General features: G+C 37.7%; 1 protein-coding gene across 1 annotated transcript; it reads right to left on the minus strand.

Moving 5' to 3' along the window:
• Positions 1-22,359: 22,359 nt before the first annotated feature.
• SLC25A36 (solute carrier family 25 member 36) lies at positions 22,360-58,721 on the minus strand. The gene is made up of 7 exons (XM_033212486.1): positions 58,473-58,721; positions 43,803-43,967; positions 40,949-41,026; positions 37,314-37,414; positions 29,257-29,323; positions 26,339-26,628; positions 22,360-24,078 (listed from the first exon to the last, which is right to left on the minus strand). Exons 1-7 carry the CDS (start codon positions 58,511-58,513, stop codon positions 23,885-23,887), a joined length of 936 nt encoding a protein of 311 aa, XP_033068377.1. The 5' UTR covers positions 58,514-58,721; the 3' UTR covers positions 22,360-23,884.
• Positions 58,722-72,089: the final 13,368 nt, after the last annotated feature.

Raw genomic sequence — 72,089 nt, forward strand, 5'->3', positions numbered from 1 at the left:
TGGGAGATGGGATGCTTGTTCATCAGATGAGTGGAGAAGGTAAGTGAGGACACTTTAGGTGGAGTGTAGCATGGGAAAATGCTTGGAGGCTTAACAGCCTTGCCTATTTGGGAAACTTAAGTCAATTGTCTGATGGGAGAGACAGGGGAGGAAGGAAGAGAAAACAGGGCCAGGTCACGAAACTGAGTCTCTTAGCATAGGGTTACCTGCTTTTTTGATCCTGAAGTTCCTGGAGAGCTACTGGGGAGGTTTTGTTATTATAAAATATTTAATACAGAACACACACACACACACACACACACACACACACACACACATAGATATGAGGTAGGCAGCTTCTAAAAGGGCTCTCAGTAATTTCTGCCTCCTGGAATACACTTGGGTAATTCCGCCCCCTTGAGTGTGGGCTGGACCCAGTAACTTGCTTGTAATGAATAGAATACGGCAAAAGCAATAGGTTTTCATCCCGAGATGAGGTTATAACAGACTCTGGCTTCTTTCTGGTCTGCCTTTTTCTCCATCGCTCACCCACTCTAATAAAGCCAGTGCCATGGCACGAAACTGAGGGTGGGCTTTGGCCAAAAGCTCTCAAGGATCTGAGACCCTCAGTCCAACAGCTCATGAGGAACAATCATGTGAGTGAGCCTGGAAGTGGTTTCTTTCCAGTAGAGTCTTGAGTTGCCTGCAGCCCCAGGTGACACCTTGCAACCTATAAGAGTTCCTTTCGGAGGTGGAAAACCCAGATTCGTGATCCATAGAAACTATGAGATGATAAATACCTGTCAAGTTATTGAGTATCAGGGTAATTTGTTATGCAGTGATAGATAAGAAAAATATTTTCTTCTGACAAAGGTAACCATCATCTAGAATTTTGTGTTTATCATTCCCTTGGTTTTATCATTTTGACATGGATGTTTGTTTGCCTAAACAAATTTTGTTGAGTTTTGCCAGATTTTGTACTTTACATCAACAGAATCATGTCATTGGTATGCTTCTGTGACTTGTTTTTCTTATTCAAAATTAAGTTCCTGAGATTGAGCCACATTGATGATGTAGTTCATTTTCACTTATGTGATGTATTTCCTCATACTCCTGTGCATGGACTCTCAGAATGCTTTCAGAGTTTTGCTGTTTCAGCCAGGCTGCTATGAACATGCTCTGTGACTTCTAGAACACGGGAGTCAGGATTTATCTGGGGAATTATAGGCCTAGGGGTGAAAGTGCCAGTTTATACCTTATAAGTATTTTCAACTTTATAATATAGTGAAGATTTTTTTCCCAAAATGCTGATACCACTTAACACTCCCAGCTAGAGTACATAAACATTTCTTTGTTCCATATCCATTTGATATTGTCTGAATTATTACCTTTTGCCTTTTTAATAGTTGCAACATGACATCTCATTATGATTTTAATTTGCAATTTCCTAATTATCATACTATTAACATGACCATTTTTTAACATGTTTATTGCATATCAGGTTTTATTCTCCTGTGAAATACTTATGACTTTTGGCCAGGTTTTTACTGGATTGTCATTAACTTATTGATTCATAGATATTCTTTATATATTCTATTTCTATCTCTCATCAGTCATCTGTGTGGAAAATATATTTTTCCGGTTTTTGAATTTTATTTTCATTCTTTTTGGAGTACTTTGAGGAAAAAAAAGTTTTGAAGTTTAACGTAGGCTCATTTATCAATCATTTTTAATATCTTTTTAAAGCACTTTTAATATTTTGCTTAAGAAAGCCCTTTCTCTCACTCATTTATAGACTTTCTCCTATATTTTCTTCTTACAGTTGTAAAAGTTTAGCCTCTCACGTTTAAGGCTAATCCATCTGAAATGGCTTCTTTTAGTATAGTATGAGGTATCCATCAATTGGATATGAATATTTAATTATATATTTTTTCATATGGATAACTTTGAAACAGCACTATTTTGTTGGATGGTCGAGCCATCTCTCACTGATTTGCAATGTTGTCTCTGATACAGTCACGTTTCTTCATAGGTGTGTCTCTGTTTCTGGGCTCTGTCTTCTGTTTCATTATTCTAGTTGTATATCCCTGTACCAAAACCATACTGTCTTAATTACTCTAACATTATAATAATAATGTTACTATATCCTATTCTTCTTCTTTGGAAGCATCTAGGCTATGCTAGTCCTTTGTTCTACCATGTACATTTTGGAATTATTTTAACAAATTCTAAGAAAAAGTTATTGAGCTTCAATTTTGTAGAACTAGTAGGTCTATTAGACACAATTGGCATCATTCTAATACCAAGTTTTTCTAACTATAACAGTTCCTATCCAATTATTTGGAACTTCTTCAAAAGTTTTCCAAAAGAGTTATTTTTTTCACATTTTCTTCCTATATTTTCTGAGCTTTATGTTCAGCTATATGATTTTTCGTGGTTGCATAAAAAAGGCATTATTTAAAATTTGTATTTTGTTTCTTGCCTACTATAAAATATAGTGTTTTCTATATATCCAGGAACATTGTTAAACATATATTAATTCTAATAATTTACCTATGGATTCTTTTCTATTTTCTTTTTTTTTTATTTTTATTTTTATTTTATTTTTATTTTTATTTTTATTTTTTTTTGAGGCGGAGTCTCGCTCTGTCGCCCGGACTGGAGTGCAGTGGCCAGATCTCAGCTCACTGCAAGCTCCGCCTCCCGGGTTCCCGCCATTCTCCTGCCTCAGCCTCCCGAGTAGCTGGGACTACAGGCGCCCGCCACCTCGCCCGGCTAGTTTTTTTTCTTTTGTATTTTTAGTAGAGACGGGGTTTCACCGTGTTAGCCAGGATGGTCTCGATCTCCTGACCTCGTTTCTATACTGATGGTCATAATAGCTTCATTTCTTCCTTTTTAATTGTTTCTGGCTAGGACCCTAATTATGATATTGAATAAAAGTGATAAAAGCAGGCATTCTTGATTTGTTCTTGATTTTGAAGAAACTACTGTAACATATCACTGTAAGTATGATGTTTACTATAGGTTTATTGAAGATATTTTCTACCAGGTTAAATAATTCTCCTTCTATTTCTAGTTTGCAAAGCGTTTTATCTCAAATGAATATAACATTTCACTAAATGCTTTTTCCACACCTGTGAGGATCACGTGGTTTTTTCTTCACTAATCCGCTGATGTGAAAAATTTACAGTGATAATTTTTTAAATGTTAACTAACCTTGTATTGCTGGGATTAACCCAATTTAATTATAAATTTATTATATTTTTAAAAAGGCCATCAATAAATTCCATTTGTTTTGAGCCTATCAAGTTCATGAATGAGATTGGTCTGTAATTTTTCATACTGCCCTCTCGTTGCCTGCTTTTGCAATCAAGATATAATAATCAAAAAAATGGGCCGGGCGCGGTGGCTCAAGCCTGTAATCCCAGCACTTTGGGAGGCCGAGACAGGCGGATCACGAGGTCAGGAGATCGAGACCATCCTGACTAACACGGTGAAATCCCGTCTCTACTAAAAAACACAAAAAACTAGCCGGGCGAGGTGGCGGGCGCCTGTAGTCCCAGCTACTCGGGAGGCTGAGGCAGGAGAATGGCGTAAACCCGGGAGGCGGAGCTTGCGGTGAGCTGAGATCCAGCCACTGCACTCCAGCCTGGGCGGCAGAGCGAGACTCCGTCTCAAAAAAAAAAAAAAAAAAGAATTAGAGAGTGTACTATTATTTTCTGTTTTCTGGAAAAGTATATGTACATTTGCAATGATCTGTTCCATAAGTGGTTGATGAGACTTGATGGTTAAACTCTAGGATTTCTGGGTGTGCTATGAGAAAATTTTAAACCACAGATTAAATTTCTCTTCACAAGACAGTGTTAATTAATTTGGTAAGTGATTCTCATGAACTTGTTAATTTCATCTAAATTTTAAAAATGCTTAGTATAGTATTTTGATAACACAGTTAAGATGAGTTACATATTTTTGAAACAGAAATAAAAATTCTAGTGGCTTAAGCTGGTTTCGTTTTTGTTGTATAATGGTAAGATCAAAGGTTGGTTGCCTAGAGTGGTACCGTTGCTTCACATTGCTATCTGGGATGATTTCTTTGTCTTGATGCTTAGTCACGTCCTGTGTGCTTGTGACTACCTTGTCACAAGTTGCTTGGCCTCAAGCATGATGACAGCATTCCAGGCAAGAGGGAGTAAAAAGGTAAAGGGAGTGAGATATGGTCCAAGTAGAGATAGACAACTGGTGCAAGGTTTCTATTCCATAGCTGAAACTGCAAAGGCAAATGCACTAAGTGGTAAAACATATCAAGCATTTGAAAAACCAGGGGAAACTAGTATCTAGAGGTATTGGCATTGGGTGGCTATTGTTAAGCTCTATCACAGCTCTAGAAAGAATTAACAAATGGCGGAGTGATTAGCAGGTCATTGAAAGCTGAGTGTGAAAGCCAGGGGGGCTTCCTTAGCAGCACACAGAGAAGGGCTCATCTCTGCAGTAGGAGGGCAAGGAGACTAAGGACCAGGCCTAGGATCTAATCATCAGAGCAGTCCAGCTCCAAAGATTGAATTCCCAACCAACGTAGGTCTGCTATGCCCAGGACAGAGCTGTGATTGGGAAATAATGAGGCACATGTGACAGAGTCATCTGGGTTGATGCTTCTGAAAATCTTAAATGCCTACTCTGGTGCTGGCAAGTGGCACAATAACAAAGTCACCACAGTGGCAGAGATGAAGGCCCTGCCTGGGCCCAGCAGAAAGAGATGAAGGCTCTGCCTGGGCCCAGCAGAAAGAGATGAAGGCTCTGCCTGGGCCCAGCAGAATGGGCGTCTACCCGTAGAGGCTGATCAAGCTATTGCTGCCACCAAGTGGCCAGCCTTCCAGCAACAGAGACCAGCGCTAAGCCCCAGACATGACACCATTCCTCGAGGGGACCCGGCAGCTAGGAAGTGGGAAGTTGACTCTATCTGGCCTTTTGCACTAGGGAAGGGCCAGATATTTGTCTGGACAGAACTGGACATATATTTTACATATGGGTTTGCCTTTCCTGACAGCACCTCCATCTGAGAACTTACAGAAAATATGACCCATTGGCACATAATATCAGACCAGGGGGCCCACTTTCCAGAGAAGGTGGTGTAGGAGCAGGCCTGTGATCACAGGATCTACTGGTTATATCACATTTACCACCGAAAAGCTTCGGACCTCATAACCTTGCAATGGCCTGCTGAAGGCACAACTGAAGTTCCAGTTCACAGATGACACTGAATAAAAAAGATGGGACACTATCCTCCAGGATGTTGTATACAAACCAAAAACTATTAGGTGGATCCGCATCCCCAAAAGGAGGAATGCGTGGGTCCAAAGAGGTGATTCCACTTATCACCTCTAGCTGGTGAATTTCATCTTCTTGCCACTCTGGACTCTGCAAACTTAGAGGTCTGGGTCCCCAAAGAGAGGAACACTTATGCCAAGAGCCTACTTGAATCATAAGCTGCATCTGCCACCTAGGCATGTCAAGTTCTTCGTGGCCAGCAGGCAAGAATAGGGGTCTTCATTTTATCAAAAAGAATTGACACACATCATTAGGAGAAACTTAGGGTTTTCTGCTGCACAATGAGGGCAGGGAGGAATAAAGGGGAACGAGGAGATCCACTTGGATCCTTCCTGGTATTCACTTTCCCAATTTTGATGGTAGCTAGGCAAGTGCAGCAGACGTGCCCTGAGAAGGGTATGGTGACCAGACATTGAGACACTGCAGAGATAAGCATCTGCATCACATCATCATATGAACCACTAAGACCAGCATAAGCATGACCTGAGAGTGGGGGAAATCTAAAATAACCTGGGGAAGAGGGAAGCAATGCGTATAGTTGTAGCTTCAAGATCAGCTGCAGTTTTCCTCTTAAGTTTCCTTAAGGAAGAGCTTTCCACTGGAATATCAGTTGATAGTGTTGTTCAGATCTTCCAAAATACACTGGAGAGGTGCATCTGGACTACAGTGGACAGGGAAAGGCATCAGATAGATCGCCGTTTCAAGAAATCCGTTCTTTTCCTCTAAGTTGTTGCATATATTGGCATAAAGATCTCCATGTTTGGTTATTATCTTATTATTTCAGTATTTGTAGCATTGGTAGTATTTGTCTCTGTTTTATTTATGATATTGCTAACTTGTGTCTTAATCTTTTTTTTTTTTTTAGACAGGGTCTCACTCTGTCTGGAATGCAGTGGTGCAATGTCAGCTCACTGCAGCCTCAACTTTCTTGGACTCAAGTGATCCCTCTACCTCAGCTTCCCAAGTAGCTGGGACTACAGGCACATGCCACCATGCCCAGCTAGCTTTTAAATTTTTTGTAGAAATGAGGTTTCACTGTATGCTTAGGATGGTCTCAAACTCCTGGACTCAAGTGATCCTCCCACCTTGGCCCCCAAAGTGTTGGCATTACAGTTGTGAGCCGCCATGCCCAGCCTGTCTTATTCTTTTTATCAGTCTAGCTAGGGTTGTATCAACTTTATTAATCTTTCAAAAAATCAGCTTTTAGTGTCATGAATGTTTTGTACTTTTTATCTTATTGATTTCTTTATTATTACCTTTATTATTTCCTTTTTTGTACCTAGGGATAAATTAGCTTTCCTTTTTCTAGTGTTTTAAGGTGGGAGCTTAGATCTTTGATTTCATACTTTTCTATTTTAACCATTAAAGCCATTTATTTCCCTTTAAAGCACAACTTTAAATGCATCCCACAAATTTTGATATGGTGTTTCCGTGATCATTCAGTTCAAAGTATTTTCTAAATATTCTTGTGATTTCTTCTTTTACCCATGGATTATTTAGAAGTATGCTGTTTAACTTCAGAATATTAGGAAAGATATTTCAGGTATTTTTCTGCTACTAATTTCTGATTTAATTCTACTTTAAATAATAGTCTATATTATTTAAATCCTTTTACATTTATTGAGACTTCTTTTATGACCCAGTATATAGTCTATGTTGGTGAACGTACCATATGCATTGAAAAGAAAGCTTTTTGCTTTATTAGATGGAGTATTCTATAAATGCCAATTAGATCAAGTTGGTTGATACTATTGTTCAAATCTTCTATATCTTTACAGACTTTTTGTCTATTTGTTCTACCACTTATTAAGACAGGAGTGTTGATATTTCCAATAATAGTTACAGATTTGTCTATTTTCACTTTCAGATGTAAGCTTTTGCTTAGGAGTATGTCTGCTTTATGTGATGTTAATATAGCCACTCAGCTTCTTATGCTTAGTGTTTGCATGGTATATCTCTTTTCATCCTTTATTTAATTCTAATCTCTCTGTGTATCTGTATTTAAAATGGGTGCTTCTGCATGTTCTCACTTATAAGTGGGAGCTGAATGATGAGAACACATGGACACATGGTGGGGAACAACACACACTGGGGCCAGTCGAGGGAGGGGGCAGGGAGACAGAGCATCAGGAAGAATAGCTAATGAATGCTGGGCTTAATAGCTTAATGCTTAGGGAATGGGTTGATCTGTGCAGCAAACCACCATGGCACATGTTTACCTATGTAACAAACCTGCATACCCTGCTCATGTATCCCTGAGCTTAAAATAAAAGCTAGGCTGGGCGCCGTGGCTCACGCCTGTAATCCCAGCACTTTGGGAGGCTGAGGAGGGCAGATCACAAGGTCAGGAGATCGAGACCATCACAGCTCACACAGTGAAACCTGTCTCTACTAAAATTACAAAAAAATTAGCCAGGTGTGGTGGCAGGCGCCTGTAGTCCCAGCTCCTCGGAAGGCTGAGGCAGGAGAATGGTATGAACCCGGGAGGCAGAGCTTGCAGTGAGCGGAGATTGTGCCACTGCACTCCAACCTGGGTGACAGAGTGAGATTCTGTCTCAATAAATAAATAAATAAATAAATGTTGAAGAAAATAAATAAATAAAATGGGTGTTCAATGTGACCAAACTGAAGAGGGCAGAGAAGAAAGAACAGTTCTAAGTAACTTTGGAAAACAGTGTTTTGACTATAAAGTGTACAATATTGTACACTACTTTGTAAATTTGTTTTTCAGAGGAGTGAAATTTACAATTTTTAAATGGCTTTCTGTGTATTCTAGGACTCACCATGAACAATGAGAACCAGGTTTCTCACTGTCAGAGAAAGAAGTTACAAATAAAGGAAAGGAGACTGTTAGAGTGAACACTGTGGTGCTGGTTTAGAATAGAATGTATTAGTATGAACTCATGGTACTGGATACACAGCTATATACATATAGATATATGGCTATAGATATAGACATATACATGTATGTGTATATATTGGTTCTGTTGCTGAGACGGCCTAAAAGCCATGATACCCTATGAACAATGATTACACCTGGTGCTTAGATATTGTTTCTAAACAGCATCCTCCAACGAAAGCAACTAGTGATGCTTGCAGAAATGTCTGATTCCTTGGCTGGAATAGGCAAGTACAAGATGAATGTGAAACATCTTGCGGTGCCAGAAAGAAAGAAAATGCACAAAAATAGTGAAGGTATGTTAAAATGAGACAGAAGAAAACTTGAAGTAGATCCTAGTGGCTAACTCTGGAACAATTTGAACAAAAGAACAAGTAATAATCAGTAGATTAGGCTGGGCGCAGTGGCTCTCGCCTGTAATCCTAGCACTTTGGGAGGCTGAGGTGGGCGGATCACGAGGTCAGGAGATCAAGAGCATCCTGGCTAACACGGCAAAACCCCGTCTCTACTAAAAAAAAAAAATTACAAAAAATTAGCTGGGCGTGGTGGTGGGCGCCTGTAGTCCCAGCTACTCGGGAGGCTGAGGCAGGACTCTGGATCACGTGAGCCTAGGGGATCCAGGCTGCAGTGAGCCATGATTGTGCCCCTGCTCTCCAGCCTGGGTGACAGAAATGAGACCCTGTCTCTAAATAAATAAATAATAATATAATATAAAAAAAATCAGTAGATTATTACACACAGAATAAATCAAATAACCACCATAGTGGTATAAATAAATAATTGGGCTGGGTGTGGTGGTTCACGTCTGTAATCCCAGCACTTTGGGAGCCTGAGGTGAGATGGGCTCAAGGGTCACTTGAGGCCAACACCAACCTGGGCAATGTAGTGAGACCACATCTCTATAAAGAAAGTAATAAATAATTGCATAAATAAATAAATTGGGTGAAGACACTATTCTTCCTTATAATAGAATTCCAATGAATAAATCTAGAAGGAATGTGGAAATAGAAAGTCACCATTTGGAAGACACAGCAGTAATAATTGTTTCCTTTTCTTCATGAACCAACAGCTACTGGGTATTTGCCAGCCTCCCTTGCCAGTAGGTGTGGCCATCTGACTGGTTTCTAGCCGGTAAAATGTGAGCAGAAGTTATATGCTCCCCTACGATCATTCTCTTTTCAGCTGACTTAGAGATAGATAATCTAAAGTGTGGTCCTTGAACCAATAGCAGCAGCAGCACCCATGAACCTATTAGAAATGCAAATTCATGGGCCATACTATTGGACCTCCTAAATCAAACTCTGCGGGTAACACCCAGCAATCAGTGTTTAAACGTCCCTCCAGGTGTTTTGGATACATGCTAAAGTTTGAGAACCACAGCCCCAGTGCAACCTTAGAAGGCACATGTGGAGAATAGCAGAGCCTCAGGCAGCCAAGTCCCTGAAAGGCTGCTGGAGAAGAACACTTGTTCCTCTGTCCAAGACTACTAAATGAGGAAGAAATAAATGTCTACCATGTTGAACCACTATGCATTTATGTCTCTAAACTACTGTGCTCTAACTAGCCCTAACTAAATAATACTCATCTCATTAATTTTCAGCCTTTTTCCTTTTCTAATATGCAGGCTTAAATTTTGAATTGTTTTTCTGAAGACTACTTAAGCCGTCTCATGGTTAACCTTGACTGGGCCACAGGGTGTGCCCAGATATTTGGCCAAAAATTATTCTGGGTGTGTTTGTGAGGGTGTTTTGGATGAGATTCACATTTATTTATTTTTCATATGGAGTCTCACTTTGTCACCCAGGCTGGAGTGCAGTGGTACAATATCGGCTCACTGCAACCTCCACCTTCTGGGTTCAAGCGATTCTCCAGCCTCAGCCTCCTGAGTAGTGAGACTACAGGTGTGCACCACCACGTCCAGCTAACTTTTTTATATTTTTAGTAGAGATGGGGTTTCACCGTGTTGGCCAGGCTGGTCTCAAACTCCTCCTCAAGTGATCTGCCCACCTTGGCCTCCCAAAGTGCTGGGATTACAGACATAAGCCACCACGCCTGGCTGAGATTAACATTTAGATCAGTAGACTGAGTAAAGCAAACTGGCCTTCCTAATGTGGGTGGGCCTCATCCAATCAGTTGAAGGCCTGAATAAAAGGCAAAGTAAGAACACTCCACCTGCCTGACTGCCATCAAATTGGAACGTTAGTTTTTCCCTGCCTTCAGACTCAGGCGGAAACATGAGCTCTTGCTGGGCCTCATGCATGCCAGCCTTGGAACTGAAACTCCAGCACTGCCTCTCCTGGGTCTCCATAATCATGTGAATCAGTCAGTCTCCATAATCATGTGAACCACTTTCCTAATATATACCATTGGTCCTGTTTCTCTGGAGAACCCTAATACAAGCTGCATCTCACCAGTTTTGACATTTAGAATTTTTACTATCATTCAGTTCAAAGTATTTGTTTCACTTGAGTTATCTGACCTATGGGTCATCTAGAAGAATGTCTTAATTTCTAAACATATGTGGTTCTTCAATTTCCAAACATATGTGGTTCTTCAATTTCAAAACATATGTGGTTCTTCAATTATCTCCTTGTTGATTTCCAGCTTAGTTGTATTGTGGTCAGAGAACAAACCTCTGTATGATTATAATACTTTGGAATTTGTTGAGGTTCTTTCAATTCTTGTGGTTGAGGTTCTTCTTGTGGTTCTTTCAATTCTTATGGTTCTTTTCTATCTCACTTTTGACTCATGAAAATTTTTAATAATTATATCTTTAGTGAAATAAATCTTTTATGTATCATGAGGTAACCTTCTTGAATTTTAGTAATGCTTTCTTTCCTTAAAGTGAGTTTTATTTGAGAGTAATATGACTGTTTTCCTTTGGGTAATGTTTTCACAGCTTATCCTCTTCATTCCTTTATTTTCAACTTTAGCATACCTTTAGGTTTTAGCCATGTCTCTTACAAATAGTTTGTTGGTTGTTGTAGTTTCAAAATCCTGTCTGATAATCTTTAAATCAGAACATTTGGTCCATTCCCACTTAATGTAACTATAGTTTGGCCTTGAACAATGTTGAGGTTAGGGGCACCGACCCCCCACACAGTTAAACATCCACGTGTAACTTTTGACTCCCCCAAACTAAAGTACTTATAATCTATTGTCGACTAGAAGGTTTACCAATAACATAAACAGTTGATTAACACACATTTCATATGTTAAATATTATATACTATATTTTAAAAATAAAGTAAGATAAAAGAAAATCATAAGGAAGAGAAAATAAATTTACAATTAAGTGAAAGCAGATCAACATGAAGGTCCTTATCCTTGCCATTTTGATGTTGAGTATGAGGAGGAGGAGAAAGAAGAAGGGCTGGTCTTGCCCCTCTTGTCTCAGGTGTCAGAGGCACAAGAGGGGGAATAAAAGGGGAAGCAGGAGAGACTGGCACACTCAGTATAAACTCTATAGAAGTACATCATAATTTCTGTCTGGCATTTTTGCTTTTTCATTTCTCTAAAAATGTTTCTGTATGACACTTAGTCCATTTTGCGTTCCTGTAAAGGAATATCTGAGCTGCGTAATCTATAAAGAAAACGAGGTTTATATGTTTATGGTCCTGCAGACTGTACAGGAAGCGTGGAACCAGCATCTGCTTCTGGTGAGGGCCTCAGGAAACTTCCAATTATGGTCGAAAGGGAAGCGGGGCCAGTGTGCCACATGGTGAGAGCGAGAGAGAGAGAGAGAGAGAGAGAGCGAGACAGCGAGAGAGCGAGTGTGCAAGAGAAAGTAAGGTGAGGGATGCCACACTCTTTTATTATTTATTTATTTATTTATTTATTTAGAGACGGAGTCTTGCTGTGTCGCCCAGGCTGGAGTGCAGTGGCCGGATCTCAGCTCACTGCAAGCTCCGCCTCCCGGGTTCCCGCCATTCTCCTGCCTCAGCCTCCCGAATAGCTGGGACTACAGGCGCCCGCCACCTCCCCGGCTAGTTTTTGTATTTTTTAGTAGAGAAGGGGTTTCACCGTGTTAACCAGGATGGTCTCGATCTCCTGACCTCGTGATCCGCCCGTCTCGGCCTCCCAAAGTGCTGGGATTACAGGCTTGAGCCACCGCGCCCGGGCTCACACTCTTTTAAACAACAAGCTCTCATGACGTAATGAAATGAGAACTCAGTCGTTGCTGCCGGGAGGGCACCAAGTAATTCATGAGGGAAGGGTCCCTATTTCCCAAATACCTCTCATTAGGCCTCACCTTCAACACTAGCGATTAAATTGTGATTTGGAGGATACAAATATCCTAACTATATCAGGTACAAATTCTCCTTTCACCTTTTGCTTTGGCTTCATTGCTGATATCATAGAAAGTTCCATGTTGTAAAAGAAGTCAAAAATAGTCTTGAATAATCAGAATCCTTCTGCCAGATTGCTTAATGTCAAGTTGTTTTCTGTCACTGCCTCCTCTACATCTTCATCCTTATCATCTGGCACTGGTTTGGAAGCACTTATCTCTGTCAAGTCACCTTCTCTTAATTCGTCTGGCATGGTGTCTATTCGCTCTTGAATTTCTCCAAGATCTGTATCTTAAAACTCTTCAGCCCCTATCTGTTTTGCCCACAGCCACAGTATATTTCATGATTATCTGTGATTGGCTCTGTCATGAATCCTCCGAATTCATGCACAAGATCTGGACACAGTTTTCTCCAGCAGGAATTTCCTGTTTCAAGTAATAAGACAATCCAAATGGATTGTCTTAATTAGATTGTCTTGGAAACTTGATGTCTATAAAAAATATGTCATAGGGCCCAAATACCTGAAACAATCTAAGAATACAGCAACAGCAATGGCATTTTCAATAGTGTAATCCTTCCAGACTTTCATGATTTTCTCTCTCTCAGGGTTCTCTTCCACAGCATTGACAATCCCTTCCACAGAATACTGTGTTTAACCTCAAACCTTATGACCCCGAGATCTCTGATGATCTGGTGGTCAGTGGCTGATTTAGAGACATCGTATTTGGGGCAAGTAGACCACTTTGATACCCTTGGTATTGAATTCATGGGGTTGAACTCGTGGTGCCCAGAGGCATTATCCAATATCATAAGAGCTTTAAAAGGCAGTCCCTGGGGAGTGGGGGGCAAGGGGAGGGAGAACATTAGGACAAATACCTAATGCATGTGGAGCTTAAAACCTAGATGATGGGTTGACAGGTGCAGCAAACCACCATGGCACATGTATACCTATGCAACAAACCTGCACGTTCTGCACATGTATCCCAGAACTTTTTTTTTTTTTTTGAGACGGAGTCTCCCTCTGTCACCCAGGCTGGAGTGCAGTGGCCGGATCTCAGCTCACTGCAAGCTCCACCTCCCGGGTTTACGCCATTCTCCTGCCTCAGCCTCCCGAGTAGCTGGGACTACAGGCGCCTGCCACCTTGCCCAGCTAGCTTTTTTTTGTATTTTTTTTAGTAGAGACGGGGTTTCACTGTGTTAGCCAGGATGGTCTCGAACTCCTGACCTCGTGATCCGCCCATCTCGGCCTCCCAAAGTGCTGGGATTACAGGCTTGAGCCACCACGCCCCGCCTATTCCAGAACTTAAAAGGAAAAAAAAATGATAAAAGAAAAAAAGACAGTCCCTTATTGACAAGGTACTTCCTGAATTCAGGGACAGAGCACTGATGGAACCAATTCAGAAAAAGGGTTCTTCTTGTCCAGGCCTTCTTCTTGTACAACCAAAAGACTGGCAGCTGATTTTTAACTTTTCCCTTTAAGGCTTGGGAGTTAGCAGCTTTTATAGGTAAGGACAGTCCTGATCATAAACCTGACTACATTTGTACACATCGGTAGTTAGCCTACCCCTTCCAGCCTTAAATTCTGGTGCTCACTTCCCTTCCTTACTAATTAATGTCTTTTGTGGAATATCCTCCCCCATCCCCCGCCCCAGAATAGGGCACTTTGCATTAAAAACCTGTTCAAAGCCTGGGTTACATAGCAAGACCCTGTCTCTACAAAAAAACAAAAGAAGAAAAATTAGCCAGGCCTGGTCATGTGTGCCTATGGTCCTAATACTTGAAAGGCTGAGGTGATAGAATTGCTTGAGCCCAGAAGTTTAAGGTTACAGTGAGCCATGATTGCACCATCGCACTCCAGCCTAAGTGACAAAGCAAGACCCACTCTCTAAAAAACAAAAATGAAAACAACACGAAACAAAAACCTGTGTAGGCAGCTATCCTTTCTCCTCAATGATTTTCCTAATGGTTTCTGGGAATGTGTGTACTGTCTCTCGGTTGGCAGAAGCTGCTTCTTCTGTTATCTTGACAATTTTAAAGCCAAATATCTTCCAAAATTATCAAACCATCCTTTGCTGGCATTACATTCTCCAGCTTTAGACCCCTCTCTTTTCTTTTAAGTTGCCATATAATGACTTCACCTTTTCTCAAATCATATTAGTCTATAGGTAATGCCTTTTTAATAGCCATCCTGCCTCACATAAAAGCTGTATTTGCAATGAGATAAAAGGTATTTCAGAAAAAAGTGCCAGGTTTTCACACCTGCTGGTGTAGCCACAGCCATGGCTTCACAAAGTTTTCTTTTTGTATAATGGTCCTTAGCTAGATTAATTTATCTTGAATGGCAGGCCAATGCAGCTGCGGACCTCAATCTATAGCACACATCAAGCAATTAAACTTTTTCTTGTAATGTCATGTGTTTCTCTGCTTCTTGGGAGCACTTCCAACACTTATAGTTGTATTTTACATGAGTCTAATGGTGTTACTCAAGGTTTATGGTATTGCACTAAACACTACAAAAAATACCTGAGAAGCAAGAGACACCACTTTTTACTGCAATGAACAATTTACTAGAGACAGGAACTGGTCATCTGAGATGATTAGCGTCATGTCACATGGCATTTTAAATGGATACTTGCAATATTTGGGCTTACCACAATAGCAACAAGAGGTGGCTATAAAATTCTTACAGTCGGGAGGCTGAGGCAGGAGAATGGCGTAAACCCAGGAGGCGGAGCTTGTAGTGAGCTGAGATCCGGCCACTGCACTCCAGTCCGGGCGACAGAGCGAGACTCCGCCTCAAAAAAAAAAAAAAAAAATTCTTACAGTAGTAAAGTATGTACTAGTTAATTTTGTATGGTTATAATACTGCCTGTTTACATTTGCTTACATTGCTCTGGACTGCGAATGGCACCATGTATGGTTTGTTTGTGAGCATAAATTTTGATAAATTTTGATTTCTTAAAATAGATTTGTATATATTCCATGGTAGTAAATGATAAAGTAGTATCTACAATTATTTTATGCATTCATCACATACTGTGGAGACATAGTGACGCCATCTTGGATGCTAATCCATCTTGTTGACTTATGATTGACCCCAGTCTCATGAATCCCTCCTGATTTCTACTTTACTATCCTTAATGTAAGAGCATGTACTCACTAAATCTTGCCTTTAGATCAAAGCAACCTTAATGTTATTGCACAAATTATAGGCTATGACGCACACAGGATTCTTGCCTCTTCTGGAGGGTGGCCTCTAACTGTTTTGCACAGAGCATGTACTCCCTTTTTCGATGGTATAAAGCCCTGGGGCTGAGGGTAACAGCAAAGCTCTACCTGTCTTGCAACGGCCCAAGACCATGCTTCTGTTGGTAAGTTCTCTAAACCAATCGCCCTATACTGACAAACTGGATTTGTTTGCCTCATTCTTTGATTTCTAGGCTCCTTATGTGTCTGCATATATGGCCCTGTCATGGAACACACATGAAACTTTTTCTTTTTTGTTACCTCTAGGCTACATAGTTTGTGAGGTTTTTTTCCCCCAAATTGTTACAAATCTCCAAAAAATGTTTCAATATATTTATTGAAAACAATCTGTGTATTAGCAAACCCTTGCAGTTCAAACCTGTGTTGTTCAAGAGTCAATGGTACTGATAGATTTGGATTTAAAACTGTGTAATTTCATGGTTTCTCCTTTCTGGCCTTCCTTTGAACTGATTTTTAAAAAAGAATTCTTTCATGTTTTCTCCTTCTACAAGTATACTAGTTACACTATTTATGTTCTTTTATGGTTACCCTACTTATTACAATATGTATACTTAACAAAAATTAAAATTAGTCTTCATCTTCTTCCTGGATAACACAATGCTTTGTAGAACACTTTAATTCCATTTCTCTCCCTCCTTACTTTCATAAAATTGTCATACACTATATTGTGTGTGTACATATATGTGTATGTGTATATATATGTGTGTGTTTGTGTATATATGTATCTTTTTTTTTTTTTTTTCCTCTGAGACAGAGTCTTGCTCTGTGGTCCAGGCTGGAGTGCAGTGGTGCGATCTTGGCTCAATGCAACCTCCATCTCCTGGGTTCAAGCAATTGTCCTGCCTCAGCCTCCTGAGTAGCTGGGATTACAGGCATGTGCCACCATGCCCGGCTAATTTTTGTATTTTTAGTAGAGACAGCATTTCACCACGTTGGCCAGGCTGGTCTCGAACTCCTGACCTCAGGTGATCCTCTCGCCTCAGCCTCCCAAAGTGCTGGGATTACAGGCGTTAGCCACCGGACTCAGCCTATTGTGTATATTTTACTTATTACTTTTTATATGGTAAATCACCTTTTGCACTTGCCCACCTGTTTTGTTTGCCTTTTTTTCTTCCATCTTAGTTCTTCTGATATCACATTCCTTCTGCCTAAAGTACATCCTTTCTGGTTTTCTGACATCTTTAAAAATTTAATTTTAATTTTAAAAAATATTCAAGGGCTACATAGTGATGTTTTGTTACATGCAATGTATAGTAATCAGATGAGGGTAATTAGCATATCCATCTCAAACATTTATCATTTGTTTTGGAAACATTTAATATTCCTCCTTCTAGCTATTTGAAACTATCTATTATTGCTAACCATAGTCATCCTACAGTGGTATAGAACAGGATTTCCTTTGGTGAGCTTTGAGCTGCTGCTAGGGGCAAACTGTTTTAATTTTTCTGAAATTTATTTCACCGTCATTCCTAACCCATCATCCAGGTAGCAGAAATCAGTATCTTCACTTTGTTTTCATATTCTTCCATTTCACTACAATGTTTATAGGCATGTTTTAATCTTATTTAGAATGCATTGTGATTCATGGAGCTATGCATTCATGTTTATCATCAATGCTAAAGTTTTCCAATTACCTTTTTTTTGAGACCGAGTCTCCCTTTGCTGCCTAGGCTGGAGTGCAGTGGTGCAATCTTGGCTCACTGCAACCTCCGCCTCCCGAGGTCAAGCGATTCTCCTGCCTCAGCCTCCTGAGTAGCTGGGATTACAGGGGCCTGCCACCACACCTGGCTAGTTTTTGTATTTTTAGTAGAGACAGGGTTTCACCATGTTGGCCAGGCTTGTCTCGAACTCCTGACCACAAGTGATCCGCCTGCCTCGGCCTCCCAAAGTGCTGGGATTACAGGCACGAGCCACCGTGCCTGGCCTCCAATTACCTTTTAAAATATTGTATCTTCTCCATCCTCTCCATTTACTCTGGAACTCTGATTAGAAGTACATTAGACATGCTCATCCCATTCTCCATGATACCTAACTTTTCTTCCATATAGTTCTCTTCTTATCTCTTTGCTGTCTTCTGGGTAAAGCACTTTAAAGAGGTAAGTACCTAGTTTATGCTTTTATTTTGCATTAAGTTAAAAATGCTTAACATGAACAAATCTTAAATGTACAGTGACAGTTGGGATGTGTCCCTGCCCAAATCTCATACTGAAATGTAATATCCAGTGTTGTAAGTGGGGGTTCTGGTGGGAGGGGATTGGATCAAGGGGGTGAAATAATGCTTCATTTTAATTCATATTGATGCCCAATTGCTCCAGTACAATTTTTGCAAGTTAGGAAAACAAAAAAAACACACCCTAAGAATCACTATCTAATTTAGGAAGGTATAGATCAAATAGTCTGGGCCTCTAAAACACCTCAGTTAAGTTCATACTAAGGAGATTGATCATATTAGAGAACCTTAAAAATTAAGATTCAGAAGTAATGGTTGAAGAATGTTAGGGCTGTTTATCCTTGACAATGAAAGACTCAAGGAAGAATTCTGTAGTGCATTGGAAGAGCAGGGAGGGGACCTGGAAACAGAGAATCAGGGATCTAGTAGTAAATTGTTTGGTTGCATTTGGTAAGCTCCTGAGTTAGATTAGGTTTGGAATCGTGGTCTACCCCAGGTTTTAAAATCTCAAGAAATTTACACCTTTTGAGTCAATTCCTAGGAGATAAGAACAAAAGAAAATGGGTTATTTTTCCTTACTTGGGCTGAAACACTTTGACCTTCAACAAAGAATGCCCCTGCCCATATCAGCCTGGAAAATTTGTATCCGTTTCAAAGCTTAAAAATGCCATTTTCTCCATGCAACCAGATTTTGCTAAAAGAATTAATAGTTTCAGAGAACACAGATCATGTTCTGACACTCCTGAAGCTCATAGACAGTATGATTAAGAGCAACTTACATAAGACAAACTAGTATCTGTTAAGTCTGATTTTCTAGGATGTTGCTAATCATTCTTTGGGAGAAAAAAAACTTCGAGAGGTTCCCCACTGGCCTCAGGATATAAGGTCTATATACGTAAGCTTCTAAGACAGTTCATACCGTTCTTATGTATTCAACTCTGTTTCTGATTACTTCCTAATGTTTCATTCAGAGCCAACTTCTATCCATCTTTCCTTTCAAATGAAGTTTCTAAAACATCATCCTAGTGTCAAGTGCTGGTGAATAACCTAGGGTAGTAAATAAAAAAACACAGGACTAAGATTCAGAGCACTCAAGAGTCCAGTTGTGACTAATATTCCTCTGTATGTTACTGGATCTATGGGCTATTAAGAAATCACATGAAACCACTGTATAAACACAGCACTCTATGAACATAAATCTTGAATTGATTCAATACATATTAAGGCAGTCAGCTGGTCTATACAGTGTGAAAATACACAAAAGGGAAGTCAGGCTGAGGCAGGAGAATCGCTTGAACCCGGGAGGCAGAGGTTGCAGTGACCTGAGATCACGTCATTGCACTCCAGCATGGGCGATAAGAGTGAAACTCCCTATCAAAAAAAAAAAAGGCGGGTGGGCGGGGAGACATTTAATTACATTTTGCTTGCCTGAGTTTTATCAGTTGTATAGATGTTACACTAGAACCTTAAGAAATCATGAACTCACAAATTACTTCCTCTATCACGGCTCCCAATGTTCAGTAATAAACACACACACACACACACACACACACACACACAAACTTGCAATGCTTGTGCTCAATCTTAACCATTATTTTGCCAGTGCCTTCAGTGCAGAATACTATTAAAGCCAACAATTTCAGATTTATGTTAAGGTTGAAATACAAAAGATATTTTGTCCTGGTTTCTTCATCTACAAGACTGGACAATGTTTGATGTTAACTACAATTCAGGAAAACCTAATAGACAAAATGTAAAGAGAGTAGGCACTACATAGCATTTTATCTGTGTCATCTGTATTTTGATCTAATATATGTGGATTCATTTGGTTATTCTAACAAGTTCTCACCTCTGTATTTTTCATATCAACTTTCACAAAGGCTGAAATTAAAACATGAAAAGCTTTGGATAAAAGTAAATAAACCTGTGGAAGATACGCAAGATTTCTTTCTACACTACAAGGGAGCTGGATTACTTGACCTTTTGGTTCCTTTAGACATCACTAGTCTAACACATACAAAGTGTTCAAGATAAGGTTTGCTGACTGAATCAAATGAGCCTAATACTTAACCTGAAAATGGCAATGGATTTTTGTTCCACACATAGGATAATCCAAAAAAGTGTGACTATATTCTCAATAAAATGTTGATGTATTATAGAAAAAGTCATCATATTTTCATAAGCGTATTTTAATTTTTAAAATTTGAACAATTCAAGTAAAAGTCAGCTAGGTAACATAAATACAGAGTAAATGCACATAATTTATAGCCATGTACATAAATGCAAGATACCAAACCTCACATGAATAGTCCAAAGTTAACACTTTTGAGGTTCACTATTTAGCTATGACTGATAGGTCATAATTGTTCACATACACAGGGGTATACATTCCAAAAGTTTATAAACACAAAAACTGAGTCAAACTAGAATTTTGTTTCTACAAGGAGTAGCATAAAAATCAGTGTGTAGGTTAATGGGAAATGTAAGCACATGATGGAGAAGAGATCTGAGTGGGCAGAAAGTTTGTACACTGTATTTTATGTATTAAAATTCCTCAAATTTAAATCATTCAGAAATATCTATATTCTCAGGAATGTTAAAGTCATTAGCTATTTGAGGAGAAAAGGCTGAACTGTATTTATCAGTTCCAAAGGGGGTCCCTAGATTACTAACAGTCTGGGCAGAAGAGCATGTAAACAACAAAAGGCAGGCATGGACAATTCTTTTTTTTTTTTTTCTTTGAGACGGAGTCTGGCTCTGTCGCCCAGGCTGGAGTGCAGTGGCAGGATCTCAGCTCACTGCAAGCTCCGCCTCCCGGGTTTATGCCATTCTCCTGCCTCAGCCTCCCCAGTAGCTGGGACTACAGGCGCCCACCACCTCGCCTGGCTAGTTTTTTGTATTTTTTAGTAGAGACGGGGTTTCACTGTGTTAGCCAGGATGGTCTCGATCTCCTGACCTCGTGATCCACCCATCTCGGCCTCCCAAAGTGCTGGGATTACAGGCTTGAGCCACCGCGCCCGGCCTTGACAATTCTTGAAGAGCAAGAAATGGATTGATTTTTAGCACTTAAATCCTTCAAATCTGAATAAATATTTTTAGTGATTTAAAACCAATCTTAAAATGCGGAAATGTTTGTAATCCAATAATAAACATTATTTTTACCAACCCAAATTCTGCTGGTCCTAACATAGTAATGCTATTCCACAGATAATCTAATGATATTCTATCCTGACTTCAAAGTTACAAACCCACTGTGGGAGACCCATCTAGAAAGGATGGTTCTACAAAGTTACATAATGAGAATCAAGCCAACTTTCGGTGACAGATTTTTTTCTTGGGATTAAAAGCACTGCATGGTATCCCGAAATCACAACTGCTAATTCTTTAGATTTGAATTTTGAAATTTAAAAGTACATACAATCTAAACAATGTGGACTACCTCTACACCAGAAATAAAAAAGTCATGATAAACAGATGAAAAAAAAGTCCAATGCTTTGAATATGTTTTTGTTTTTAAACATGAGTCAATTTTTTAAAAACTTCAAAGAAATATTTCAGAGACAAACTTTATATACAACTTTTATATATAGTTTTTCTTTCTGAATTATCTCTGTCATACATAAACTATGGCAGATTGTGCTTAGGGAAAAATACAACTGAAATAAACCTCATTGCTCCTTTCTAGTTGTTGCACAAATAAACAATGTCCAAGACTCTAAGATTTATTTTCTTTCCAGTACATACATAATACTTTCAAAAGCTGAATATAATGCACTAAAGGTCAACACAAGTTTTACTTGCTAAATACAAATAGAAAGAGAATATATGTTCATCCTTGAAGGACACTTGTTATGAATATGCTACAACTAAATAAGATGTTCCTTAGCTGCTGGTTTTCATATCATTCTTAATCATTTGTGGGGTACTGAGATCAGTAAGACTAGGGAGAGTCTCTATCTTACATTCAACACAATGAATGTTTATGGGTCTTCACAAGGCAAATGGCACTGTATTAGGCAGTAGAAATGGCACCTGAAAAGGCAAACACGATAGATTCAGACCTTCTCTACAGATTTGTTACGAACCTATTTTTGGTATGTTCCTCATAATATGTGTCAAAGCTGAAATTTACCATAAAAGGTACGAATAATTCCAAAGGTAAGAAAACTGATTTTGCCTTTGGTCTCCAAATAGATTGGAATATTTTTATTCCAATTGAGCACCTCAAAAACATCCAGTTACTGTTGACCACAAGGAAGTTAAAATGGGGGAATTTAACAGGGCACTATGTTTCATTGGTGACAGCAGAGAAAGCCTGCAATGACACGTTGCAGTATCTATAACGTTGGGGGCACAACAGGGTACACAGAATACCTAAAACATTTATATTAAGGATCTCCAAAACAACATACTTAAAACCCAGAAAAATGTTATGAACACTGTTTCTGCCTAATACATGATCAATTTTTTTTTTTTTTTAAATCTTAACATGGTATTCTCTCCTACTCTCTCACCACCCCCGCCCCCAAAAGGCCACAAAGTGCTTTCACAAAGAGTCATTCTTTTAGATAAAGCCATTGCACAAAATGTACAGTTCAGGTACTGAAATGAGTACCACACTGGTGTCCAGTCGTGGCAGTTTTTACACACCAGAATAGCATAGGCGAAGTCTTTTAACAGAATTACAGCAAACATCTTTATAAGGGCCATACATGTAACACATTTAGAGTATTAAAAGGTACAGCTGACTCAATAGCAAAATTTAAAAGCTACATCCTGTTAGCACATTTAACCCAAATGAACTTGAATCTTTCTATGATTTACCACTCAGGAAACTAGGACAGAATAAATTTCTCGTCAAAAGCAGTTTGTTTATTTACACAAAACTAGAAGTCAATTAATGTCACTACCTGCTAAAGCAGATAGCAACGGCGCCCTTGTCTGTAATATTTATACTGTCCCAAATATTAATGTCAACTTAAAATGGCAAAACTTTAAATTACTATTTTCTCTACAAAATAAATGTAATCTATCATATATAGACCTGGAAAAAACCCAAAAGTTCAAATTCTTAATGTGAAAGCAAGTAGGGAAAGATTTAAAAGTGAAAAATCTTTTATACTTTATGTAAATGATACTTAAGTATGACAAACAGGTGATAATTCAAGTTCATAACTAGTAAGTCACTGAAAGATAAATGCATTCATTCATGTACCACAAAATTAAAGAAGACATGAGGACATGCCGCAGTCAGCGAAATAGCCAAGAATCAACAATTTACTAGTTATTTTGTCCCAAACTATTACCATGTGTGTTTGGTATGTTAACAATTTAAATATCCACATTAGGCTAAACATCAAGCACCTGTTAGCAGTGGAAACTGAAACACTTTGATGCTAAAAAATATACAAGATATTTAGACGCTATTTCATTGGTTGTCAAAAACAGTGACTACTGCCAAATAATTAAATATAAAATATTGTGCCAGGTCCTCTCAGGGAAATGTGAAAATAATACTGACGATCTCATTGTCATTGTTGTGATTTTACTGGAATTAAACAAAAGCCAGAAGTTATAGATTTATGACTGCCAATACTATCTTTGGATAGTTACAATACAGTATGTAAAATTAAAGATGGCTTTGTTTAAAAGACTGCCATAAATCAACAAAACCCAGCTGTGTCTGGTGGACATGGTAGAGAGAATGGCAATTTTGAGAGAGGAGTGCTTCTAAAGGCATTTCCTTGGAGGTTCTGAGGTTTTTTTTTCCTCCACATTACTGAAAGGCCAAGAAATGTGGTGTGATTACTATAATTCCTACAACAAAACTTCCACTTAGAATAGTTACATGTTCCCAAACTATTTTTCTTCTGTCTGCCATGCTGGCTTCCATATTCCATGGTCCACTGTCATCTTTTGGTCTTCTTTTTTTGTAGTACAGCAGCCCTCATGCTGCTATCCATTGAGTAGGTAAACCACCAATTCATAGGTGGCCATCATAATGGCTGTGTTTGGAATCTGTCTCACTAGATGAGTTGTCAGACCACGGTAAAGAGACCCATAACCTTCTTCTTGAATGAGCAAAGCTAGTGTCTGAAAAAAAGATCTGTATTTTGTTCCCTCTTCACGTAGTCTTGTTCTTACAACTTCTGTTTAGGAAAGAAATAAAATCATTTTACTTAAACATTATTGATATCTTTACACTCTTCTAATTATAACTGAGCATATCCCATTTATCAGTCTATAAGTGTTAAGCTCAGGATAAAAAAGGAGTAGCTTCTAATGTGTAGCTTATTGAAACCAGTCTCATTATAGTAACATCAAACTTCTAATATGGCCCAAATCATGCATATTAATTATAAGACTTTACAGTCTTTGAATGTAAAAAGACACAATATAATAAAAGAGAAGTATCAGTTGTATGCTAAACAGGTAAAAGGAATAGATACAAGAAGGAGGAAAAGGTGAAGAAGCAGTAAAGAGATGGCATCCAGGATGAATATAAAAAGGATACAGTGAGAAACAAGCAGAAAAGATTTAACATGAATAATACAAAGAAACAATAGCACTATTAATCTATTCAAAACAGTCCACACATATGAGTGTGAAACATCATGTGGACAAAGAAGCTGACAATGTTCCAAACACTAGCTGCCAGCTATAAATCCAAGTCTGGGAATCAAGTAAGCAAAAATCATACATTTTTAAGAGCTGAATGAACTTTAAAGATTAGTCAGTCCAATTTTTCCTCATTTTAAAAGATGAGAAATCAGAGCTACTGAGAGATTCTGGCCAGTTGCGGGTAGAAGCTGGGACAAGAATTCAGAGGTTCCTATGTAACTACTTTTTTTACATCCACTATTTCTCAAATTTTTTCAACAAAGTATTCCAGATGGGCCTGGGGAAATAATCTAAAGCAACCCACAGCAATTGTCACTATTTACTTGAAATCTGTTCTGTCTTAAAGATTCGTGCCATTTATATATTTAACTCCAAAATGTCCTATTTGACCAGGTGTGGTGCTGGTCAAATGTCTGTAATCCTATAGCATTCTGCGAGGCCGAGGTGGGAGAATCGCTTGAGCCCACGAGTTTGAGACCAGACTGGGGAACCAGAGATTATTTCTCTACTAAAAATTAAAAAATTAGCTGGGCATAGTGGCCTGAGCCCATAGTCCCAGCTACTTAGGAGGCTGGGGCAGGAGGATTAATTGAGCCTTGGAGTTCAAGGTTGCAGTGAGCTATGATCATGTGGCTGCACTCAAACTTGGGTGACACAGTGACATTCTACCAAAAAAAAAAAAAAAAGATGAACGTATCTTGTTTATCAACTGTACCCTTTTCCTGTAATGACATCATCTCACTTCAAGGGAAAAGTCTGCTTAAACCCCAAAACTCTATTCCTTATACCTTAGCAGGAGGTAAGGTATAAGGAATATACCTAACCCACCCCACAGGTCAGTATCTAAACAATATTGCTGATACTATCATATTTTGACTTCTTTTAGAAAAGTCAGGAAATTCCTTCAGGAAACTGAGATAAATTCATAGTCCAACCTGGTTAAAGAGTTGGTTTCATAAATTACTATTAGAGCAAATGTGCATTTTCTAGGCCTGTCTCATTTTTCCTGATATGATATACAATGGACACGGTAAATATTAATCAGTGTAAGTTAACAAAAATGAAGCGCTTACATTAAAAAACAAATCTTAAACATGCAAAAATCAAAAGCTACGCTTAAAATAAAACAACCAAAAAAGCTACCAAAAAACCTCAGCATGTAGCAGATAAATTATTAAGTGACTTATCTAGCTATCAATGAAAAAGGCTATTATAAAATTTAAATACAGAAATATTAATATACTTATTTGCCAACATGAAATAATGTAAAATAGCTTGGTCTTTGGGATTGCAGACTTTAATTCAAATTTGGGCTTCAGCATTAAGTAGGTATGTGACCTTGAGCAAGTTATTTCATGTTTACATTTCTTTTCAGTATTCCATTTGAAAAGGAGAACAATTCTGGTTATGTTCTAGCAAAACAGGGAAAATAAGTACTTTAGACAATTTTTACGTAGATTAGTAATGTATGTAAACTATCTACTATAGCGCCTACATATATGCTCTTTTCAAAAATCAGAAACTTGCCCAAAAGTCACCAAGCTGAAGTGAGTAAGGCTGGAATTTGACTGACTTCAGAGCTCATGCTAATCATCACCATGCTATTTGATAGCATAATACTGACCTATTAATAGAGCCTACGTTACTTAACCAGATTTAATCTCATTATGAACTCTCAAGAATTGTATTTTGTTATACCAGAATGCAGTAAAATTATAAATGCTTTAATAAGTGAGCTGTTGGCTGGGGTGGGAAAATATTTCTGATTTAATAGATATCTCTTCTTACCATGTGGATATGCTATAGTTGTGGCACAAGTTTTTGAGGTGGCAGCAGCTAGCATCATTCCCACAAAATCTGATGCTTCTTTCACAGATTCTTCATCATTTTCCATTGTAGAAGCAGTCTTATATTCCAGTAGTTTTTGTTTTATACTTTCATAAATAACAAAATGGATAACAGTCTCTGATATACCAGCATACGAAGCAGACATGCCCCTATAAAATCCTTTTAGTCCATCTGTCTGATACACTTTACGAACACATTCAAAAGCACCCATTCGCCTTTCCCCACGGTTCCTGAAAAGCAAAAAGAAACATCTTACTGATAGGTTTTTTAAATAAAGTAAGTAAAATATAATAAAATATGTCACTCTAATAATAAAGAATGGTCTTCAACTCATGAAGAATTAAATTATAATAAAAAAAGTTCATATTTTAGATTTCCTATTCTTTTGTCTCAAATTTGTCATATGAAATGAGTGATATGTAAATAGTTTATTTTACTGAATGCAAAATGCACTACACTGAATCTTCAGTCTCGTGTCCTCATTGGGGTTCACGTGGCAGGGATAAGCAATAAAATCCTTTAGGAACTGTACACCCTGATTGCAGCTCAAGACAAAAACAAAACAAAGTAAACAAAAATCCTCACATTGTATTAATTCCAGTTCTAAGTAAACTGAATTCCTTTGCATTTAGTAACACAAATAGAATGACTGAGACACTAATGATGATAGAATATCATAAAGCAAGTAGTATGATTAACTAAAATTCTGTGCACCTGAGGGATTCTCTTTCAACCCCACTCATATTCTACCTAAGAGGTGATGGGGTGAATATAAGTCAAATTCCCTATGATCATTTCAAGGCAATGGCCATATCAGTCTCCCTGGTGACTAGTAAATGAGAACCTGTAGTGTTATAAAGTATTCATTCAGTACTCTGCCTAAGACAATGTCCTTAGTTCTGCCTAAGGGGGCAGCACCTACTCTTACAGAATACAACATCTTCTCCTACACATGCATGTAATTTTGAGTTTTAACAGTATTTGTTACCTTAATGCCGATTCCCCCAACAGGACCTTATCTATAAAGAGATATGTTTATACACTACCTATAAAAAAAGGGAAAATTTACCTATTTATAAATTATACCTAACTTGTTTCTGACATAAAATAAAACCACCACCACAACACCCACTTAATTACCTACAGACACCACCAGTTTTATGAATGGATTGTCTTTAGATATTGAATACCTATTAGATAAATGATCCACAAACCAACTGTAACTAGTTTCTGCCATTAAAGATCCTTCCTCACAAGTTAAAAGGGATACAAATCCTGAAAGGTGACATATCAGCCCTATTTTTACTTTTTTTTTTATTGATTTTTCTTTTTTTTCAACAGATGGAGTCTCCATGGTGCAATCATGGTTCACTGCAGTCTCAAACTCCTGGGCTCAAGCAACCCTCCCATCTCAGCCTCCCAGGTAGCTAGGACTACAGGCATGCATTTTTTTTTTTGTAGAGATTAAGTCTTGCAGTGTTGCCCAGACTGTTCTTAAACTCCTGGCCTCAGGCAATCCTCCTGCCTTGGCCTCCCAAAGTGCTGGGATTACCAGTACGAGCCACTGCACCCAGCCCTCAGCCTTATAAACTAGAATCCTCAAGTCAACCTTTCATTATCACCCCACCCCTATCTAACTCCCCAACCCTGCAAGCCTAAGAATTGTGCTAGCTTGTGTTACAAGTGTAAAAAAATAATACTAAAGAGTTTTAAGTCATGCTTTTCCTGGATTCCTTATAGAGCAACACTAAACACAGTGAAACCTAACCCTGGTAGTTTACAATAGAATAATGTGGACTAGCATCTTGTACTTTCTAACCTTTGGAATAAGTCTTAGCTACCATTACTTTTCAGATATGTGGCTTTAAGAAATAAACTTGGAGTTTTACTACAACACTTAAGATTTTATTAAAAGATCTATTTCAGATTAAACAGTTAGATATTTCTTTTCAAGTTTCCAAACAGTATATAGTTCAACATGACAGAAGATGGAAAACAGATATTTAAGCAGGCATAATCGTTAATGATGAGTTAGATCAGTTTGACTTAAAGCCTATAGGACATAACACTATTTCCCAAACACCAAAATATAAAAACAGTAAAAACATGTTATACACAGAACCTACTCCAGACTGAAAGTCTAAAATAGTTTAAAACCATTAATATTATTATTGTAACATATAAGATAGGACCATCTTGCTACTTAAGAGTCTATTCTAAAGCCAATAAGAGAGTTGAGATGGCAAGACCCTATGCAGCACTGCTTTTGGCCTACTCTCAGTTCCCAGAACACCAAAGGCCCTACACTTTAGAATCTCTGAGGTTTGCACTGATTGGTTCCTCTGCTTTAAATGGGTTCAAAAAACCTTTCCTTGATTATTCCACTTAAAATTAGTCCCCACTATTTCCTGGTGCATCTCTAAGACACAGCAGTATCTGCTAATATAGATTTGTTGAATGAATGAATCTTGCTATTATAAAGTGGTCAGTGGTAACAGATGATATATGAGAACTATTTTGTCAGCCTAGGGTTCTAGCCTAGGCCAATTATAAGTACCTATGTAGGGAAAGTATTACCTTTTGGATTAGGTTAATCTATCCCTTTCTTTCCTTTCTGTTTCTCTACAGAATCTTTCTAGCCACTCTTTTTAAAACAAAACAAAACAACACATTTTAATAATACACTTTTTTCACCTGGAAAAGCTCATACTGTCAACTCTTACATTATCTTTTTTCTGATGGCAGACCCAAGTTTCAAAACTACAACAACAAATTCAGCAGCAAAAGAAAGAAAAAATTTGTAGCAAAAAAGTAGTTAAATCCACTGTAACCAATTTTATTTTAAGGAATTAACATACCTTGCATCAAGTTGTAACCGAGTCTTTATAAGCCAAATGGGGTTGGTTGCTGTGATTGCAGTAAAACCTAAACAAACATGTTTAAAATGAACTCTGGTAAAAATGAAGAATACACTATTAACTTTAAGGTTTTAAAAATTAGATAAATCTATATTAAAGAAAATGTATATAAACTACTATTATGTATATGTTACACTTTTCATTTTACAAATCCATACAACGACAAACATTTGTCTTCACTTCCAATCTATATGAATTCTCAAATTCTGTCCTAAACTAACAGATTCTTTTAAAATCAAAATGAATATAAATTGCTTTCCCAACCTACTTAGAATATCCTTTAGGGTGCTTTCTACTGTCTAAGCAGAATTCAGAAATCCATCTCTACAAACATAGAGACATTTTGTGTATTCTACGGCTAAAAAGCATGCATCTGGGATCCTAAAAACCAGCTAAAAAAAACAGTTACCTGGGGTTTGATTAGCATTCCAAATCACTACATTCAAAATGAATTCTACATAAATGTCAAATTTTACCAATATTTTGATCTTCAGTTGATTATATAGTGGGAAAGACTGTTGTTTGGCCCCATGAATACTTTCTACGTATATACTTACTAATACTGTTAAAATAACCGTATCAGAGTAAGGTTTTTGTTAGGGTTACTAGGACAGGCCTATCTTCATCTACTTAAACATATACAAAAACTCAAAAGTTCAAAAAGTTACAAATTGGAAGTTCCCTCTTACTTTTATAGACAACATGGAAGAAACTCAGGGTAGAAGACAGCTCTAGTTTACTTTAAAACTAAAGTATTATGTACTAAGTATTGGTGCAGAATGGTGGTCACCTAAGATGGCTCATTCCAGGTAGTAAATTAAGATCTACCTGGAACAGTATGTTTCTAGGATAGTGCATATGCTTTACTTGCCACCTTCCTAGCTACGGAAAAATAGCACACAAAATACAATCTTGATGACAGAAACTTATAAAGATTGCTTTATCTGCACAAAACAGGGTTTATAATTTACACAGACTTCATAGAACTACTTACGTTAAGTTACATTTATTCAATAAAAACATATGCAGAAATGTTTAAGGATCTTAACTGTTTTAATATTTCTATCAAATACTAGCAGGTCAGGCACATTATTTTTATAAAGGTGGCTAATGATCAGTACATTTAAGATGAGTAAAGTACTTACAGAAACAGAAATGCTACAATATACTTAAGAATAATTTGTTTTTAAATTAATATAGTACAGATCCAATCATAAACCCTTCTTGGCTTTCAAAGGTATATCTACATATGCAAAATAATTATATTAAATTGTTTACAAAGCTGAATTTGGTCTCACGGGGTTCTTTTCTATGTCAGTAACTGACTAACTCAAATTTTCCTTCCTTAAGCCACTGTTTTAACATTGTAGAAATAGCCAGATATTACACAGATGGATGCTCCAATTAAATCTATTTAGCAAGCAAGATAAATGGAATAAATATTCAGTTTAAATAATTCCTTTACCACTTTTGTAAAGATTATATAGTCTACATTTCTCTTAAGTGCTTTTAATACTACATACGTAAGTATAAAACTAGAATGGGACCAGCAATTTTAGACGCATCAGCAGGTACTAAATTGATAAAATTTAAAATGTTGAGCAGGTTGCCAGGAACATCTTTTTATATAAAAGGTTGTTTTCATGCATATATTCTTGGTAAAAGAAAAGAAAAACATGAAACTATCAGATCAGTTTAAATATTTTTCTTGCATGGTTCTAGCTTAACTGAGAATAAAGTTATAGAGTATTATTTTTCTCTTCTTTTGAACCTCATTTTTCTACGTGAAAAGGCTAGGATATTCAAATTATATTTTAAAGCAATCAGACATTAATATTCTGGTCAAACTCCAATTTAATGATTCTTGTTTTGTAAACTTAAATATTTGTATTAGCTACATGTCTGTACAGCAAATTTAAGGGTTTGTAAGTAAAAAGCTGCTAAGCAGCATAAACCAACAAAATATTCTGCATTACTCACAATGATTTTTATTAATCATTTTATAGAAATCTTAAGAAAAACTATTTGCTTTTTATTGAATTTTAAAAGCTTAAAACTGGGAATCTTTACATCAAACTTTTTAAAACCAGCCGAACTAGGTAAAAATTCTCATTCATCTTATTATACTTATTTGAAAAGAAGATGAGCACCTAAGTTTTTTTTTTTTTTAACTAAAAGTTCCATTTCTAAAAACAAACTTTAAATACCCAAGCTTCTGTCCATAATACTCTTCCAAGTCACAAAAGAATTTGAGGCTGGAAAAAAAACCCATATATAAAAAACTTTACAATAGTACAATAAATTTTTATAAATGTTAGGAACAAAACTTTTTAAAGACCCATAAATTATAATTTTAAATTATTCTCTGTACATATTACTATAACGTCACAAGGCAAACAACAGGTATTTCTCACTTAACTAAAATTCATTTCCAAGCACAAATTAACCTATGTAACAGGCCACATTAAAATTTAGGTAAGTGAGAGAATGTTATCTTATCCCTATGTAATTGCTATTATCAGTACGCTATGTTTACTATGGTTGCTTTGGCTCAACTCTCCCAGTGAGAGCTAGCTCTTAATAAAGACACTAACCTAAATGCCAGCAAACCATTGGGTTAGATAAAGAATCTAGGCACAATCCACAGAGTTTCAGCTATTAGCCCTTTACCGCTTAAAACTCAGGTCCTTGAGTTTTATGCTATTACTTTCTCCTAACCAAAGACACTTTAACAAACTAAATAGACATTACTAGGATAATTACATCTAATAAATATAATCTAATAATCTAAGAAATGAAGCCAATGGAAAAAAACAAAAATTTATCGTAACTTAGCATTAAATATGGTAAGGCAATTTGAGGTTAGCCCAAGCTAAACATATCTTCCCATTACTTATAAGACAAACACACACAAAGATACTGGGAATAGTGCCCCTGAAATTTAGAAATTGTTTGTTACTTTTTATTTTGCATTTTAATTTTGTGACATTTTGATAATATGCTAATTTATATTTTAAGACTCTGAGCACCTAGTGAAACATGAAAATGAACTTAAGATGACATGAGGGATCCATTTGTAAGGTAAGAAGAACTAATATTGCTCCACAGTCAGTAAAAGCAAAGTGCCAATATATTGGCCATACTGTTAGTAGGGTGGTTAGCATGTTAGAAAGCTCAAAAAAAATTTTTAAATGCTACTTTAAAAGTTTTGCTTTATCTAAGTAAGATTCCATTTGACAGTGTCGACCAATTAAAAACCAGATTAACAGAAAAATTCTGCTTAAACTTGCTGAAAATGTTGATTTCATTAAGTGAGTGATACCTGTAGTGTTGCGTTTTCAGTACTTTTTATTTCAACTAACTTCTGTAAGAACAAAGCCCACCTAACCTCCTAAATGTATTAACACCACTTTTAAAAGTAATTAAAACTAAAACAGCTAAGATCCCATATATACTTATCCTGCATTTATTTGCAAAGTAATGATATTAACTTTAATTTTTTTTTGCAAAAGAGTTCTAAGAAAGCCAAGTATCAACAGACAAAAAAGAATGGAAAGCATTGTATTAGGCTTTTAAATATGTTATGCTAAGCAAAGAGAACTGTGATTTTATCTAAAACTTTTAAGACAGTATAATACCATTTATAGCTATATATTGTTATCACATTCTTTGGAGGTCAAGGCTGTTACCGCCAAGCTGAAGACCCCAGGCTTTTATTACATGACGACTGAAAAATACCTCATTCTTCCTTCTAGAAGGAATATTATAAAGGAATCAGACTTAGCCTTTATAAAATACGCAATGCACACACAAATTCAGGAAATAAAAGTTAATTTCCCGCCTCCTAATTCCACAGCTATTATAAAATCCCAGGGTGCGTTTCTTATACTACAGGCTGCAAGAGATGCTCAGATCAGTACTCACGAGGTTTAAGTTAGTCCATATTTCTACAGGAAGTGACCTGCGGATGGGGAGCATGAGATGACACGATCTCACTCTTTTCTCGGGAGAAATGTACAGTAAATGCCTAAAATAGACACAGGCTTTTCTGTATCATAACAACAAGCAGTGACCTCATCAGAAACATGTGTACAAATTGAATCCCATTGGAAGGATTTGAGAAATATTTACTGTGAGATCTAACTTTTTTGAAAATTTTAAGTTAAAAAAAAGAAAGGAATATCAAAATGGGCCATTTAAAAAAATGTACCGAGTACTGAAAATCCTACCATCTGCAGCAGTTTCAGAATCTAAATACTTACCTAAAAGAAGATCAATTCTGCCTTAAAGAAAAAATGCTAACCTTGTCAAAAGGGAATATTTAGAGGGGATCATCATCTCCCATTTTCCTACCACTATTATCTATTATGATTAAGGAGGTGAAAACACAATTTCTATTCTTTAACAATCAGCCTACTTAGTAAATCTTTAAAAAAAAAAAACCCAACACAATATTCAAGTAACTTCATTTTGGAGCTATTTATATAAATTTGTAATAAAATAAAGTATACGTTGCTACAATAGTACCTTTCACCTTTTGCACTATGGCCAGTAATATTGCACATCCATACTTATGAAACATTTTGCATTATTTTGTATTTAATTTCTTGTGTTCTACAAAACAAAAAACAGGAAGAATGTTTACACACAAACACACAAAACATCTGTCCAATCATCCATCTGGCTGAATTAACTGCCATGGACAAATAAAATATTGTTCAAAAAAATTTCATAAATGCAAGACAATACCTGTATTTAATGAGTAAAAGCCTTTATTATAATGAAGTTTAAGTCTAATAGAAAAACATAAATTGAAAAATAACAGTGTATGCTGTAAGCAAATAAAACCCACTACGTATGTAGGAAACTTTCAATGATTACATTACTAGTATTTTAAAAACTGAGAACTGTATGAATATATAATCCAATCAAAATCAGAATTCATTTCCTTTACATTTATAATGTTCTATATAAAAGTATATACATGCCAGATAAAATCTTTTAAAAATTGGGAATTACTATAAAGAAAGAAGTAATTTAATAAATTTTCTTGCTGTGCCTAGGTGTATACAGAGGAATATACAACTTAATTTAAACAAAATATACAGGCAACAAAACAGATACCCTCAATAGCTGAGATAGATACTGAGTCTGTCAAAGGTCATGTGTAGGAGGAAAAAACGGCAGGCAAAATATTAAGAGTCAACATTATTTAATTTGATTATTCTCACAACTGAAAAAAATTTTTAATGCATGAAAATGTACAGCTCAATTTTAGAGGCTTATAAATTCTTACAGTATGCACTACAACAAATAAAAAGACCCACTTTAAACTGTCCTTTTAATAAAATAAATTTTTAGTATCTAAACATGAGTTCATATGGATAAAATGCAAAATGAAAATGAATTGAGAGGTCACTTGGAATAAAAATCATGTACAGTGCCTTATAAATCCTTAATGTATGTGCTATCTGGTGTGTTAAAATCTTGCAGGCAGTATCATTAATGGTCCATTTTAGTGTGTTTTTGTGTACTAAAGTGACAAGGTTAGCATTTTTTCCCTTGAACAGACAGCTGAAAATGATTTTTCACAGAACTATCTTTACTTCATACCCCCAAATCATTCATGTTTAGACCTATAAAAATAATCCTAAAAAAACCCCAGAGTAATCTGGTCTAGATTATTTCAAGAACAAAGGGGGCAAAAGGCTACTTTAATGAGTCTGCATTGGACCATTAAGTTTTACCAACCATATAGTTATGAATAAAACTGCAAAGCTAAATGTTAATGCTCATTAATAGTGCACAGAAGCTCTGAAAGCACAGTTCTCAGAACAATGTAACTGCAAACAAATTCAAGCAGTATTTTCTACACAATAAGTGTACAGTGCAATAACCTCTGAACAAGTATGAGACTATAAGTTTACCAAAACTCGAAGAATTCAAGTTGGAAAATGGTATCAATGTATAGATAAAAACGAACTACATGTTAACATTTGTAAACATTTGAGAAAAAAGTGCAAAGTGACAATTCTACTGAAATTCTTTGCAATGTGATACAAATACAGTAATAAATTCTGATGAGATAATCTAATGAAATAAGATGTTCCAGTGGAAATATATTCTGAACCTCTACATTTGCTATACTGATATAACAAATATCAACTTAAGGCCGGGAGCGGTGGCTCACGCCTGTAATCCCAGCACTTTGGGAGTCTGAGATGGGTGGATCACGAGGTCAGGAGATCGACATCATCCTGGCTAACACAGTGAAACTCCATCTCTACTAAAGACAAAATACAAAAAATTAGCCGGGCACGGTGGCGAGTGCCTGTAGTCCTAGCTCCTCGGGAGGCTAAGGAAGGAGAATGGCGGGAATCCCGGAGGCGGAGCTTGCAGTGAGCTGAGATCATGCCATTGCACTCCAGCCTGGGAGACAGCGAGACTCCGTTTCAAAAAAAAAAAAAAAAAAAAAAAAAAAATCAACTTAAAATGACCGCTCATCTAACTTTCTAGATTCCAATTCTTTCAAATAAGATTAATATTTCTTTATAATTATCTGAGGTTATAAGCCAAAAACATAATCACTGGTAATTCAGAAATGTATTTTTAAAGAACCTGATAGAGGTTTGTCACTGGCCACCAACCTTTACCTTACATCCAAATTCATAGGGGAAAAATTCTATCTATTAATATTCAACATCTGTAAAAATTACATTAAAAATAATTCTAGTTGTAACAAGATAATCTCTATGACACTAAATGAAAGAACTGATTCTCAAAATCCAAATCTATGTAGACCACTTGACTCATTCCATGGGTAAGCTAACAGAGGTTCACATAAATTACATATTTTGCCCAAGGTCTCCTTATTGGTAAATGATTGTATTTCACTCTTTTGACCTTTAGATTGTCCCTTCCAGTTTTAAAGCTTCAGTGAGTCAATCGACAATTACTAAATACAAAAAGTCTTAGAAACAATCTGTAATATGATAAGGGCTATTGACCTTTCAGAAATTTGTATTTCAAACTTACTTACTTCATGAAGTATATAGGTCAAATTGACTCAGTTTATTTTTAAACCAAAAGTGTTTAACAGTTTAGGGCACTCATTATTAAGCACATAATTGACACTCAATTTATTGATCAATAGCTGATGAAAGCAGCTACAGTTTATAAAGTTACAGCATAATTTGAAAATCTGAGATATGAGTAAATATGCAATAAATCTCAGATATTAGGGAGAATTTTCTATGGAAAACCGAAGTTCATGGCTTTGTCCAACATGCGTAGCAGCAAATGATTCCAGAACCAGATTGGTCAAACCAACTGTTTATCTTTATGGCAGTATAAAGACCTAAAACTTGTTGTTTTAATTCAGAATCATATATACTTATCAGTGATGACAGAAAGAGAGTTCCTGGAAACATTTCTATAGTAAGCATGTACACATAGCCAGTATCTAAATTTCAGGAGCTATCTAGTGTGAATTATGTAGAATAAACAATTTTTAAAAATACACATGGTAACTGAATTATCATCACTCACAAAAATTTCAGCATTTGAGCACAGGACAAAATGAATACTTTACCAAGAATTGCCGACACATTTCAGACAGAAGCCAAAACATGCAGCAAAAAGGGAAAAGACACTAACAGAAATTGAGGAGAGAAGAGTAAATCACAGCTCTGTAACTTATTTACAGTGTAATTATGGTTGGATTCTTAAAACTGTTAACAATGATCACTAAACATTCAGTGGACTACACAAGGCAATATAAATATATTACTTGTACCCTAGCATGGAAACTCTTAACTACAAAAATGTCAACTGATGACAGATTTTACATATACCTAATTTGGTTTATATCGATAGATGTAAAAATCATCTCATCAATGAAAAGCACATAAATCATCAACTTCTCACTACAAACTTATAATTCAATATTAAGCCTCTAGGTTTCAAAAAGTTTGTTTTTTAATATTATACATTCATACCTGCCATTGCTGCTGAAATCATGTGTACCTGGGTAGAATCAGGATCAAATACATCATTCAACTTTTCCTTGCAGTTTGAATAAGCAGCAAAGTATATTGCTCTAAAATAGAGATTTAGATTTATCAATAAGCATGTTCTTAATGCATAAGACTTACATATAAATTGATCTTCATAATTTTAGAATGGAGAAATTTAAAAACCATAAACAAAGTCCTAGCCACATTCTCATGTAACATTAGATATATACACTTTTCATAAATACTCTGAAGTACTTTTTGTATTGACTCATTAAAGACAGTATCAAATGTAAAGTTCCTACCATTCATCCTCAAACAGACCCCCATCCAATACTCTGACAGTCACTTAACTCACTAAAACTTGGTATCCAAAAAGATAAAAAGAAAAAATGAAATTTTAAAAAAAGAAAATAAAAACAAAATAACAACTAATTTAAACAAAAAGTATTTAAGATTTTGATGTTTAGAAACTAAACGAATGAATAAGGCTTACTGTAAGGCTGGTGCAGTGCTAAGGCTAAAGTAAATATAGTTATTGGAGATAAGTAGATATGGCATGAGCACTTAACATATAATTTTTTTCATGGGGAGAAGAGGGTGAAGCAGATCCAAATGATTAAAATATATGCTAAACAATTTTAAGATACTGTGGTATATTCTAATTCATAGTACACACACTGTAATTCATATTATCCTTAAACAGACAAAACAATTCCAACAAAAGAAATCAGACCCATCAGGTCAGAATATTTTCCAATGTTTGTAAACACTGAGTGAAATTTAATTATTTCCCTCATTGTTAACTTACTGACTATGATTTTATGCATCCCCACTACCTCTTCTATGTTAACTTCCCATGCGTTGAATTATTTGCTTGCTGTATGAAATATCCTGTTATTTCCCCATCTTATTGGATGCTTACTCATCCAATAAGAATCAGAGTAGACAAATACAAATGAGAATTTCACTGTTGTACCTTTATTAATGTGCTTAAGAAAAAAGGAAAATTAATATAACTTAAAATGAAACATCGTACTTTATGAGAAAGAAAAACATAAGATACACTTGATGTCAAGTTGGGAAGAGGAATAAACAATGCATTTCTAGAAATCAGTAAGAGAAAAAGAAATCCTAATGAGAAAATGGCCATGAAATACATATAGGCAATTCACAGGATAGACAAATGACAAATTACAAGAAAGTATGACTATACCAAAAATTAAATAAATATGTATTAAAACAGGGAAAAATCCCTTTCAGTCCATTTGGTAAGTATTAAAAAAAGATGGACAGTAGCCAGCATTGGTAAGGCTATGGATAAGGGATAAAAATCCAGTATGCCTTTTTATACTAAGGTAATTTAGTAATATTCACTAGTCTTAAATATGCATATGCCCTTTTATTCAGAAATTCTAATTTTAGGTAACCATCCTAAAAAAAATACTTCCTAGTGTTCAAAGATAAAGGTTGAGGTATGTTTACTGAACCACTGTTTATACAGTGAAAATCTAAAAATAATCTAAATGCATAATAAGCAAATATTTATTAATGATAGAATACTATACAATTAAAAAAAAAAACCCCACATACTATCCATGGAAAAACTTCAAGTTAAATTAGGTTAAACATTTCGTATGATTCAGTTTATGTAAAGCATAATAAATATTAAGTATACATGTTTTTATGTATATGATAATCCAGAAAAATTACTAGAATATACAGGAACTGTCTATTAATGGTGGTTATCTACGAGAAGTGTGAGTGTTTGGGAAGGTACACAGGATGAGAGATGATGTGTTTAGGGTAGAAACTTTACGCTATACTTTTTTTGTTGTTTTTGTTTTACGAGATAGAGTCTTGCCATGTTGCCCAGGCTGGTTTTGAATTCCTGGTCTCACGTGATCCTCCCACCTCAGCCTCCCAAGAAGATGGATTATAGGCATGAGCCATTGCATTTGGTGTTTTTTTCTTTTAACTTTTTTTATAATTAGGATGCAATTTTGGATATTTTCTTAAAGAGAGAAAAGAACCCATAAAAAGTTGAAACCTAATAAATAACAAGACATGGATCTGGTACATGGTTTGGATATAGAAAGCATTTTCACTCTAAATATGAACTTTGTACAGTGTTCTGTCGTGGAAGAGGCTAACAATCTAAGATGCAATGGTGTCAGAGAAAAATGATGAAGTGATGTTTTCATGTCCTTCTGGCTTCCTTAATAGGTAACAGAACCATTCTATCTGTTTCATTTGTCCCATAAGCCAAAAAAATGACTTAGTTTTAAGAGTTCCAGATCTTCCCCTTTCTTACTGCTAGTTCCTTTGGCTGCTCCTTTAGTTATTAGTTCCTTTGCTTGTTCTTTGTCTTCTGACTTTGCATAAAAACTGCTTCACAATGATCTTACTATGCGGTCCTTTGCACCTACACATGCTGCCATGCCCATCCTTTTGGACGGTTACTGATACCTGTTACACCATAGTTCTTTATCCTTATCACCCTGACATCTCTTCAGCATCTTCCTTGAATAGCTTCCTTTTTATTATGGTAAAGGCCATGTACATCACTTATTGTCCTTCAACAATACACAAATTGTCAGGTTTTTAGACTTTTTGTCCCGTTCTTCAACCCTGTTCTAAGCCCTGACATCCTTCCTAGTCCTTTGGTTCTACTTTTCTATCTTGTTTCTTTGAAGTTTGATTTCTATGTGGAAAGTGAGAAAGGAACACTAACTTCAGGTGGAGTGCAGAGCAGGATAGCTACGAAAAGCAGAAAAATTCAAGATACCTTAAATGCCTTTTGGTCCAAGGAAAATATTTGTTTAAAAGAATGCTTACCTTTCTTAGAGTCAAAATTTTTCAAGATGCAAGAGCCGGTTTAGTTAAACTCACAAATCTACCAAGCACGTATCTCAAAATATCAGGAGTATTTTACAGCCTTAGCCCTGTGTAGATTTTCAATCCTGCAGCCCCAAATTCTTCTAACTCCTATGGTCAGATGAGAGCATAAGCATCTCCCCAGAAGACTCAATATACTGCCACTAGCTATGAGGGTATTTCCAGATTTATCTTGCAAATATTACTAATTTTACATCTCCTAGTCAATGCAATATAAAGATATATAATATATTCATAATTTTCAACTTTGATTACACCATCTCCCCCAAAAAATCTCAGGTCCGTTTATAGAATTTTAACATTTAAAACTCTTATCTATAAATACAGTGTTCCTTAAACTTCTAGCTATAATATGCGATACTTTATTATTTTCCCCAGTATAAGACTATCAATAATTTAATGCAAATACTATACCTTCTCCCTTATATTATGAAACATAGCCTTTGTATTCATATTACTACTGTTAATTTCTAATAGCACTGAAATACTGTTAGTCTTCAAAATATCCAGTACCATTTCCTACCACCAAACATTATTATATAAATTTGTTCTGGCTAGCATCTGTAATTCTTAAAAAGAAAATTAAGTATTTTAACTTCCCATAAACATTGAAAACCACATTTATAAATTTAACTGTATCTATAAATGATTAAATCCAGGTGTGCTGAAACAAAAGAGATTGCCATAATTTGCTTAACTTTAAACAATTTTTTTTTTTTTACCTGGAAGGGGCTACCCCCACTAAATTGGGGCCTAATCCTCTAAACAAGGAACGTGGCCCTTCTTTTTCCAAGATCAACCTGAAAGAGAAAAAACATTCTATTAGAAATACCCTTCAAAGTCTGGTACTTTATTTACTTTGTATAAATAAAGTTAGAGTCTAAATCCAGTATATTTGTATTATGTTATGCTTCTCTGGTTTTCCTTATTTATTAAAAATTTGTGGCCAGGCACGGTGGCTTATGCTTGTCATTTCAGCACTTTGGACACTGAGGCGGGCAGATTCCTTGAGGCCAGGAGTTCAGACCAGCCTGGCCAACATGGTGAAACCTCACTGCTAATAAAAAACACAGAAATTAGCTGGGCATGGTGGTGCATGCCTGTAATCACAGCTACTCAGGAGGCTGAGGTAGGAGAATCGCTTGAACTTGGAAGGCGGAGGTTACAGTGAGCCAAGATTGTGCCACTGTCCTCTAGCCTAGAGACAGAGTGAAACTCTGTCCCCCCCCAAAAAAAAAAAATTAAAAGAAAAAGAGGAAACACAACAAAACACAAAACATTGTTTTTTTTCATGGCATAGCATAAATTGTTGAAGACTGATAATAGATTTAGTAGTAGTGATTAAAATATCTGTTGATTCTTTCCTGAAAGATTAAGACACAAAGATAAAGAGTTCTACATTATTTTCATATGATCATGCTACTCTTATCTTTGATTTCCTTAACTTTACTATCTTTACCAGCAAATTGAAAGCTTAATAAATAACTACCTGCCAACTAGAAATGTAGTTCCTTCCTAATTTTCAGGTCTTTTACTCAATATTGGACAATACTTCTTAGTATTGCAGTATTATCTCATCCCCATTCCACTGAAATGCTGTAGCTAAATCTATCACCCTAATGTCCTTTAAGGTACCAGAATGGTTGGGCTGTTATTTCTCCTGCCACTCTGTTAACAGTTGCTATATTGAGTATTTAACTGTATAGTTAGCTGTTTATAAGTAGAAAAAGTAAGTAGATAGAATAAAGAAGGCGAGGCCCCTGACACTGGAATTTGCTGTTCTGTTTTGGTAAAAAGAATTACAACAAAACAAATAAATTAACAGACCATATTAACAAGCAAATACTATACAACCTAGATACATATATGCCCAGCAGAGAAAGGAACAGAGCCAGGTGTAAGTCACAGAAGGCTTTTTTGGAGTAAGTTATGAAATGAAGTTTTGGCAGTGAGAAGGAACAGAAACTGAAGAGTAGGTATTTTAATTCAGAGTTAACAGACTAGGCCAAGTAGTTCTCAAACATCTATCTGCTTAAGAGGGATCTCTTTAAAGGTAGTTGGGTCTAACGGTTAATTTAAGGCCTGAATTGAGCGGCCAGACTTCTCAAGATATGAAGCCCAATGTTGGTAAGGAATAACTCTAAGACCTTGAAATAACTCTTCTCTCATACTTAGTTTCATCAGCAGTAAAACAAAACAAAACAAAACAAAAACAGTACCCCTCTACTGGTTACTGTGAGGATTAAGTAAATTAATATATGAAGAGCTTAAAAGAGGGCCTGAAAAACTGAGAAACTAAAACACAGCCCAGAAGGATTACTAAAGTTCCTGTGAAGAGAAGGCAAAACCACTGAAAAAGAGAATTAAAAAGTATTATCACAGAGGTCAAAAGAAGAATTTTAAGGAGAGGCAATCTGTGGTAGTAAATATAAAAATCATGGTATTAAAATACTTTTCCTATTATAAATCAGATAGAAATATTTATCTGTAACTAGAGCATTTTTTTTTTCTTTTTTGAGACAGAGTCTCACTGTATCACCCAGGCTGGAATACAGTGGCACGATCTTGGCTCACTGCAACCCTGCCTCCCAGGTTCTAGTGATTCTCCTGCCTCAGCCTCCCGAGTAGCTGGGATTACAGGTGCACACCACCACACCTGGCTAATTTTGTATTTTTAGTACAGACAGGGTTTCACCATGTTGGCCAGGCTGGTCTCGAACTCCTGACCTCAGATGATCCACCCACCTCGGCCTCCCAAAGTGCTGGGATTATGGACATGAGCCACCACGCCCAGCCCAATTACGGCATTTTAATCCAAAACTGTTATCAATTTTATTCTACCTATTCATGCACTTATGTAAACAAGTTGGAAAAAAGAAAAGGCTGATGAAACCTTTTAGTAACAAAGGTAAATACACAGAATGAGTTTATTTGCTATTACAAAATAAACACTACTGAACTAAGTTCAAACAGTGAGCTGATAAGGCAGACACAAAGGCATTCAGTTATTTACGAGTATAAACATGCAAAACCTGATTTTAATACTTTTGAAATTTCAAATCCAATGGCAACATAATGAAGTATGGCAAAATGTAAAAACAAATCTTTTCCAAACCATCAGGAAATGTTAAACAAATCCTGAATAGCATTAGAACTCTGCTGTCTCAGTTGTACTTAGGTTACATAAAAATCACAGATTGTCGTTAACTGGATGTACTTACTTGTGAGAGTACTTGGAACATTAAAAACATACACGAAAGGAGTTAGCATTAAACATTATCACATTTCAAAAGTAAATGAATAATCCAAAATAAAATTCTTACAATAGCTTTAGAAAAAAATCCACTGGATATATGTAGAAATATTCTAAATACACATGATTTGGAAATAAAATTACACTTTATCTTATCTAACTATTCTCCATTAGGGATTATCATTCCTTATGAGTACAATTCAGAGTAACTTCTGTAAATAGGTTTATAAAGAATCATTTTAAATGTCGCAGAATAAAAGTAAACAAACATCTGGAAATCACTAATGCAAACTAAAAAAGACTGCTGAATACTATGCTCTCACTTTAGGCAATGAAGAGGTCCAGGAGACACTATTCGGTTGACACTGGCTCCAGCCATGGTGTTCAGCTGAACTTCAGAAATATAAAGTGCCACAGAAGATGACTGCAGTCGTGTTTTTACAACTTCCAGTGGACATGTCAGAATAGCTCCCACTGTACCACCACATCTAAAAAAAAAAAAAAAAAGAACAAAGCTCATCTACTTAATTCATAAGTTAGTACATATGCCCAGAGCTGTAATCCTCATGGGTACCTGGAGCTTTGCCAACATACTAAAATTTATAATTTTTTATGTTAGATGACTAAACAAATTTTTAAGAGATTCCATTATTTGATTACATACAAACATCTTCAGTAACTAAAATGAACACAGCTTAATAACTATCTGGCAAGAATAATTGCTGATGACTTCAACTGATAGATGCTGTTACTAAAATTGTACTGGTAAGTCACATCATGGCTTTAAATACTGTCCTAAGGTTTGATTTAGTACTCATGTATATATAACTTGTGGCTCCGTTAAAATCTAGGCCATTCTTTGAGGTATATTCTGTCTTTCAAACTCCTGTCCTTTCAAACTGAATGGTCTTCTGAGCATTACGAAAGAACTCACTGATAGTTAAACATATATAGTTCTCTTATGTTAGATACCCAAATATTCCAAAGTATTTCATCTACAAAAAAATACAGCATTTGAAGGCATGGCTCACACATGTAATCCCAGAGCTTTGGGAGGAGGCAGGAGGATGGTATGAGGACAGTTTGACATCAGCCTTGGCAACATAGCCAGACCCCACTTTACAAAAAAATTGTTTAAAAAATTAGCCAGGTGTGGTGGGGTATGCATGTAGTCCCAGCTACTTGGGAGGCTGAGGTGGGAAAAGTGCTTGAGCATAGGAGTTCAGGACTACAGTGAATATGATCACGCCACTGCATTCTAGCCTGGGCAACAGAGTGAGACCCTGTCTCAAAAAAGAAAAAAATTGGCACTTGAGTCTCACAATTAATGTCTGTCAGGCCTACACATGGAAATCTGTGCAATGTAGGTAGGCTTGTTAGAATAATCCAACATAAATAAAAGGACGGATCACCAGAACCATAAGAACAAAAGCTCTTAATGACATTAAACTGTTTAAAAGGTATGTAAGATATAGGCTGAGTAATTATTAGTTTACTATTTTAAAATACAAGAGTAGAAAATAATTTCCTCTTAAAACATTAATAGCTACCAAGTGAAGCCTTTAGAACGGCTTTCTAACCAAAAGGGAAAATCGCTCAGAAAAACTCTTAGTGCAGTCAAAGAGAAAAGCTAGTTGAGTCAGGTTAATATGGACCTTCAAAATGGGCATTAAAAGAAGAAAAAGAAAAGCAACCCATGCAATAAAACACTAAACAATTCTACCTCCACAATTAAAACACACACACACACACACACACACACACACACACATATATGTAAAAGGAAAGCAGGCATGGCAATGTTAGTATCACTCCAAATAGAATTTAAAAGAAATTTTAAAAGATAAAAATATGTCTCATTAATTTATTAGTATATTCCACCAAGAAAATAAGATAAAACCAAACTGTATGCAACTAATGAGTGAAAAACTTATGCAACAAAACTATTAAAAGATAAAGAACATTCATACTTAAAATAAAAGACGTAACCCTTACCTCACACTACATTTTAAAATTAACTCAAAATGGATCATAGACCTAAGTTTAAAATGATGAAACTATAAAACATCTAGGAAAAAAACATCTGGAAAAAAATCTTTTAACTTTGTGTTAGGCACAGACTTCTTACATGGAGATCAACAGAAGCACAAATTAAAGAAAAAAAACTGAAAAACTGGACCTTATCAAAACTAAAAACTTATACTCTGAAAGAAACCAAAACTGCTAAGATAATGAAAGAAACTGAGAAGAAAACGAAAGCCACAGACTGAGAACAAATATTTGCAAATCATTACCTGCAAAAGTGCTTATAATCAGGAACAAAACCATGTAATTCAGTAAGAGATTTAACAGATAGTCATATATAGATGCAAATAAACACATAGAATTCTCAAAATCCTTTGTCATCAGGGAAAAGCAAAGTAGATCCATTATAAGATACCACTGCCCATCTATTAATGGCTAGAATTAAAAAGACTGATCAACAGCCAACCGCTGAACAGTTTGTCAGTTTCTTACAGAGATAAACATAAAACTGCCACACAACCCTATCTCACTTGTGGGTGCTGACCCAAGAGAAATGAACAGGTATGTCCACAAAAAGACCTGTTCATGAATGTTTATAATAGCTATATTTATTAATAGCTAAAAACCGGCAACAACCCAAATGTCCATCAACTAATGGAAGCAAACTGTGATACACCTATATCATGGAATACTATTCTGCAGTAAAAAGCCACCACCTGGATAAATCTCAAAAGCATTATGCTAACTGAAAAAGCTAGGCACAAAAGGCTTTTATTTTTGACATTAAAAAATTATCCTTACTTAAGCAAACGTTTTTATGATATTCTAGAAAAGGCAAAATGAGACAAACAGAAATGAGATCAGCGGTTTCCAAGGGGTAGAGGAGAGGGAAGAAAGTGACTGCAAGGGGTACGGGGGAATTCTTGGAATAACAAAAAATGTTCAATATCCTTTTTTTTGAGATAGGGTCTTGCTCTGTCACCAAGGCTGGAGTGCAGTGGCATGATCATAGCTCACTGTAGCCTTGAACTCCTGGGTTCAAGCAATCCTCCTGCTTCAGCCTCCCTAGCAGCTGGGACTACAGGCACATGCCACCATGCCCAGCTAAGTTTTTTAATTGTTTGTTGAGACAGTGTCTTGCTATGTTGCACAAGCTGGTCTTGAACTGATAGCCTCAAGCAATCCTCCCACTTCAGGCTTCCAAAGTATTGGGATTATAAGCATGAACCATTGGGCCCAGTCAATATCCTGACTATAGTAGTGCTTAAAGGACTTTATAAATCTGCTGAAAGTCAATCAACTGTATACATTTAACAAAGCACAGATTTTACTGTATGTAAACCATACACTGACAAATCTGATTTGAAAAATATGTGAAAACTAGTAGGAATTCTTAATATATGATCTGGGGCTGAATATATTTATATTATGTGAAACATTCAATCATAAATAAGCTTAGTATTTCAAAAAAAACCTCCACTCATAGCTTTAAATGGGCAGTTAAAAAAATTTAACCTCCCCCAAAAAAATGTCGAAACCACAATTATATGGTCAGATTTCAACAAAATTAGACAAAAAGTAGTAGGATTATAGCAAATCTGAAACAAAATTAAGTAGAACTTAGAAACCTCAATACTCAATAAACAAGGAAAAGATATTTTCAAACAGCCATGAGATAGTCTTAAAACCTCATTATATGTAAGGCCATAAGGAGAATCTTAAATAGAAGCCATCAATTTACTTATAAGAGTTGAGGGTTAAGTGGTAAAGACATGAGTCATCATCACACAGTATACTTTGAGTATATGCAATGCAGAACTCAGAAGAACCTGTGGGTTGGTCCATACCATATTCACACTACAACAGTGATCTATTATGGCAAACCATAATAATTTCAATTTGTCTTTGCCTGATTTCTTTTTAGCAGTTTAGTTTATTTACTTTGCAAATGTATTGAGCATAAAACCCACAAAACAGGCCCAAAATCTATAATAAACATGTGTATGTTTTGATTTTATATTCTGTAAAACCTAAGAGTATTGTTGAATATGAATAACTTCTAAAAAATGTATTCAATGAACATGAATTACTTCTATAATTAAAACGAAAACAAAAAGCAACATGAGCACATAAAGCCATGATTCCTACCCAGTCATTCCTGGTTCCAAGAAAATAAATATTATACAGAGAAAACAAAACAACAATGGTAAAAACAATACCTATGCCTCACACGCTTGTTTTAAAGATGATATAATCCACATAAAGCATTTTGTAAAGTGGCACATAAAAAGTACTCAATAAATAGTAGCTATGTAGTTATGTATTTCTATTACTGATAATAGTAACTATGAAATTTTGTAATAGAAGTATTATGAATATTTTGTGGCCAGACCAACAGACAAGGTAAATACTATGATATTTAAAAAACACTTCAGCAAGTAAAACACATGAGAATCTGAACTGGCCAGGCATGGTGGCTGATGCCTGTAATCCCAGCCCCTTTCAGAGGCTGAGGTGGTAGGATCATTTGAGTCCAGGAGTTTGAAACCAGCCTAAGCAACACAGTGTGACTCTGTCTCTTAAAAAAAGAAAGAGGCTGGGCGTGGTGGCTCATGCCTGTAATCCTAGCACTGTGGGAGGCCGAGACATGTGGATCACCTGAGGTCAGGAGTTCGAGACCAGCCTGGCCAACATGGTAAAACCCTGTCTCTACTAATAATACAAAAAATTAGCTGGGTGTGGTGGTGCACGCCTGTAATCCCAGCTACTCTGGAGGCTGAGGCAGTAGAATTGCTTGAACCCAGGAGGCAGAGGTTGCAGCGAGCCAAGATTGTACCACTGCACTCCGGTCTGGGCAACAAGAGTGAAACTCTATCTCAAACAAAAAAAAAAAAAAGAGAGAGAGAGAGAAAGAAAAAAACAGCCAGGTACAGTAGCATATGCCTGTAATCCCAGCTACTTGGGAGGCCAAGGTGAGAGGATGGTTTAAACATGGGAGTTCAAGACTTTAGTGAGCTGTGATTGCACTACTGCACTCCAGCCTAGGCAACAGAGTGAGACCCTGTCTCAAAATGATGACGACAACAACAACAACAAAAAACAAAATTAAAAAACAACAAAAAAATAAGGCCAGGCATGGTGGCTCACACCTATAATCCTAGCACTTTGGGAGGCCGAGGAAGCTGGATCACTTGAGGTCAGGAGTTCAAGACCAGCCTGGCAAACATGGTGAAACACCACCTCTACTGAAAATACACACACACACACAAAATTACCTGGGCATGGTGGTGCACACCTGTAATCCTAGTTACTCGGGAGTCTGAGGTGGGAGGATTGTTTGAACCTGGGAGGTGGAAGTTGCAGTGAGCTGAGATTGCACCACTGCACACTCCAGCCTGGGTGACAGAGCAAGACTCCACCTCAAAAAAATAAGTAAGTAAATTGTAGAGAGGAGGGGATGGCATAAGTGGGTATATGCACAAGCACTTAGGTTGTCCTGAAGCAGTTTTACATTATAGAATGCAATAGGTGTGTAGTATAGGGGTGACACTCTGGTATTTCTCTTGCTGCAATTTAAAAAATAATTGTTATGCACACTGAAATCAGAATTGATGTGGAGAACACAACCATTGCTTCAATACAGTTGGGATGAACTACATTAGATTTATCTTTTCTCCGTGTCAAAAATATCACTGTCTAAAGAAATATGCCAGAAGAACAGAAAGCCCCAGAGAAATCGGCAGCTGCAAGTTTTCAACCAATGAGGCAAATGGGAAAGAGAACGTAGTAAAGAGGAAGAAAGGCTCGCAGAGGGAAATACCAAAAAGCAGCAGAGTTTTGCCCTGCAGAATCCCTGGGAGGCCTAATGATTAAGGGCACCAAGTATTCAAGAGGGAATTAAGGCAAAGAACTGAAAACAGGACTGGCTGCTGCCACACAGGCTGTATGACAAAGGTAGGATGCCCAGTGTCTCCCTATGCCTTACACACACACACACACACACACACACACACGATAAAACTATATTCCTAGGCAGAAGGCTAATTCTCTAAAGAGAACACAAACTCAACATTTCTGAGCTTAGTTTAGCAGGAACAAAGGATGCAAAAACAATCCACACCAAGATGCACTACTGCAATCTTTCAAGGACTTCAACTTCCAGAAAGAAAAAAGGTCACATAATAGAGGAAAAGTGATCAGATTAGCATCACGCTTCTCGACAACTGCAGATTACTTATCCTAAAATTCTATACCAAACCAAACTATACAACTGCGACAAAGAAGTATTCAAGAAATTGTCTACTGTATACCCTTTTCTTACACAGCTAACTAAAAAATGTATTCCACAAATTAAGAGAGTAAACTAAAAGAAGATGGTGGTGGGGAGGGAATCAAAAGCGGGAACAGAATAACCCAAGACAGAGAAAGAAGTCCCAAGATGACAGTGAAACGGTAGACCTGGAAAAAAAACCAAGCAAGATAGGATTAGGATGACAGAATTCAGTGGGACAGAAGTCTCCAGGAAAAAAAGACTAACAGATGAACACAGCTGACCATATGAAAAAAAATGTTCAAGTATGAGTATTCACAAAACTAAGCAAAAGTTTTTTAATGGAGGCAATTATTAACTTCAGGGGCAGTCAGTGGCAGTGGCAAGGGGGTGGGTGGGGGGGGTGGGGAGGAATGAAGTTATTCATAAGAAAGGAAAGGTCACTATAATAGACAACTTAAACTTAGCTCTGCAGTGAACAATATTTGTATTGTCACAATAAGGTAAGCACTGACTATTGATTTAACAAAAACTGTATCAAATTATATATTGAGAGGATGTAAAGAAAGGGGAAACAGAGAGTAGTAAAATATAACTCCTTATCTACCACAACAGAAAGATGATGTATAATATATTAATTTGAAAACTAAGAAAAAGCAACAGAGAAAAAATGGTGGAGTAGAAGCAGGCACTCATTACTGGTCTTACTTCCCTCTGATCCAGTGATGTGGATGACATCAGTTGCAAGCTGTGGCCAATGTAATTTGCTATTAATAACACAGTTCAAGGCTGGATGCTTTACTATTTTAAAAAAGTTACAATTCAAAGTTATTTCTATAAAACAGTCACTGGTTTGTTTTGTGTGCTTTCTTGACTGGCAAAGAATTCCAAAGACAGAATAGCCAAGTCTGTAGCAGAAGAACGAGTTCATTACTCTGTAACATCAAAAATTCAGACAGGAAAAGTTTCTTTAAATGTCACTATACCCCTGGTCACTATACCCTTGGTATACCCAGATTAGAAGTAACTACATGTTCTTTATGTTCAGAGCAAAACGACCTGGATCAACACTCATTTAAAGTTTTATAGGCAAAGGTCTTATATCTTAAAGATATGAGAAGGCCAAGATCACTTGGTGAGTCAAATAATCACATAGCTATGTATTGATCTTATAGAATATTTAAACTTTTCTAATATGGTTATCACTGAAGAATTTTATAAGACATTTTAAACTATTTCATTTTCATGATGTTTGCCAAATTGTACAGTAAGTTTATCAAGTCATCTCAGTAATTTACTGGAATGTGGACACATCTCTAGCCTATTAGGTAATACTGCAGACGCTAGTAAAGCCAAACTTTTTAGAGTTTAACTGTCTAAGAACTTTCAAATGATGTTTCTACTTAGCGCATATAATGAAGATAAAAATTCTAGCATGCCACGGCATCTAGCTACCTTAAGGGCCTTTATGGACCTCTTGAGTAAAGGAGTGGCAAAAAGATACTTAAAGAGTGTTTTTTTGTTTGTTTTTGAAGCTGGGCACAGTGTAACCAAAACTGCTTTAAAAAACAAAACAAAACAACCCTGTGCAAACAGGTCTTGTAAGAAAGGCCTCTGTTGGGGGCCTCAAAGTGCTCTCCCACACTAGTTATTGAAGCACAGGAATCAAAAGTTGAGGGTGGGGAGATGGGAGAGAAAGGAGAAAAATTGTTCACTAAGTGAATATGAATAGTAAGCAGATGAATTTCAGCCATCATACCCAGTCATGAATCCCTAAGACAGTACACAGACATAAAACTCCATCGACTGGATAGTCCCAAGCTGCTGAACCACTAGATCTGGCTCCCCTAGCTTTAAAAGGACTTTTACTAGCCATACTTGGAAAAAATCCAAGGCACTGTTAGATATATGTCCTCAATATTAACCTCTTGAGCATGTATGGATCAGGAAACTTGTTTTTAACAGGAAAGGTAACAGATGAACAAAATATTTTCTGATGAGGTCCACAATATTTGTATGTGCGTATTATTTAAAAAGGTACTTCAGAATTCATTTTGTTAACTGTACACAGTGTTTAGCTTTATAAGGCAAGATGAATAGGATAAAATATTTTATTTTTCTGCCTGCAGTGATACTCTACTTAGGGTATTAGTAACATTAAGAAATATCACTCACTAAAGATGAACTTTCTTTAAAATGCTAGCCAAACTTAAGGAGTTTTTCAATCTTAAAACACGTAGACTGCACTGGGCGCAGTAGCTCAGGCCTGTAATCCCAGCCTTTGGGAGGCCAAGGTGGGTGGATCGCCTGAGGTCAGGAGTTCAAGACCAGCTTGGCCAACATGGTGAAACCCTGTCTCTACTAAAAATACAAAAAATTATCTGGGCATGGTGGCAGGCACCTGTAATCTCAGCCATTTGGGAGGCTGAGGCAAGAGAATTGCCTGAACCTGGAAGGTGGAGGTTGCAGTGAGACAAGATCGTGCCATTGCGCTCCACCATGTGGAACAACAGCGAAACTCCATCTCAAAATAATAATAATAATAAAAAAATGTAGATTGTCCCTGAAATTCTACGCAAATCATTAAGTAAGTCTTACCAAAAATTGTTTCTCTGGTAGTACATTTGTGTAACTATTTTCTCTGAAGCTTTAATGTTCAGACAAAGAAACAATACGAGTTTTTGAAATGGCGATGGTCATCTATATACCTGACAAACTAACTTATGAAAAGTCAGCAATGCGTGGTTCAGAATAAAACAGCATATTTTAAAGTATAAGAAGTGTTTCTGATTCAGAAAAAAATTCACAGGTTATTCTTATTTTGGATAATAAAGCAAAATCAAGACTAGTAATACAGAAAATTTTAGCTAACTTAGATAAACATGGAAGCAAGCTGTATCATGCAGCCCAAGATGTAGTTGTACAGTCTTTACCACTATTTAGAGTGTTTTTTGGTTTTCGTAAAGGTAGGCACAGTGTAACCAAGACTGGTTTAAAAAAACAAAAACGAAAATCTCTGTGCAAATAGGTCTTTTAAGAAACAGCAATGCCTTTGTTGGGGGCCTCAAAGTGCTAACTATTTTAAGGAAAAATAGTAGGATACAAGACTGAGAAATAAAAAAAAAGTCCATTATAGGAACAAAATAGGCTGAGGGAATGTGGTAGGTTTAGTAAAAGTAAATTTCCCCCTTTCTTTGCTACCCTTTACAGCAAACCTTAAAATTGTCTATTTGTTGTCTCTAATTTCTCTCCTACTCCTACTACTTTTACTCCCCTGCCCTGGAAATTACTGAAAAAGTCACCAAAGGTCCTCAATTAAATTCAGTGGTTAACAGCTTTCAGATATCTTAAATGACACCAACATTGGATAGTTGATTATTTACTCCTTTCTAGATCTTGTATATTTGCTTCATTTGGATTTCAGAATACCATATTTTTTTAGTCACTATGAAGTCTACTTGGCTGGTTCCTCCTCTTCTCTTCATTCCTCTTCTTCTCATTCCTCTTCTCCTGCTCTCTTTTATTGAAGTCCCCAGAGGGTAGTTCTTGGTCCCTTCTTTTCTATATTCACTCCCTTAGTGATCTCAACTAGGCTCATGGCACCACTTATGTTCCAATGACTACTAAATGTATATCCCTAGTCCAATCCTCTTTCCTGGACTCCAGGCTAGTACATCCAATCACTTAAACAACCAGCTTCTTGACCTCTCTACTTCTCAAACTTACCATGTCTAAAATGGAACTTCTGATCTCCCCTTATGCCAACTCTGTTTCATCTGCAACCTTGCCCATCTCAGTTGACAGCAATTCCACCCTTCCAGGTGCCCAAACTAAAAACCCTGGAGTTATTCTTTGCTCTTCTTCTACACTCTGCATTCAATAGGTCAAAAATCTTATTATCTTTACCTTCCAAGTCTAGCTAGAATTCAACCACTTCTCACAATGTCCATTGCTTCCAACCTAGTCTGAATCACCATTATCACTCAAGTGGATTACTGAAATAGCCAAATCAACTCCCTACTTTTGCCCCTGACCCATGCATAGTCTAACAGAGACCAATTAGCCTTTAAAAATTCTATGATGACTCCTCCCATTTCAATAGAAAAGGTCACAGTCCTTTAAAGGCCTAAGAAGGCTCTATCATTCTGGCCATACCTGCCTCATTCTCTCACTCTTACTGGGGCTAGGGTCTTACTGGGACTAGGGTCTTACTGGGGCTAGTTCCTTTTGTATAGCTAATTCTCTCCCTTCCCAGTCTTTACTCAAATGTCATCTTCTCAATAAGATTCATCATCATTCGATTTAGTACTAGAGTGCACTCCCACCACAGTCCTTAAAGGTGCACCACTTTTTCCCCATAGCACTTAACAAAGCCTTCTAGTTAATGAAAACAACTACTAAACAAGACAGTCCCTTTTCAGATAAATGTCGATATTCTTCAATACTATATTAAAACTGGACAAGTGGTAGGTTCTTAAAGGTTAGTTGCAATGTAGAATCTGAACTATACCAGTAAACTTTTCATACTGTTGTATTAAAATCCACTGGTCTATTTTAAAATCTGAATGACTCTTTTACCCATGCCTGACTCTATGACATCATATATATCGGTCATTTGAAAAATACCGGTTCACTGGGTTTGCAGGTTTTTCAAAACATTCTACATGTATTAAAAAATGTACACTTACTATCACCATCTCATCAGAAACATCCTTAGGTATTGGAAGGCTGGGGGAGAGGGGTCAATTCAAAAATTCAAATTTCTGTTTGAAAACTAGAATTTTGTCATTGGTAACAAATGCTATCAGTGGTTTTCCTTAAAAAGGCTTCCTTCAGTTTTTGAGAAAATGTCTAGTCTGAGTAGTCAGTCTATTAATCGTTAAGAAAGAACGGGTCTCCATGAAAAAAAGAAGCTAGTGTAGCCTACAACTGAAACAATGCAGAACCCCACTTCCGCATGCAGTTACTTTATGCCTATTTCCCATTTTGTCACACAAAATATTAAATACAGAGGTATTCAAAGGTTGCGATTTAATAAAATTAGCATTCTTAAGTTAAAACTGGCTTTTTTTAATTGCAAGTACCCGGAGGTGAATATGATGACTATAGTCTGGTGCCACTGCCTTGATGCATGCTAAGGCATCAGCAGTTTTACCCATCATTGCTTTTGCACCATCAGGACAAATGTTAACACATTTGTGCCAATAATTATGTCTTAGTATTTTTATGAAAATAGTTTTAAACTCTCAGACCACAAGTAGGGTCTCAAGAAGGAGAATCCCTGACCCACAATGCTGTGCTACACTAATCCATTTGCAGAAAAATGGTAGCTGCTTTGCTACAGTAATCCATTTACAGAAAAGTGGTTTCTTCGAGAATATTATCCAACAGGATAAGAAACTTCCCTTAGTTTTGCAATCTATTAGTAAGAAGAACAGAATGCATTTTTAGAAGGAAAAAAAGGGGAGGAGGATGTCTGAACGTTTGTCTCCTCCAATGTTAATAAGATGAAATTCTACTCACATCCCAAGGTGATAGTATTAAGTGGTAGACACTTTCAAGGTGATTAGGTCATGAGATTGTAGCCCTGACATTTGGGATTACTACCTTTAGAAGACACCAGAGATCCTGGCTAGCTTCTCCTACTACATGAGGATACAGCAAGAGAGTGTCTTCTGTGAGGAAGTAGACCACCATCAGACAACGAACCTGTTATTGCTTTAATTTTGAACCTTCCAACCTTCAGGACTGTTAGGAATATTTGTTATTTATAAGCCACCAGTTTTTGGTATTTTGTAATAGCAGCTGAAACAGAGCAAGACAGAGGAAAAGGAGAGGTAGTAAAAATTAAGGAAATGAGACTAATAAAAATATGGTCAGAGTGAAGGGGAAATAAATCACATTAATTATACTTTTAAGTATTCTACTTCTGCCCTGATCTTCAAGAAAACCGGTGAAATAATTTAACAAATATCATTCATTATACCAAAATGGGAGTTTCAATAAATAATAATGATTGAGCAAATGAATGAGCTTCAGGATATAAAAAGACAGTTCATCTTTAGATCTTTGATTTTACTCACTACAAAGAAAAAACTTCATCTACGTAAAGTCTGAAGGTATATAGCTCCTATATGAGACAGTATCTCCCTCAAATACAAAAAAATGAGCTGCCTCTGTAGATATATATGCTGCTGATACAATAACTGGACAATGTATAATTCTATCAGTCTTTAAAAATACATTTCATATTGCTTTCATCTCTATATACATACAGTATTAGAGGTACAAATAAAATTAAATTATATTTACATCTTTTTTACAGGGTGCCATGATATGGTTCCTTAACTCAATTAACCTAACTACTGACCTTACAAACTCTGAATATTAACTCTGGCAAAAGCATAATGGGATCAAAGGGTGTGTTAAAGAAAGCACGAGTTATGCATGTCAGTATTTCACCCAGAACCAAGGTCCAGTGATGGTGTTTAACAATACAGTTACTAGGCTGTTAGAAATCTGGGATTCTGATAAACATATCTGAATATTACAATTTTCCTTATCAGAAAAACAACTCAAAGGCTCCATATTCTGAAAACCCTTGCCTAAGATTAAATACACTGTGACAGGTTACTGATGGTTCTTTTAAAATATACTGGGCTTTCTTTAAATAGATAAGGTGTGTTTTACTTAACTCACTTACGTAACCACATATAAAAATAAAATCAAGATGAAATGCAAAGGAAGAGAAATTATACGACTGAGCACCAACCTTGTATCAGATTCTACATACCAATATCTCATTTAATAGTCTAAATAAACTACATATGCTAGACTGGCGGGGGCGGGATGGAGCTCCTAATCTATGTGTTTACATGCTACAAAAACCTCCCATTCCTGTTCTTAAACCAGAAAACCTATATTTACATGTTTTTATAACAAAATGATGATCCTAATCCAAAGTGGGAAATTAGTGCAATCAAGCTAACATTTATTTCAAATATAATAAGTATGCCCCATTTTTAACAAAACTTGATATATGAATCCTGAACGCGGAGTAATAGAAATGTTAGGAGCTAGAGAAGTGCTTTCGAGATCATATAATACAATCTCCTAATTTTATAGATGAAGCAATTGAAATAAAAGTGTCTATTTTTCACCCAAATTAAAATAGTGCTAGACTACATCTGTGGTCTCCTCACTTCAGGTGTTATAAATCTAATTACACGAGTGAACTCAATTATTTGCATGAGATTTTTTCAAAAGCATCTACGCAGCTACTGAATTTTAAAAAAAAGATTTAATTTGCCTGATTACTGGCAGCAAACATTTCAGAAATATGAAAAGCCAATTGCCTAAACTGGGTCTCACAGATTAATAGAAAAATATTGTTTTTATGCCAGAACAGTGGCTGGCCCATAATTGGTGTACAATAAATATTTGTTGAATGAAAGTGTGCTAACCTAAAGTATTGCCATCATTGGCTCAAGAGTCCATATGTCCAACTCAAAGCAAGACACCGTGAACAGAACTGCATGTATATCTCTTTCATAATCTTAAAAGTGGTGGATCTAAAAACTGGAGTATTTAAGAAGATGCCGGTAGGAGTCTCAGCATAATTCACCGAAGCCATTTTTGATAAGAAAACTCTTTATAACCCTCCAAATAAGTAACGCTTAAAATTGCTATGATTCTCCAAATGATATAAAGGAACAAATCTAAACAGGAGGCTAAAGTAGCAGCTCTAATACTCATGTTGGCAATCAGGGAACTAAGACTTTGGGCTTAGTCCTAATCTTGCACACACATAGTAACTTAACACTATCTTCAAAAAAAATCTGACCTCTCTCCACTCCTACTTTCTTCTAAGCAGCAGAAAAGCAAACGGTGTACAAGAGGGGTGGTTTTCTCGAAAGGAATCTGACCCCAAAAGTACTGCAAAGCTTTGCACCCCATTCACCACCTGGAAAAGCTCGGGCAAGAAATTTTCCAAGGCCTAGAAACACCCCACAGCAACCACGGGAGAATAACCAACGCCTTCCCCGCTGGATCCCGTAGCCCCCTTACCACCCACCCTGCAAAGCCGAGCCCGGAAATGAGCTGCCCGAGGTCCGAGGTGGGGCGTGAGTGACGTGCGGAGGCCCAAGCGCGCGGCAAGGAGCGAAGGCTGAAGGAGGCTCCGGCGCCCATTTTGTCCTCAGCCTCCGCACTTTCCGCCCCGTCCCCTTGGGCCATGCAACCTACGCGAAATCCGGAGGCAGGCTACTCAAAGCGGCCCTGCATCCCCGACACCCGCTAGACTGCGGCCTGCAGCCGGGGCCAGAGGCGGTCGGGTAATCAAACGCCGACCCCAGTTCTCGCCGGCATCTCCTGCGACGCTTGAATTCGGCCTCCGCCTCACTCCAGGCCCCGCAGGCCCAAACCTCACTCCCGGCCCGGGTTATGAAACCCTCAACCTTGTCTGCCTGGGCCTCTCTCGCCCTCGGGCCCAGGCCTCACCCCCTCGCTTCCCGGAACCGGAGCCCCCTACGCCACCCACGGGCTGGGTCTCTCCCCTCACCCGCGGCCCGTGGCTGCTCCCCGCCCAGGCCTCACCCCTGGTCCCCCTCGTCCCCCTTCACCCCCCCTCGCCCCTCTCGCCTGCGTCTTCGGCCCCAGCACCCTCAGCCCCAGTGCGCACGCCCCGCCAGGACCGTACCCCCCGGCAAACAGATGCACCAGCGTGTCCCTCTGGCTCATTCTCTCTCCCGCATGTCCTCCAGGCGCTGAGGCGGGACGCGGATCTGGCCGCCCGCTACGGCAGGCGGCTTTGGTCCCGGACTGGAGACGCACAGCGCCCCGGGGACGGCGAGGAGAGCTGGCCGAGACGCGGCTGCAGAAAGCAACCGGCACAGCCCTCCCCCGCGGCACTCTAGCCGCCCCACCGCCTGCCTAAGCGCGCCGCCCTCCACCGAAGGCCGAGAGCGACCCGGCGCAGCGCGACAGAGGGTGGGCGGGGGATGGTAGGGGAAAGATGACTATTTGATGGCCCCCGACATAAACAGAGGCTCCCATTGGTCTGAGCGTCGTGACGTCACGCACTCTGCAGGGCTCTTTCACGTGATCCCCGTGGGCTCTTTCAATGAAAGGGGCCACGAGGCGTGCCCAGAGCGCGTGCCCGCGGGGTGGTAGGTCACCGCGCCTCTCGCACCTGAGACCTGGGGCGCCCGGACCAGAATGAACGCGACAATCACGGCTGCGCTCTCCTGAACAGGGAACTGGCGGGGCGGGAAAAATCGCCTTGGTTCCGGGTTCACAAGAGAATTACTTTGAAAAAATTGGATTTATGACCCAGCAATTCCCTTGGTGTCTATCTCAGAGTAACATTTCGCACAATGCATACAAAGGTTTGTGCATGGATACTCCTGTACAGGCTCACAAACAGTACAGAATTATGAACAATGCTTGTAGTAGCAGAAAATTGAAATCAGTGGGGGAAGAAATAAATCATGGAACATTCCTACTATGGAATATTATGCAATCGTGACAAGGGATGAGGTGACTCCATATGGCAAAAAATCTCCCGAGGTGTGTAATAAGTAAAAAAAAGCAAGTAGAATTTAAACACTCGGGTTTATTTTTAAAATAATAAAGTAAAAGTTCATAGAAAATGGAATTAAAAGATACAATTTAAAAATATAAACTTTGTTTATCAACGTAAGCTTCATCAAGTTAAAAACACTTTGGTAAGTGATGATACCAGCTGTTTAGTCCATCTGTAAAGAATTGAGGGTTATGGGAATTTAATCATGAAAATGCAGGCTTTTTTACATTATTAACTGAAGAAAAATGGGTGCCATTTACAGATTTTTCACGATTAGAAAACAAAAATATGTCAGAAGGAGCCAGGTCAGGAATGTAAGATGCATACCTAATAGTTTCCCATCGAAATCCCTGGAAAAATGCCCTTATTTAAAGAGGAATGAGCAGGAACATTGTCCTGGTGGAGAAGGACTCTCGAGTGAAGATTTCGCAGGTGTTTTTCTGCTAAAGCTTTGCTTCACTTTCTCCTGTAATAAGCGGATGTTATTGTTCTTCAGCCCTCCAGAAAGTCAACAGGCAAAATACCTTGAGCATTCCAAAAAGCTGCTGCTCTGACTTCGGCTCTTGACCAGTCCACTTTTGATTTGACTGGACCACTTGCACCTCTTGGTAACTATTGCTTTGATCGTGCTTTGGCTTCAGGATCATACTGGGAAAGCTATGTTTGATCTCCTGTTACAATTATTCAAAGAAATATTTCAATATATTGATCCCACTTGTTTACAATTTCCATTGAAAGCTCTGCTCTTGTCTGCAGCTGATTTGGGTGCAACAGTCTTGCACCCATCACGTGAAAATTTGCTCAACTTCAGTTTTTCAGTGAGAAATGTATAAGTAGAACCAGTTGAGATGTCTATGGTGTTGTTTATTATTTGTGCCGTTAATTGCAGGTCCTCTTCAATTATGGCACACCAAAGAATAATCTTTTCCTCAAAAATCGATGTGGATTGTTTGCCACTGCAGGCTTCCTCTTCAATATTATCTCATTCCTTCTGCAAACAAGTTATCCATTTGTAAACTTCAGATTTCGTTGGAATTTTCCCCATCAAACTTTTGTAAAGCATCCTTGATTTCCCCATTCTTCCACCCAATCTTGACCATAAATTTGGCTTTTGTTCTTGCTTCAATTCATGCTGCTCTGATAGGGACTGTTTTCAAGCTGATGTCTTATCCTTTTTAGTGCCCCAAACTAGATCTTGTTCACATACGTTAAAACAAGAGAGTATGAATTTTTGGTGCAAAAAAGTTTGAAATTCATACATAGTTTTTTTTTGTTTTTTTTTGTTTTTTTTAGTTAGGGAAAATGTTTATATAAATTTAAATTTACGTATATTCCATCCTTAACTGAAAAGAGTAAAAAAGTTTCTGAGATTTTTTTTGCTACTTACCAGTTCCTTTTTTTTTTTTTTTAAATATACTTTAAGTTCTGAGATACATGTGCAGAATGTGGAGATTTGTTATGTAGGTATACATGTGCCATGGTGGTTTGCTGCACCCATCAACCCGTCATCTACATTAGGTACTTCTCCTAATGCTATCTATCCCCTTGCCCCTCAACCCCCAACAGGCCCCAGAGTGTGATGTTCCCCTCCCTGTGCCCATGTGTTCTCATTTTTCAACTCTCACTTGTGAGTGAGAACATGGGGCGTTTGGTTTTCTGTTCTTGCGATAGTTTGCTGAGAATGATGGTTTGCAGCATCATCCATGTCCCTCCAAAGGACACGAACTCATCTCTTTTTATGGCCGCATAGTATTCCATGGTGTATATGTGCCACATTTTCTTTATCCAGTCTAACATTGATGGGCATTTGGGTTGGTTCCAAGTCTTTGCTATTGTGAATAGTGCTGCAATAAACATATGTGTGCGTGTGTCTTTATAGTAGAATGATTTATAGTCCTCTGGGTATATACCCAGTAATGGGATTGCTGGGTCAAATGGTATTTCTAGATCCTTGAGGAATCGCCACACCATCTTCCACGATGGTTGAACTTATTTACACTCCCACCAACAGCGTAAAAGCATTCTTATTTCCCCACATCCTCTCCGGCATCTGTTGTTTCCTGACTTTTTAATGATCGTCATTCTAACTGGCATGAGATGGTACCTCATTGTGGTTTGCATTTGCATTTCTCTAATGACTAGTGGTGATGAGCTTTTTTCATATGTTTGTTGGCCACATAAACGTCTTGTTTTGAAAAGTGTCTGTTCATATCCTTCATTCATTTTTTGATAGGGTGGTTGTTGTTGTTTTGTTTTTGTTTTTGTTTTTGAGACAGAGTCTCACTCTTGTTACCTAGGCTGGAGTGCAATGGTGCGATCTCAGCTCACTGCAGCCTCCACCTCCTGGGTTCAAGTGGTTCTCCTGCCTCAGCTTCCCTAGTAACTGGGAATACAGGTGCCCGCCACCACACCCAGCTAATTTTTTTTTTTTTTGTATTTTTAATAGAGACAGGGTTTCATTATGTTGGCAAGGCTGGTTCTTGAACTCCTGACCTCAGGCAATCCACCTGCGTCAGCTTCCCGAAGTACTGGGATTACAGGCATGAGCCACTGCGCCCGGCTGATTTTTTTTTTTTTTTTTTTTTAATAAATTTGTTTAAGTTCCTTGGAGATTCTGGATATTAGCCCTTTGTCAGATGGATAGATTGCAAAAATATTCTCCCATTCTGTAGGTTGCCTTTTCACTCTGGATAGTTTCTTTTGCTGTGCAGAAGCTCTTTAGTTTAATGAGATCCCATTTGTCAATTTTGGCTTTTGTTGCCATTGCTTTTGGTGTTTTAGTCATGAAGTCTTTGCCCATGCCTATGCCTGAATGGTATTGCCTAGGTTTTCTTCTAGGGTTTTTATGGTTTTAGGTCTTATATTTAAATTTTTAATCCATCTTGAGTTAATTTTTGTATGAGGTATAAGGAAGGGGTACAGTTCCAGTTTTCTGCATATGGCTAGCCAGTTTTCCCCAACATCATTTATTAAATAGGGACTCCTGTCCCCATTGCTTGTTTTTGTTGGGTTTGTCAAAGATCAGATGGTTGTAGATGTGTGGTGTTATTTCTGAGGCCTCTGTTCTGTTCCAATGGTCTATATATCTGTTTTGGTACCAGTACCATGCTGTTTTGATTACTGTAGCCTTGTAGTATAGTTTGAAGTCAGGTAGCAAGATGCCTCCAGCTTTGTTCTTTTTTCTTAGGATTGTCTTGGCTATATGGGCTCTTTTTTGGTTCCATATGAAATTTAAAGAAGTTTTTTCTAATTCTGTGTAGACAGTCAATGGTAGCTTGATGGGAATAGCATTGAATCTATTAATTACCTTGGGCCATATGGCCATTTTCACTATATTGATTCTTCCTATCCATGAGCATGGAATATTTTTCCCTTTGTTTGTGTTCTCTCTTATTTCCTTGAGCAGTAGTTTGTAGTTCTCCTTGAAGAGGTCCTTCACATCCCTTGTAAGTTATATTCCTAGGTATTTTATTCTCTTTGTAGCAGTTGTGAATTGGAATTTGCTCATGATTTGGCTGTTTTTCTATTATTGGTGTACAGGAATGCTTGTGATTTTTGCACATTGATTTTATATCCTGAGACTTTGCTGAAGTTGCTTATTAGCTTAAGGAGTTTTTGGGCTGAGATGATGGGGTTTTCTAAATATACAGTCATGTCATCTGCAAACAGAAGGAATTTGACTTCCTCTCTTCCTATTTGAATACCCTTTATTTCTTTCTCTTGCCTGATTCCCCTGGCCAGAGCATATCCAATACGACGTTTAATAAGAGTGTTGAGAGAGGGCATCCTTGTCTTATGATGGTTTTCAAAGGGAATGCTTCCAGCTTTTGCCCATTTAGTATGATATTGGCTATCAGTTTGTCATAAATAGCTCTTATTATTTTGAGATACGTTCCATCAATACCTAGTTTATTGAGTGTTTTTAGCATGAAGGGGTGTTGAATGTTATCAAAGGCCTTTTCTGCATCTATTGAGATAATCATGTGGTTTTTATCACTGGTTCTGTTTATGTGATGGGTTATGTTTATTGATTTGCATATGTTGAACCAGCCTTGCATCCAAAGGATGAAACCAACTTGATTGTGGTGGATAAATTTTTAATGTGCGGCTGGATTCAGTTTGCCTCTATTTTATTGAGGATTTTTACATCGATGTTCATCAGGGACATTGGCCTGAAATTTTCTTTTTTGTGGTGTCTCTGCCAGGTTTTGATATCAGGATGATGCTGGCCTCATTAAATGAATTAAGGAGGAGTCTCTTTTTTTCTATTGTTTGGAATAGTTTCAGAAGGAATGATAACAGTGCCTCTTTGTACCTCTGGTGGAATTCGGCTATGAATCCGTCTGGTCCTGGGCTTGTTTTGGTTGGTAGGCTATTACTTACTGCCGCAGTTTCAGACCTTGTTATTGGTCTATTCAGGGATTTGAGTTCTTCCTGGTTTAGTCTTGGGAGGGTGTATGGTCCAGGAATTTATTCATTTCTTCTAGATTTTCTAGTTTATTTGCATAGAGATATTTATAGTATTCTCTGATGGAAATTGTATTTGTGTGGAATCAGTGGTAATATCCCCTTTATCATTTTTAATTGTGTCTGTTTGATTCTTTTCTCTTTGCTGCTTTATAAGTCTGGCTAGCGGTCTATCTATTTTGTTAATCTTTTCAAAACAGCTCCTGGATTCATTGATTTTTTTCAGGGTCTTTTTTTTGTTTCTCTATCTCCTTCAGCTGTGCTCTGATCTTAGTTATTTCTTGTCTTCTGCTAGCTTTTGAATTTTTTTGCTCTTGCTTCTCTAGTTCTTTTAATTGTGATATTGTGATGTTAGGGTATCAATTTTAGATCTTTCCTGCTTCCTTCTGTGGGTATTTAGTGCTATAAATTTCCCTCTGAACACTGCTTTAGCTGTGTCCCAGCGATTCAGGTACATTGTGTCTTTGTTCTCATTGGTTTCAAAGAACTTATTTATTTCTGCTTTCATTTTGTTATTTACCCAGTAGTCATTCAGGAGCAGGTTGTTCAGTTTCCATGTAGTTGTGTGGTTTTGAGTGAGTTTCTTAATCCTGAGTTCTAATTTGATTGTTCTGTGGTCTGAGAGACTGTTATTATGTCCATTCTTTTGCATGTGCTGAGGAGTGTTTTATGTGGTCGATTTTAGAATAAGTGCTATGTGGTCTTGAGAAGAATGTGTATTCTGTTGATTTGGGGTGGAGAGTTCTGTAGATGGTCCACTTGGTCCAGAACTGAGTTCAACTCCTGCATATCCTTGTTAATTTTCTGTCTCATTGATCTGTCTAATATTGACAGTGTGGTGTTAAAGTCTCCCACTATTATTGTGTGGGAGTCTAAGTCTCTTTGTAGGTCTCTAAGAACTTTATGAATCTGGGTGCTCCTGCATTGAGTGCATATATATTTAGGATAGTTAGCTCTTTTTCTTGCAATGATCCCTTTACCATTACATAATGCCCTTCTGTGTCTTTTTTTATCTTTGTTAGTTTAAAGTCTGTGTTATCAGAGACTAGGATTATAACCCCTGCTTTTTTTTTGCTTTCCATTTGCTTGGTAAATATTCCTTTATCCCTTTATTTTGAGCCTACATGTGTCTTTGCACATGAGATGGGTCTCCTGAATACAGCACACCAATGGCTCTTGACTCTTGATTCAATTTGCCAGTCTGTGCCTTTTAATTGGTACATTTAGCCTATTTACGTTTAAGGTTAATATTGTTATGTGTGAGTTTGATCTTGTCACTAAGATGCTACCTGGTTATTTTGCCCATTAGTTGATGCAGTTTCTTCATAGTGTTGGTTATCTTTACATTTTGGTTTGTTTTTGCAGTGGCTGGTACCAGTTTTTCCTTTCCATATTTAGTGCTTCCTTCAGGAGCTCTTGTAAGGCAGGCCTGGTGGTGACAAAAATCCCTCAGCATTTGCTAGTCTGTAAAGGATTTTATTTCTCCTTCACTTATGAAGCTTAGTTTGTCTGGATATGAAATTCTGGGTTGAAAATTCTTTTCTTTAAGAATGTTGAATAGTGGTCCCCACTCTCTTCTGGCTTGTACGGTTTTGGCTGAGAGATTCGCTGTTAGTCTGATGGGCTACCCTTTGTGGGTAACCCAGCCTTTCTCTCTGGCTGCCCTTAAGATTTTTTCCTTCATTTTAGCCTGGGTGAATCTGACAATTTTATGTCTTGGGGTTGCTCTTCTTGAGGAGTATCTTTGTGGTGGTCTCTGTATTTCCTGAGTTTGAATGTTGGCCTCTCTTTCTAGGTTGGGGAAATTCTCCTGGATAATATTCCAAAGAGTGTTTTCCATCTTGGTTCCATTCTGCCTGTCACTTTCAGGCACACCAATCAAATGTAGGTTTGGTCTTTTCATGTAGTCCCATATTTCTTGGAGGCTTTGTTTGTTCCTTTTCATTCTTTTTTCTCTCATTTTGTCTTTATGCTTTATTTCATTAAGTTGATCTTCAATCTCTGATATCCTTTCTTCCACTTGATTGATTTGGCTATTGATAATCTGTATGCTTCACAAAGTTCTTGTGTTGTGTTTTTCACCTCTATCAGGTCATTTATGTTCTTCTCTAAACTGGTTATTCTAGTTAGCCATTCCTTTAACCTTTTTTAAAGGTTCTTAGCGTCCTTGCATTGGGTTAGAACATGCTCCTTTAGCTCAGAGGAGTTTGTTATTACCCACCTTCTGAAGCCTCCTTCTGTCAATTCGTCAAATTCATTCTCCATCCAGTTTTGTTCCCTTGCTGGTGAGGAGTTATGATCCTTTGCAGGAAAAGAGACATTCTGGTTTTTGGCATTTTCAGCCTTTTTGCACTGGTTTTTCCTCATCTTCAAGGATTTATCTACCTTTGGCCTTTGCTGTTGGTGACCTTCGGATGGAGTTTTTGCTTGGTTGTCCTTTTTTTTTTGATGTTGATGCTATTGTTTTCTGTTTGTTAGTTTTCCTTCTAACAGTCAGGCCCCTCTTCTGCAGGTCTGCTGGAGTTTGCTGGGGGTGCACTCCTGACCCTGTTTGCCTGGGTATCACCAGCGGAGGCTGCAGAACAGCAAAGATTGCTGCCTGCTCCTTCCTCTGGAAGGTTTGTCCCAGAGGGGCACTTGACAGATACCAGCCGGAGCTCTCCTGTATGATGAGTGTGTTGACCTCTGCTGGGAATTGTCAACCTGTCAGGACGCTCAGAGGTCAGGGGCCCACTTGAGGAGCCAGTCTGTTCGTTAGCAGAGTCTGCCACTCTCTTCAGAGCCGGCAGGCAGGAATGTTTAAGTATGCTGAAGCTGTGCCCACAGCTGCCCCTTCCCCCAGGTGCTCTGTCCCAGGGAGATGTGTAGAGGACTACGTGCTCGCAAAGGAGATGTTCCCGATAAGTCCTGCTCTTGCGAACGAAGCAGGGTGTTCCCGATAAGTCCTGCTCTTGCAAACGAAGCAGGGTTTTCCTTCCGTTTGCAGGGAGGACAAAGGAGCCAGCTGCAAACGGCAGACCCTGGGAGCTTGTTTATGTGTAAACATCTTGAAAATCCAGAAAGTCAGGGAAAGGTCAGAAAAACAACAATGTGTCTTGTGCCTTGGTAACATTCCACAAACAACTGTATAAAATAAAGCAGAGCGTGTCGTTTGGGGAGGCCGCCATGTTTGTCTTGTCTTGTGTTGTCTTGTGTGTTCATTCCTTTGTTTAGGAAACACACGGACCCCAACAAGATGGGAGTTTTATCTATAAGCTCCTGACTGGGGCTGCTGCCTTTCTTTCAGAGATGCCCTGCCCAGAGAGGAGGAATCTAGGGAGGCAGTCTGGCTAAGTGGCTTTCCAGCGCTGTGGTGGGCTCTGCCTAGTCTGAACTTCTGACAGCTTTGTTTACACTGTGAGGGGAAAACCAACCGCCTACTCAAGCCTCAGTAATGGCAGATGCCCCTCCCCCCACCAAGCTGAAGCATCCCATGTTGACTTCTGACTGCTGTGCTGGCAGCGAGAATTTCAAGCCAGTGGATCTTAGCTTGCTGGGCTCCATGGGGGTGGGATTCGCTGAGCTAGATTACTTGGCTCCCTGGCTTCAGCTCCCTTTATAGGGGAGTGAACAGTTCTATTTTGCTGGCATTCCAGGTGCCCCTGGGGTATGAAAAAAAAAAAACAAACTTCAGTTAGCACGGTGTCTGCCCCAACGGCCACCCAATTTTGTGCTTGAAACGCAGGTCCTTTGTGCTGTAGGCATCCGAGGGAATCTCTGGTTTGTGGGTTGTGGAGACCGTAGGAAAAGTGTAGTATCTCGTCCAGAGTGCACCGTCCCTTACAGCACAGTCCCTCGTGGCTTCCCTTGGCTAGGGGAGGGAGTACCCCAACCCCTTGTGCTTCCTGGGTGAGATGACGCCCCACCATGCTTTCACTCACCCTCCATGGGCTGTACTCACTGTCTAACCAGTCCCAGTGAGACGAACCGGATACCTCAGTTGGAAATGCAGACATCACCAACATTCTGCTTTGGTCTTGCTGGGAGCCACAGACCAGAGCTGTTCCTATTTGGCCATTTTGCCTGGGAATGCATAGTTGTTTTTATAATATGCATTTTCCGTGAACCTTTTCAAGATCCTTCCAAAAATGGGCCAGGTTAAACATAGGGTTATGCTTATAATTCTAGCATTTTGGGAGGCCAAGGCAGAAGGATTGCTTGAGGCAAGGAGTTGGAGACCACCCTGGGCAATACAGTGAGGCCCCTGTCTTTACAAAAAATAAAACAGGAGGCTGAGTTAGAGTCTGCAGTAAGCTATGATAGCATTAATTCTCTCCACCCTGGGCAACAGAGTGAGACCCTGTCTCATAAGCAAAAATTTAAAAATGGTAGTTGAAATTTATTGGGGACTTACTAATGTGCCAGGCTTTAAGCACTTTATAACATTCTCTTTGTTATTTTAGAGATGGGATCTCTCTTTGCTGCCCAGAGTTGCTACATTGCTATGTTGTCCAGGCTGGCCTCAAACTCCTGGATGCAAAAACCCTCCTGCCTCAGTCTCCTGAGTAGGTAGGACAACAGGCACACAACACCATGGCCAGCTATAACATTTTTTCATTAAACTTTCACAACTACCCTATGAGATAAGTGATATAATCACCTTAATTTCACATGAGAAAACTGAATTTAGAATAAGTAAGTGAATTGGTCATGATTATCCAGTTCATTGAAGGGGAGCTTGGATTTGAATCCACCAGTCTGTCTGACTCCATGGCTTCAGTTGGTAAACAAGCTGCCATTAGAAGGGGAAAACTTGACAAAATTTGTCAAAAACAGAAAAGTAGAAATAAAATTTGGGGCAATCCTGGACATACTTTCCAAAAACATGCTGCATTAACATTTGAGGGCTATTTCTCTCTTACACAAGCTTTATCAAAATGCAATTCACATAACATAAAATTCACCAATTTAAAGTGTATGATTTAGTGGTTTTTAGTATATTTCAAGGTTATGCAACTATCACTACTACCTAATTCCAGAATATTTTTCTCACCCAAAAACTTACCCTGTACCTTTTAGCAGTCACTTCCATTTCCCTCTTTTATCTCCTGCCTAATCTACTTTCTAACTCTTTGGTTTTGCCTATTCTGGACATTTCATACAAATGAATCACACAATATGAGGCATTTTTGTATCTAATTTCTTTCACTAAACATAGTGTTTTTGAGGTTCATTCATGTTGTACTGTTTTTCAGTACTTCACTCCCTTTTATGACTGAATAACATTCCATTATATGTATATATCACATTTAGTTTATCCATTCTCAATCGATGGCTCTTTGGATTGTTTCTGCTTATTTGTTATCCGTTTATATGAATAATGCTGCTATGAACATTCTTGTACAAGCTTTATTATGGGCATATGCTTTCAATTCTCTTGGTCATATACCTAGGAGTGGAATTGCTGGGTCATATAACCCTATGTTTAACCTTTTGGGGTGCTGCCAAGCTTTTCCAAAGTGGCTGCACCATTTTAGGTGTATCTCATTTAAGACAATAGCTGTAGCTCATGTTTTTGACATAGTGAATGCCATAGTAATTACACTTAATGAAGTGTCTGAAACTGGTAAGGAAGGAATCAGAGTTCTTATGTGCAATAACAGTTATTTCCATGGGCAATGACAATTCCTAACGTGACGGGTTCCTTTTGAACCTCATTCAGAAGCCACCGTGGAAGTCGACTGTGCCCTCTGCGCATTCTGGCTGGTATCCCTGAGGACCGCCCACTCGGGTGTGGTTGCCTTAGTCGTCATTCCTGCTGGGATTCCAGGGTTGAGTTGCTGAGGTGCAAGCGTGACCTGCCCACTCTTTTATAACCTTCCTCCTCGTTCGTGTTGTTTAGAGTGCTTCTTCAAGTGGTTCCTTCAAGATCAGTACAAACGCGAGGTTTCTGGTGCCTGTGCCGCTTGCACAAACATGCTTCCAGGAGAAAGTCCTTAGGGCAGGGTGGGTGGGACTAAGACAACGCTTTGGTATTAGATTCATCTTCACCTCCTCCCGCCCCCTATTCCTGCCGAGGGGACTTCTGGGAGTTGTAGTTTCTTACTGAATAAAGAAAGAGAAACGGATCTTCGCTATCAGGGTGTTCTCAACCTAGTGCCAGCCTAAAACAAACAAGCAAACTCATTGCGAAGTAAAAGGGACTAGATTTGCAGGTTAGTACTGGTCTCAACTTTTAATTGCTAATAAGCCGAAGAAAAGTCGTTAATACCTATCTATGGTGGAGTAGAGCTTAGATGGACCACGGATGTCATCCTCCCCAACCCCTACCCGTTGGCCTCTATTGGTCTTGTGGGTTCAGAAAATTCCTGTGGCTTTTCAGAAAAGCCAAAAACTGTGCTTGATATTTTTTCTTCCCTGCAGCACCTGGTAAAATGTTAGCACTGGGTCAGCATCCAGGGTCAAAAAAAAAAAAAAAAAAATTCCTTATTTTTTAAAAGTTTTATTGATTTTATTTCTATTATTTATACTTATTTCTATGTCTTCTTCACTATTTTAGTGGGAGATTGGAAGATATTTGTTCATATTCTTAGCCATGTGTTATCTTATTTAATTTTTTTTTCCATTTTACTTTTAGTAAAAACTAATAAATTCAAAGAGTACAAAGGTGTAAGAGATAGAAATTAAAATCCTCCCATCAACCTCTCTTCCTAAGTCCCACTCCTCAGGGGAATCCCAACAGTTGGGCGAATGTTTATGTGGGTGCTCTCCGTGCCAAGCTGGTAATTATCTCAAAGTGCTTCAGATTTATGTAGCACTTAGAGGCATTGTTGCAAGCCCTTTGCCAGTATTTAATCTTCTCTACAACCTAATGAGGTGCCATTTTAATAGATGAGGAAACTGAGAGGTCAGGGGATTTGTTAAGGTGACTTAGCTAGAAAGTCACTGAGCTGGGATGGAAACATGGGCAGTTTGGTTCCAAAGTCTGCACTCGTACTTTCTCTTCTACACCATCTCAATAGTTTTCTTCGTTGAATGAAAATATAAGCTGTAGTTCCTACAATCACCGCCACCACCACCACCAACAATGAGAAACTGGTGCGCAAGAAGACAAACTGTTCACTTAGATCTGAGCTCCAGATGAAAGTCATGAGGGCAATTGTTCCCTAATGCGGACTTAATCTCCTTTTTGAGCTGCCACTCCCATCAGCCGCTCTGTGTATTCAAAAATTTTTCTTTTTCTTTTTCCAACAAGAATGAGGTTGAATCAATAATGTTTAATGGTTCTTAGATACAATGGTGGCAAGCATACAGAAGTAGTACTGGAGCTAGATAAGAAGCTTTACTTGTAAAAATGGATTTTCCCCATAATCAGTCAACATTTTCCTTGTATTTCTCAGGACAGTGTCCCAGGAGCCATGGAAAAACAAACCAACCAACCAACATGATTTTTCTTATCTTTCAGGAAAAGAGTATTAGAAAAGAGGGAAGGCCTTGCAAAGAAATACATAGATTTCACTGAGAAGAGGGTGTAACACACTTTTTTATTTTGTGTGGACATACCTAGTTCTTCAACACTGTGTTAATAGAGTAGTACCCTGATTCCCATTTAGGAACCCATCTAGGGGCCTCATCAAGAGCCGCTGCTTTGAAACTCAGCTCCCCTGTTGGCATTTAGATCTTGCTTTTAACATTAATCCTTGTTTTTATTGAAAAAATAATACAAACAACCAACCAATCCAAAGATGGGCAAAGGACTTGAATTCACATTTATCCAAAGAAGAGATACAAATGGCAATAAGCCAATAAAAAGATGCTTAACGTTACTAATCATTAGGGAGACATATATCAAAACTACAATGAGATACTACTTCACACCCATTAGGATGGCTATAAACAAATGTGCATATTTTTAAAAACCTAGAAGATACAAGAGTATTGACCAGGATGTGGAGAAATTGGAAACTCGTGCACATTGCTGCTGGGAATGTAAAATGGTGCAGCTGTTGTGAAAAACTGTATGACATTTCCTTAAAAAGTTAAACATAGAATTGCCATATGACCCAGCAATTCCACTTCTTCGTCTACACCCAAAAGAATTGAAAGCAGAGACTCCAACAGATACTTGCACATCAATGTTCATAGCAACACTATTTACAATAGCTCAGAGAGGAAATAACTTGTCAACATGTCCATCAGCAGGTGAATAAACAATATGTTGTACATACATATGATGGAATGTTATTCAACCTTAAAAAGAAAGGAAATTCTGACACAGGCTACAAT

This window comes from Trachypithecus francoisi, unplaced genomic scaffold, assembly GCF_009764315.1.
Source record: "Trachypithecus francoisi isolate TF-2019V2 unplaced genomic scaffold, Tfra_2.0 Lachesis_group0, whole genome shotgun sequence".
In the NCBI taxonomy this organism is placed as follows: domain Eukaryota; kingdom Metazoa; phylum Chordata; class Mammalia; order Primates; family Cercopithecidae; genus Trachypithecus; species Trachypithecus francoisi.

Excerpts from the sequence above, each read along its gene's own strand:
- SLC25A36 (XM_033212486.1), bottom strand. The coding sequence starts at position 58,513 with ATGAGCCAGAGGGACACGCTGGTGCATCTGTTTGCCGGGGG. Across the intron at positions 41,027-43,802 it reads GGACCTCTTCATTGCCTAAA|GTTGATCTTGGAAAAAGAAG; the intron begins GTGAGAGCATAG and ends TTTCTCTTTCAG. Across the intron at positions 26,629-29,256 it reads CGGTTACAACTTGATGCAAG|GAACCGTGGGGAAAGGCGAA; the intron begins GTATGTTAATTC and ends TTTGCTTTTCAG.